Here is a 72,089-nt window from a genome sequence, read left to right on the forward strand (position 1 = left end):
TCAAAAGAAACTGGGCTTTGGTGTGATCGTGACGTAAGTTTGAAGCTGATAGTGTTCTTGAGAAGACAAAGCTGCGGCTGCACACCAGTTGGGAAGGAGCTTGGCCAACTTTCGTGCAGATCACTGTTGGAGGACTTCTACCTTGGGGTCTTGTAGAGAACACCAAAATGCCACTTTTCTATTTTGGTTGAAGTATAATATTCTATCTCTTTGCATGCTTGAATTTGCTTTGATCGTGTTCGGCAGGGTGATTCTAGGGTTTTGGGTTCGGCTCGATAGTTTTATTTGATATAGCTATTAATTTGAGTGTTTTAAAAAATTTTAAAAATCACTTTCTGCTGCACAATTGAAACCCAATAGGTCCAAGGCTCATGAGGCATTCATGGGGGTTCTAAGGCTAGTTTGGACCTTAGGGTGAAAGGCTGTTAGCCTTTATAGTTTTGAGATCCGAGGGATTTGGACCTCGAGGGGCTAACTTGTATTGGACTAGGTTTGAATCTAAGAGAGGTGAGTTGGATCAAGTCATGAGTGTATATGGGCTTAGGTGAGTGCAATCTCACATTGAGTTAGCTATAGGAGTTTTTGGGTTGGATTACATTTACTCTATATATAAACATACATTATATTAGGGTTTGATTAAGCAAATCAATAGTAAACTCTTTTCTCCCTCAACTTTTTCTCTCTTTTTCTCTCTCTCTCTTTGTCTTCTTCATGCCACCAGAAGCAAGAAACCCTAGGATTTCTTGGCCGCCACACCTAAAAAGGAAAGAAAGGAGGTGCTAGCGTTTCTAGCGCCCCCTAGAGATTGCCGCCCCCTTGTGCCCTCCTTCTTGGCTGCCCAAGAAAAGTTCCATGCCCCTTCTTCCACGGGTTAGGGGCTTTATCAAGAGTGCTTCCAGATCTAAAAAGGAGAGTTTCAGATCTGAAAGAGAAAGTGTTTTGTTTGGAGAAGAAATCTTGCCAACAAGATCTACAAGTTGCTGAAATCCTAAAGGCTAATTTTGTTTTGAAGATTGGCTGGCTATCAAAGACCTCCATGACCACTTGTTGCTAGTTCCAAGATCACCACCTGAGAGGGAAAGATCTCAATATCTAATATCAGAGCTTTAGAGTTTGATTTGGTGGAGGAAAGATCAAAGTTTTGCCTGGATCTTGGTAAGGTGCTGAACAGATTTTATTTTGAACACTATATTATTTGTTGGTGTTTGTTTCTTAAGATCTATGTGGGATGGCATCTAGTAGCATTAAGGCAGACTTTAAGAAGTTCGATGGCAAGAAAAATTTCAGCCTTTGGTAGCAAAGGATGAAGGACTATTGGTTCAGAACAGGATCTATAAGGTCTTGATTCTGGAAAGATCGAAAAAGATCAGTGTAGAAGATTGGGAGGAGTTAGAGGAGATAGCTTTTAGCACCATTAGGATGTACTTGGCTGATCAGGTGCTACCTAAGATTTGCATTGAAACCATAGTGAAGGAGCTTTGAGAGAGGTTAGAAAATCCCTATATGGGCAAAAATATGACAAACAAGCTGTGGTTGAAAAAGCAGTTGCATAGCTTGAGGATGCCTAAGGGGGGAGACTTGATTGCTCATATCCAGAAGTTCAATCAAGTTTGCTTGGATGTTATGAGCCTTGATGTGAGGATAGATGAGGAGGATAGGGCTCTCCTACTATTGTGTTCGCTCCCAGTTTCATATGATGGCCTCATTACAATCCTAGTGTATGAGAAAGAGACTTTAAACTTCGAGGATTTTGTTAGAGTTCTAAGATCAAATGAGCAACGGGAAAAGCTATGTAAAGGGAGTTTAAATTCAGAGGTTCTTGCTATAAATGAGAGGCAAGAAAGGCTTAAGGACAGAGCTCGAAACAAGTCAAAAAGTAGGTCAAAGTCTCGAAACAATCAGAAGGTCTGGAAGTGTTATAAGTGTCATCAGTCTAGTCATTTGAAGAGGAATTGCCCACTTCTAAAGAATGAGAAGGAGAAGGGCTTTTTTAAGGATGTTTCGACCAGCAAAAGTGGTGCACACTCATCTGAGGATAATGGCGATAATTTACTGATTATATCAGATGGAACCATTGAGTATGACAGCCATTGGACACTTGATTCTACATATTCACACCACTACACTTTACATCGGGAGTGGTTTGCTTTTTATGAGAAATCCATTGAAGGAAGTGTGAGCCTTGGAGATAATCATCCATATAGGGTTGTTGGTATTGGTACCATCAGGGTGAGGATGTTTGATGGAGTCATAGGGATACTCACCAATGTAAAGCATGTGCCAAAGCTGAAGAGGAACCTAATTTCTCTGGGTTATTTGGAAAATCAGGGGTATGCTTTTGGTAGCCAATCGGGCAGAGGATGCTTAAAAATGACCAAGGAGGCCTTAGTGGTGATGAGAGAGAGAAGATTGAGTAATAATATGTGTAAGATGAAAGGCTCAATAGTGATAGATAGTGCAGAGGTGCTTGCGGCAGCACAGAAGGAATAGCTTACTTACCAGTTGTGGTACTATCGTATGGGGCACATGAGTGATGGGGGGCTCACTAAATTAAGCAAAAGGGGTGTGATTCTAGCACTAAAAAAGGAGGGTGACCTATATGAGCTCTGCATCTATGGCAAACAGCATAGGGTAAGGTTTGCCAATAGTACCAAATAAAGTGAAAGGCATTCTGGAGTTAGTTTACTTGATTGTATGGGGACCAGTGCTTGTTTTAGCTTAAGGTGGACCTAGGTACTTTGTTATCTTTGTAGATGACTTCTCCAAAAGAGTATGGGTATATTTGATTAAAGAAAAATCAGAGATGTTTGCCCGATTTAAAGCCTAGAGAGCTGAAGTTGACAAGGAGACAGGATAGCCAGTGAAGTGTCGAGGTCTGATAATGGAGGGGAGTACACAAGCTTTGACTTTAGAAGCTATTGTGAGGAGAATGAGATCAAACATCAGTTTACTGTGAAGATGACTCTCCAACAAAATAGCATGGTCGAGAGGATGAATAGAACATTGACAGAGAAGGTCAGGAGCTTGAGGTTACAAGCATCACTGTCCAAAACTTTTTGGGGTGATACTCTAACTTTCTCGTATTTTCATGTTAATAGATCTTTCCATAGAAAACTCAAAGGTGGAATTTCAAAGGAGGTCTGGAGTGAAAAGAAGGTAGAGCTTGACCACCTGAAGGTTTTCGGCTACCCAGCTTATGCATTAGTGGAGGGAGCTGAAAGGAGCAAGTTAGATCTGAAGTCACAGGAGCTGATCTTCATCGGGTATCCATAGGGCGTCAAGGGTTGCCTATTAGTGGATCCTTATTCTCAAAGGTCCACAATTAGTAGAAATGTTATATTTGATGAGAAACATCTTGAAGAAGCCAGGTGGTGCAAATGAAGTTGAAAAGGCTAGATAGGACTGTAGTGGACAACATTCGCTATCAGGTGATGTGCCTTCAACTTTCACTTCAAATCGTGTTCATTTTGAGGTGGAGATGAGCAGGCATGTTTCCACACTTATGGAGGACCAGAGAGGAGGGTCATCTATCTGGAAAGAGGTGCAGAGGCAGCCACACATAGCAGACTTATAGGACAGTGCAAGGGGAGTGGCATTGCACAAGCCAAAACATACCATCCACAAGCCGGTGTAGTATGGCATTGATGAGACCATCTCCTGTGCTCTCATCACTACCAATGGAGATCTAAAGACATTTGAGAAGGCCATGGAGATTTCAGATCGAGAGTTATGGATGCATGTCATGATAGAGGAGATGGAGTTTTTCAGAAAGAACTGGATATAGCAGCTTGTGGATCTACCTAAAGGTGCTCGACCAACTGACTCTAAATGGATTTTCATTAGAAGGGAGACACCTTCAAGGTAAGGTGGAGTGAGGTACAAGGCTAGGCTCATAGCCAAATGATACTCACAGAGAGGAGTGGATTACTCAGATTTTCTTTTTGATCATCAGGCATACATCCATCAGAGTGCTGTTGAGTATTGTTGCAGCTCAGGATCTGGAATTGGAGTAGATGGATGTCAAGATAGCATTCCTCCATGGACATTTGGAGGAGAATATTTACATGGAGTAGCCACAGGAGTTCAAAGAGCTTGGATCAGAGGGAGAGATCTGTTTGCTGAAGAAATCACTGTATGAGTTGAAGCAGTCGTCAAGACAGTAGTACAAGTGATTTGATATTTTTATGAGGAGCATCAGGCTTTTCAGGTGTGAATATGATCCATGTGTGTATGTTAAATCTCTAAAGGATAGGTCTAGAGTGTACTTACTCTTGTATGTGGACGATATGTTGATAGCATGCAAGAGTAAAAGGGTTGTGCAGGAATTGAAGGCAGCCTTATTTCGGGAGTTCGCGATGAAGGACTTGGGGCCTACAAAGAAGATCTTAGGCATGGAGATCCTCAAAGATAAAGCCAAGGGGCTACTGCATTTGTCTCTGGGAGGCTACATACAAAAGGTCTTGGAGAGGTTTGGGATGAAGGAAGCCAACTCAACAGTGCTGCCACTTATCGGATACATCAACCTTTTGAAGACTGTGTCACCGCAAACTGAGGTAGAGGCTCAAAAGATAGAGAGAGTACCATATACCTCTGGTGTGGGGAGCATAATGTACACTATGGTATATGGTATGCTAGATTTAGCCCATGCTGTGAGTCAGATTAGCAGGTTCATGGCATAGCCTGGTAAGAAGCACTGGCGAGCACTGAAGGAGATCTTCAGATACTTGGCGGGTTCCGTTGGAGTTGGCATCTGCTACAGACAATGATGAGGTGCTGAGGGAAACTCTAACATGTCCAAGGAGGCTCGAGGGTAGATAAAAGGATTCATGGATGTGGATTTCAGTGGAGACATGGACACCCAGCATTCGACGACAGGGTTTGTGTTTAGTTTGAACGGAGGTCCCGTTTGAAGGATGTTGAACATTTGGGATCATGCATGTAGAAATTAGAAAGTGCAGATTTTTAACTTTTAAAAATATGAATGCTATGGAATAAAATCTAATAAAGATTAAACTCTTTAATCTATCTAACATATATGAAGTAGATCTAATCTACATACAATAGGATTGATCACATGCTTTTAAGATGCCGAAAAATCAGATTTAAATAAAATTAAAAATCTAAGATCAGATCTCGATACCTTTGCATAGGTCGATGACCTCCACTATCGATGATTGTGATAATCCAATGAGGTCCTCATCGAGCCGTACACACGTCCGACCTCCATAGATATCCACATGAAGTCCTTGATTTGATCAGAGGCCTGCATCATCATGGGGTGCTAACTCCTTTGCAGAAGACATCTCCTGATGGTTGATTTTGATTTCTCATTCGAATCTTGAAGACTCTCTTAGATCTTGAAGAAGACTTGGAGGAAGAATATATGGAAGAAGAAAACAAGGAGAACACTTTCTCTATTTTTCTCTGTTCCCTTAAACCCATGCCATACAATAGAAGGAAACCCTAGAAAACCTTAAGAAGGAACCCTAGGGATCTTAATGCCTAAGAAGAAATCTTTTCCTCTTTTTCTCATGCCAAAAGAAAACCCCACCGCCCCTCTTAATTTTTTCTCACACCTCCCTTTATTTTTCCATGGTAAAATCTATTTTTGGCACACAAAAGAAAACATCCTTTTAATGTGGCATCCAAAGGGAGTTAGGGATGAGATCAAATATCTTCAAGATAAGTTTCAAATCAAAGTCAAACCTTCCTTGTCTTTATCCATACCATTTTTGCATTGAGAAAAAGGTGACAAGGGGCTATGGTGTGCTATTCTTCATGCAAACAATTAAGAGGCGGTGAAGAAGTTAGGGCATGGCAATATGGGATGTGGATTCATTACGGGGTGCAAGGGAGATAGAGTCCCAATAGGCTGGGACTCCTTTTGGTGCTTATTTAATTTTTAACCAATTTAAGAATTGGTTACACTCAAAAAAAAAAAAATCTTAGTCTAACTAGAAATCAAATCAGATTCTAATCCAATTAGAAAATAAGTTGAATCAAGTCCAAATCAAATTAGAAATTAGTCTCCCTTGTAATTAGATTATCTCATAACTTAATCAGACTTCATCTAATCAAATCCAAACTAATCTAAATTGAATTCACTCAATTAGACTTAATTTCAGTACCATTACTCAATCAAATTGAGCTAATTAACAATCTAATTACTAATTAATTCTCCTACAACTCACTAACTTTTAGCGAATTACTTTATTGCAACTTTTATACTAGATTAATCATTAATCATATTGATGATTAGACCCAATAATGATTCATAATCACTAATCAACCATTTGATTGGATAAAGACCACTTTTATGTGTGATCCTATAGGTTTTATTCTGTTTGATAGTGAGATATACTATGGTTCCTATCATAATATTATCAAAACTCCTTTCGACGGGTTGAAACAATTCTAACTCTATCTATCAAGGATCATCGATCATCAAGATGATGCTTGATGAGTCTCACGATCTACCAGTGACAGCTAGCAGTGTAACATCCCACCCCTAAGTTTGGATGAATGTGCTACACCCCACCCTTAAGAATAAGGGTGAAGAAAATTACTTTTTTGATTATCTACTCATATATATATGTAACTCAATTAATAACTCAAATTTGCTAGTTCAAGTATCTCAATTTCCTCGATATCTTTTGGAAGTCAAATCCTTAATTTTATTCATCAAACTGTGCTTAATACATATAAATCAACAATATAATACATCTAGCTTTTACTGATTTATATAGCTTAAAATAAATAATGTATCTCAAATATAACCATAAGTAAGCTCTCCACAAGCTAGCATAGATAATCCAAAATGCTAATACTTTTGATCTTTATGCTGAGCTATGATTCTTCAGTCTATCTAGAAAATAAGAGAAACCATATTATAAGACTCAAGTCCCAGTGAGTGTATATCTATCTAATAATGGAGAAACAGACCAGTTGTAATGCTCATAATATCATATATAGCATGTTGCTGATAAGCTTTCAAACATGTGCATATTAAACAAGAATAAAGCATATAAAAGAATAATTTGAAACATAAGTAACTTTTAACATCAACTATGTCATGCCACACCATCTTATACCATTAGGACAACACACTCCCATGATGGACCACTCCCATGAGCAGCCTATCTCATCATCAATATGGTAAAATATTTCATAGATGGACCACTTTCATAGACAGCCTGCCTCATCATCATTCAAACAACACACTCATAGGATTCCTTATGAGCAGCCGATCTTATCATCTATAGGACAATACACTCTCATAACATTCCTATGAGTAGCCCGTGTTATTACTATCTGGACAACATACTCTCATAGGAAAACAATTCCTATGAGTAGTCTACCCTCACTGATATCAGTAAGCCCCCACAGACATCTAAACAAGAATCAACCATGTAAAAAATCAGACAACGTAAGAGATCACTGTAAAACACATTTAAAATCACAAAAGCCATGCTAATTAAACTATGTGCACTTATACTTGCATATGCAATACACCCAATGCTATCAAGAAATACCATTCCTATTTTCATGGTTGTTGATACGTTGCGATGTTGTTGTTAGGACACCATGATTATCAAGTTAACTCTAACTTTTAAAAATTAAAAATATGTAGAAAGTAATGAGTTGGGTTGAATCCACAGAGAAAGTAGTGTTTTGATTTGATAACTTTAATTTTATAAAAAAAATTTTGAAAATAAATTTATAAATAAAAAATAAAAATTAAATGATGTAAAAAAAATAAACTCGATACTAAGATCTACTATTTAGATCCTAATTTTTATTTACAATATAAATAAATAAAAATAATTTAAAGTATATAAAAATAAATTGGTATGAAGATCTACTAACTAGATCTTAGCATCTACTTATAACAAAAATAAATAACAAAAATTTAAAGTGTAAGAAAATAAATTTTACATTAAGTAAAATTAAAATTAAAATTTAATTACAAAGAATTTAAAAAAAAATAAAATAAAATAAAACTATAATAAAGATCTAAAATTGATTAGCGCAGACTCGTTGGAAAGATGGTTGACGAGCTCTTCTTCTTCCTTTAAACTTCATGGAGCAAACTGATATCTCTCCTTCTTTTCTTTGGATCCCTATAATTCTCCTAATTTTTCTTCTATTTTTCTCTTAATTTTCTCTAATTTTTTTCTATTTTTATCTACTATTCCTGAATTCTTCTTTTATAGATGAATTTTTTTCAAATTTTGATAGAAAATGGAGTCCCAAAACTCCTAAAAAATGTATCCATCCTGTGTCTGCATTTTTTGGCCATTGGATCTACTTTAAACCACCTAGATCTACCCAAAAATCACTATTAAAGCCCTCATCTCAGTCAGATCGATGCTAGCTATTCGATCATTCATCAGATCGATTCTGGACCATTGATCAGCACAACAGATCTCCTATTTAAAGTCAGAATCAATGGAGCCATCAAATCAAGCCTGAGATTTGATTTGGATTGTTGGATGGTGCATAAAATTGCTTCAAATTAATTCTCCCAACTGCAGCAAAGCTTGACCTTTCAATCTCACTTCAAACTAATTTGGGCTGCCAAATCGCACCAAACCAATGGGCCACCACCGTTGTATATGGGATGGATCTTCCGTAGCCGTCCGATGAAGTGTTCAGCATGATCTCAGCCATTGATCAGTGCAAATCCAACCCTCCAGCCTATGAACCATGATGTGGATCGGGATCATGTGCTGTGGACCATGACAAAAATTCTATGGATTGATCAGTCGGTCCATCGACGTCATAGGTCATTGTTAGGTGATTTTTGGATGATTTTTTGGCTGATTTTTATTCTTCTTATTGAAAAATATGTCTCAAAGCCAATCGTCAGCCTGTTGACAATTGTGCTAACTGATGTAATTGTATATAAATTAATTAATAAAATATTTATTTGATAATTTTCATCATAAGCTTGTACATCTTCTATATCAAATTTCTGTATTATGATAAAAATCTTTAGGACTACTTTAAATCGATAAAGAAGAATTTATCGTATAGTCCTTAAATGAGTTTGCAATCAAATGATATACTATTACTAGGATGATAGACATATCAAGTGTAGGTCATTGTATGCCATATAAGTTGGTTGTCCTTTCAATCAAGGAGCGTGGAGATGCTGATATAGCATGCATGTGAAATATAGGAGTACATTTCACTGAACGTGACCAACTCTGAAGTACTCTGCTATCAAGAGTCACTCCAAAAGGATATGGATATAAGTGTTCCTCCGATCTGAGATCACCATGGTAATTTGCAAGTAACTCATTGTGCTTTGATGCCAAACTACTTAAATTTTTAATTCAGGATCGAAAAGTTTTTTGGTACAGTCAAGTACTTAAGAAGTCAGTGCGTGAGTCAAGATGGAACTGACCACTCCATGGGATTGAAGAGAATACTTTGTGTTTTAATTTAGTAAGACCTTGACTAGGACAGTCCTTGTGAGGAGTCACAGAATTTATTAGGTTGAGATATAAAATAGATATACTGTTAAGAGTTGACAGTTTAAACTCTAAGTCATCCTAGCATCAAGGGTCAAAGAGATGAATTATACGGTAACTGTATCCAAGTAGGTTCTTGAGTATTGCTTTGCATACATTCGGCCTATCTAAACATCGGATATTATTACTAGATGGTTACTCTGACTGGTATAGAAATCAGTTTTTATACTATCGATTTAGGTTCGAACCTATAGAGTCACACACATTAGAAGTTTCTCTCCGATCAGATAGCTAATCTGAAGAGTCCCACTGGACGAGAACTCTACTAAAGAGTTCCACTAGACTAGAACTCTATCATTAATGAAGGATTAAGTAATGATTAGATCACTAATTAACTCAATTTGATTGAGCACTAAAGTCTGGATCATATCTGATTGAATTGGATTCAATCAGGTCAGGTCTAATTAGGTTATGAGATGACCTAATCGGTAACAGAGATTTGATCCTGATTTGATCGGATCTATTGCTCAATTAATTTACTAATTTGATTAGATTTAATTAAAATTATTGAAGCATAATTAAATTAGATTCATTATATTTTATTTGGATCTAATTGGATTGGATTTAAAAGAAATTCAATTGGTTAAACCCTAGAGTCCCAGATGAATGGAACTCTCTCCCTTGCGCCTTCCCTTCTCTCCATGCCTTCTTTCATCACACAAATTGGTTTGTACACTGAAAAATCTATGTTAAAACCCTTCTTTTATCACCTATTATGGATAGGATTTGGTTGATTTTAAATTAAATTCAAAAGGTTTAAATTTAAATCTAAAACACTATCCCTATCCTTCCATACGTTGGCTCCTTGTGAAGGTGCCTATTATGTGTGACCAAAAGGAAGTATTCCTAATTATTTTTTATGCTCAAAATTCTTTGGTAGGTCCCTCTTTAAGTTAGGTAAGGGTGAGAAAAAGTTAGAGTTAAATTAAAATTCAAAATGATTTGAATTGCAACAAATTCAAGCTCTTATCCTATCTAATCTCATTTGTGCGACAACCATAAAATGCTCACTTTTTTTTGTGCCAACCACTCTTTCATTTTTACTATGAGATACCAGAGGAAAAGAGAGCAAAATATCCTTCTTGGGGCATGAGATTTGGGTGGGCTTCTATCTTCTTTGGCATGAACAAAGGAAGAGATCGATCTCCTCTCAAGTAAGAGACCTAGAACTATTCTAGGGTTTCTGGGTGAGAAAAAATCAAAGAGAAAAGTATCTTCATCTATTTTTCATCCACCATCTAGCATCCTCCTCTAATTCATCTTCGACATCAAAAAGATCTGAGGTGATCGAAGGAGATCAAATCAAATCTACCATGAGAAGCTGACTGCGCGAGCTAGCACTCCCGCAGAGGGCTGATTGGTCTGAAGGCTTCGTGTGGACTATCCATAGAGGTCAGATGCTTATGCAGCTATGAACAACTAGAGAAGACTTTCAGATTCACATTCTTGATTATGGAGTTTGGCTACCCAGCTCAGGTATTGGGTTCGGGACCCTGATAGTAGTAGATTAGATCTATTACTAAATGCTGATTTTTGATTCATATACTTGTTATTTTAAATTTAGAGTTTTATGCATATAAATTTATGTCATAGATCTATTTGTAAAAGTTTTAAGATCTAATATTATATATATATTTATAGATTAAATAGTTTAATCTATTATTCTTTCACTGTAAAATTTTTGAAATATATGCATGAAACCCCTGCGCATCCCAACAATGGTATCAGAGCCACGATTCCATATGACATGATATTATATGTATTTAGATCTATAATTTAATATAGATTAGATCTGATATGTAATATTTAGATCTAAAATTAGTTATAGATCTAATCGTACAAACTGATATAAGATTTTCTGCTGTAAGGTTTACCTCTTATAGTGCAAAGATTGTCCTAGTTTGTGATGATCCTTATAAAATCTGATTTTAAATTGAAATATGTAAAATTTATTTATAATGATTATTATTAGATTTTGATATGATCAAAATATAATAATCAGATCTGAAATAATTTAGATTAGATCTAAATTGTTTAGATTAGATGATCCGAGTAGTGAAGTAATCAAATCGGATTTGTCACCAGACCGTCTGGTCATAAGAGGAAATAAAGATTAGATCTCTCTTTTTTTATTCAATTAGATCCTCTTATGATGTGTAGGGGTGTCATTGTGACTATATCCCATGAAGATAAATGTGAAAAAAAATTTACTCTTCTGTAAAATCTTAAGTTTGTGTATGTGATACATTGTATGAAAAGTATTTACATCTAATCTTTACAAATAAAATTTAGAATCATGAACATGTTTAGAATAGTTCTAAAATAATTTATGACTAAAATTAATATAATTATTGTAGTTTGTCTGTTAAGTCGATTCAGTCTTGTTTGGGTCGACTCAGGATCCTGATTAGTCAACTCAATTTCTATTGAGCTGACTCAATGTAACAGGCTGAAAATTATGATTAATAATTTATCATCAATGAGTCAACTAAGTCTCGAGACTTAATCAACCCATTGTGATGAGTCGGCTCAATCCAGGGATAAGTCGATTCAATTTTTAGATCTCAATAATTGTGCATCAAAATTAATTATAAAAATATTTTACAAAAATTTGAAATTATTTTTAAATACCGAACCTCTACCCATAGCTCCAAACTTAATTAAGAATTAAGTTAAACAAATTAGGTCAAGAATTATAATTTAAAGATCTAATGTCATTCGCATAAAATATGGGTGATGGGTTTATAGGTTAGCTTGATCAGGTCCTCCTAATTGGGTTAGATCTTAGGATTAGAATCGAAGATTAAATGGTAGCTAAAGTAAACTGTTTTCCACTTTCCATATTCTAGTTACTATCTATATTATTGTAAAACATCAAAATCCCTTTACTAAGGCCATAATTTAATCTCCATAGAGCAGCATACCCGATATGCTCAAGCTTGGCATGATAAGTCCTACCTGCTTGGTCTATTCTTTTGATTCATTTCCAATGATCAATAGACCTATAATGATCGACATACTTTCGACTCAACTTTTCAGATGTTATGTAGTAATCTAATCTCCTTTTAATTCATACAGCCTGTTGGTGCAAAAATCCGCTTGCGTTGGAGAAGCTGGAGTCGCGGTCGCCGCCGGGACCTGCAAAAGAAGTCTAAATCGGAGGTGGGGTTGCTCCGGCAAGACCCTCCGACGCTCAAGTCAGTTCTCTGCCTCAACAAGAATGGAGTGCTCGAACGAAAATTTTAGCAGAGTTTCTATATAAAAATGAGAGCTTAGAGGATAACGTATCTGGGGTCCCCTTTTTATAGGCAGAGGGAGCAACAGACTGATAGTGATGTTTGTAACCGTCTGGTAGTGGGCTGCCCATGGTCAGGAGGAGTTTATCATGAAGAGTAATGGGGTGGAGTCATGGCTATCATCATGGCTCGCCACGTGGAATCAATTGCGGGGAGTGGAGCGATGTCCATTGTCGCGACTCGCCAGGGAGTGGTGGAACCGCACAGGATCCGCCGCAGGGAGTGGAGTAGAATCATGGCCATTAGTACGGCCTACCAGGGAGTAATGGAGTTGCGTAGGGTCCGCCGCAGGGAGTGGAGCAGAACCGTGGCCATTATTATGGCCTACCACGGAGCAATGGAGCTGTGTAGGGTCCACCGCAAGGAGTGGAGCAGTGCTGTCCGTTACTGTGACCTGTCAGGGGGTCCAAACTTGTCGGCTGAAGTTCGGTTGGAGTCGGTAGCTGGAGTTGGAAGTGAAGTCTGGCACCTGTAGGAGCTCGGATGAGGTCTTCCTGCAGTCAAAATAGAAGATGGAGTCCAGCTCACGTAGGAGTCCGGACGAAGTCTGCCTGCAGTCGGAGTAGAAGACGGAGTCCGGCTCCCGTAGAGGTCCGAACGAAGTCTGCCTGCAGTCGGAGTAGAAGATGGAGTCCGACTCCCATAGAGGTCCGAATGAAGTCTGCCTGCAGTTGGAGTAGAAGATGGAGTCCGACTCCCGTAGGAGCCCGAACGAAGTCTTCCTGCAGTCGGAGTAGAAGGCGGAGTCTGGCTCCCGTGGGAGTCCGGATGAAGTCTGCCTGTAGCTGGCGAGATCAGGCTCCCGTAGGAGTCCGATCAAAGTCTACCTGCAATTAAAGTTAGAGGTGAAGTCTGGCTCTCGTAGGAGTCCGGACGAAGTTTACCTGCAAGCGAAGTCGTGGGCGAAGCCTGGTTCCCGTAGGAGCCCGAGAGAAGCCTTCCCGCAGTCGGGGTCGAAGACGGAGCCCGGCTCCCATGGGAGTCCGGGTGAAGCCTTCCAGCAGTTGAGGTTGGGGATGAAGTCCGACTCCCGTAGGAATCCAGACGGAGTCTTCCCGTAGCCGGTGCTGGGGATGGAGCCCGGCTCCCATAGGAGTCTGGGTGAAGCCCACCTGCAATCGAGGTCAGGGACGAAGTCCGGCTCCCGTAGGAGTCCGGACGGAGTTTACCTGTAAGTGAAGTCGTGGGCGGAGCTCGGCTCCCGTAGGAGTCCGGGTGAAGCCTTCCAGCAGTTGAGGTTGGGGATGAAGTTTGGCTCCCATAGGAGTCCGGACGAAGCCTGCCTGCAGCTGGAGTCGGAGATGAGATCTGGCTCCCGTAGGAGTCCGGTCGAAGTCCACCTGCAATCAAGGTCAGGGATGAAGTCCGGCTCCCGTAGGAGTCCGGACGGAGTTTACCTGTAAGTGAAGTCACGAGCGGAGCTCGGCTCCCGTAGGAATTCGGGTGAAGCCTTTCAGCAGTTGAGGTTGGGGACGAAGTTTAGCTCCCGTAGGAGTCCGAACGAAGCCTGCCTGCAGCTGGAGTCGGAGATGAGATCTGGCTCCCGTATGAGTCCGATCGAAGTCCACCTGCAATCAAGGTCAGGGATGAAGTTCGGCTCCAATAGGAGTCCGGACGGAGTTTACCTGTAAGTGAAGTCGTGGGTGGAGCTCGGCTCCCATAGGAGTCTGGGTGAAACCTTTCAGCAGTTGAGGTTGGGGATGAAGTTTGGCTCCCGTAGGAGTCCGGACGAAGTCTGCCTGTGGCTGGAGTCGGAGACGAGATCTGGCTCCCGTAGGAGTTCGGACGTCGCAAAGAATCCAGTCGGTGCTGGCGGGGTCCTGCTCGTCGACAAAACTTGAGAGTGTGGTGGAGGCTCGGCCGTCTGGAAGGTTTGAAGAGACATTGCCGGAGGTCAAAAGTCAGTTGGATCCCCGGAGGGTCACTCCCATCACGAACTTCGGTTAGGGGGTATTTTATACCCAACAATGAACATGTTTAGAATAGTTCTAAAATAATTTATGACTAAAATTAATATAATTATTGTAGTTTGTCTGTTAAGTCGATTCAGTCTTGTTTGGGTCGACTTAGGATCCTGATTAGTCAACTCAATTTCTATTGAGCTGACTCAATGTAACAGGCTGAAAATTATGATTAATAATTTATCATCAATGAGTCAACTAAGTCTCGAGACTTAATCAACCCATTGTGATGAGTCGGCTCAATCCAGGGATAAGTCGATTCAATTTTCAGATCTCAATAATTATGCATCAAAATTAATTATAAAAATATTTTACAAAAATTTGAAATTATTTTTAAATACCGAACCTCTACCCATAGCTCCAAACTTAATTAAGAATTGTTGGTGCAAAAATCCGCCTGCGCCGGAGAAGCTGGAGTTGAGGAAGCCGCGGTCGCCGCCGGGACCTGCAAGGGAAGTCTAAACCGGAGGTGGGGTTGCTCCGGCAAGACCCTCCGACGCACAAGTCAGTTCTCTGCCTCAACAAGAATGGAGTGCTCGAACGGAGAATTTAGCAGAGTTTTGAGATAAGGCAAAAGAGCTTAAAGAATAACGTATCTGAGTCCCCCTTTTATAGGCGGGGGAGGCACCGGACTGATGGCGACGTTTGTAACCGCCTGGTAGTGGGCCGCCCATGATCAGGGGAATTGATTGCGAAAGATCAAGGAGCAGACACGTGGCCATCATCATGGCCCGCCACATAAGGCCTGTTGTAGGTAGTGGAGCGGCGTCCGTTACTGCTGGTTGTCAGCGAGTAGTGGGATCGTGCAGCGCCTGCCGCAAGGAGCGGAGCAACATCATAGCTGTTGACACAGCCTGTCAGAGGGTAGTGGGATCGTGCAGCACCTGCCGCAGGGAGCGGAGCAACATCATAGCTGTTGACACAGCCTGTCAGAGGGTAGTGGGATCGTGCAGCACCTGTCGCAGGAGGAGGTGGAGCCGCGTGGAATCCGCTACAGGAAGTGGAACAGGACCATGGCAGTTATTGTTATCTGCCAAGGGACACGGATCTGTTGATCAAGGCTCGGCAGTAGTCGGAGTTCGGCCTTTGTAGGAGTCCGGGAGGAGTCCCCCTTTCGGACGAGGTCGCGGGTGGAGTAGGGATCCGGACGGAGCCACCCTACTGTCGATGGCAGAGTCTGGCTCCCGTAGGAGTCCGGGCGGAGCCGTTCTGCTGTTGATGGAGGAGCCCGGCTCCCGTAGGAGTCCCGGTGGAGCCGTTCTGCTGTTGATGGAGGAGCCCGACTCCCGTAGGAGTCCGGACGGAGCCGTTCTGCTGTTGATGGAGGAGCCCGGCTCCCGTAGGAGTCCGGGCGGAGCCGTTCTGCTGTCGATTTTGGCTGCGGGTAATTTATACCCAACACCAATCCCCCTACTTCCGAGTTTGAATTTCAAGCGAAGGAAGTATGCAGAGAGAGATGTGCGTAGCCAGAATCGTCCCTTCGAATCCTGCGCACTGCCGCCCCTATTAAATGCGTGCACGTCAGAGTCCGCTTTTCGGTGAAGGTGACTTGAAAAGTCTTTTCGGAACCCCCACTGAAATGCGATCTTAAGCGTCACTTTGCGGGAATTCGTGAGCGGTCAACCCTCGATGGCGGTGAAGGGGAAAAGCGCGCCATGCGGCACACCTTAGTTGGCCCAGGAATACCCGTCGCCATAACTGCGCCAGGATCCATCGACTATTTAAACCCCTCGGCCCCTTCGTAGCTTCATTCTGGCGTTGTTCTTTCATCTGAGAGCCCTGCTTCCCTCGCCCCAGTCCCTGTCTCCTTCCTTTAGACCATGTTATCTACTTGGGAGGCTGTCCTCGAGGGAATTCTTAGGGTTTGGAGGAAAGAGAGAAGGAGAATGGCGGCCGGTGAGAATCTCCGTCGCTCTAAAGGGAGCCCAAGGAAGAATTCCTTCAACAACAGGGGTTTAATAACGAGGGCTGTCGGGGAAGCTATTCTGCCCGCGAGTCTCGGGGCAGCAAGGCGGGGTGATACCGGTCAAGAGGGCAGAATAGACGTCACAAGCCATGACGGGATCCTTGACGCCGTCGGGGCCGAGAGACCAGAGGCGGTCGACGTTGACGGTGGGGCAGTAGAACTTGTTGCGGGGGCGGTGGAAGTAACGCATGCTGACCTTGCCGGAGTGTCTCGGGTGGCGGCCGTCGTTGCCCCCTCCGCCTCCGGAGATTTACCCCACCCCTTTTCTGCCAAGGTTGGGACCTCGGGAACAGAATGAGGCGAGATGGGCGAGAGCTATTACACGCACTGGAGAATACGATTGAGAAGGATAGAGACGGAGTTCGTAGCTCGGAGCGGTCTCCGATTCGTCCTGCCCGAACCATGCCCGTGATACGTGCGATGACGTGTATCTTCTTTTTTCCTGACCCACCGGGTCCTGTAATGTGTATTTCTGTTAAATGAAAAAGTAATTTCAGTACCTTGTTTGCATCTTCTGTTAAATAGTTGTCTGCCGGACTTCTTCGTTTTCCTTTCGTTCTCTTTGTCTGTGTTACGTTGTTCCAAGGTCGTCGGCGACTTTTTCAGTTCACGTGGGGTCGTCATTTGCCGAGCTCCTTTTCGGCTTTTGTGCCGTTCGGGGATACCCACTTGTCGGGTTCGCCCGGATTCTTCTCCGCTGAAGTCGGGGCTAAGTTCGGCTCCCTTGATAGTCCGAACGGAGAAGCTCTCCGGGAGTTGGAGTAACTCGATTCTCGTAAGAGCCAGGGCAATGTTTTTCTGCAATTAAAGTTATAAGTAAAGTCCGGCTTCCGTAGAAGTCCGGGTGGAGTTGTCCTGTAGCTGTCGTTGGCGGTGGAGCCCGGCTCCCGTAGGAGTCCGGGCGAAGTCGTCTTAGCGGCGGAACCCGGCTCCCGTAGGAGTCCGGGTGAAGGTTTCTTGGCGGCTGAACCCGGTTCCCGTAGGAGTCCGGGTGAAGTCTTCTTTGCATAGGGACCCGGCTCCCGTAGGAGTCCGGGCGAAGTCTTTTTTTTTTTTTTTTTTTTTTTTTTTTTTGCGGCGGAACCCGGCTCCCGTAGGAGTCCGGGTGAAGTCTTCTTGGCGTAGGGACCCAGCTCCCGTAGGAGTCCGGGTCTTTCACTTTGCTCATGTCAGGACGAGGTTCTCCTCCTGTTCCTGACAGGGCTGCGGGGGCACATATGGGCGTTGCAAGGCCTCTCCCCCCATCCGGTCTAAAAGAACCGGGCCTTCGACTTTGCTCAAGTTAGGGCGAGGTTCTCCTCCTGTCCCTAACAGGGCTGTGGGGGCACATATGGGCGTTGCAAGGCCTCTCCCCCCATCCGGTCTAAAAGAACCGGGCCTTCGACTTTGCTCAAGTTAGGGCGAGGTTCTCCTCCTGTCCCTAACAGGGCTGTGGGGGCACATATGGGCGTTGCAAGGCCTCTCCCCCCATCCGGTCTAAAAGAACTGGGCCTTCGACTTTGCTCAAGTTAGGGCGAGGTTCTCCTCCTGTCCCTAACAGGGCTGTGGGGGCACATATGGGCGTTGCAAGGCCTCTCCCCCCATCCGGTCTAAAAGAACCGGGCCTTCGACTTTTATAAGGTTGCCCTCCCGTTTTTGATACCGTCTGCTTGAATTATCCTAAGACAAATGGGCATGCATTTTTTTTTTTTTTTAGGTCAGGACGAAATCACTGGTAGTACATCCGTAAGTTTTCTGAGCTCCACAGTCGCGGGAGGTCAGCTCCCCCGAGTTTCCTGAGATAATAAGTTCCAGGTCGGACTACTTCCTTGACCTCATAAGGTCCTTCCCAGTTTGGGGCGAGCTTCCCCTGGCCCTGAGGTTGTGAGACAGCAGCTCGTCGAAGCACTAGATCCCCTGCTTTGAATGCTTTGTTCTTCACTCGGGCGTTGTAATATCGGGCAACTTTCTGTCTGTAGGCTGCCATTCGAACCTGAGCAATCTCCCGCCTTTCTTCCAGTAGGTCGAGGTTGGCTCTGAGACTTTGCGCGTTTTGAGGTTCGTTGAATGTCACGACTCGTGCCGACGGGAGTTTAAGCTCGATCGGGATGACGGCTTCCGTACCAAAGGCTAGAGCAAAGGGAGTCTCTCCTGTAGGCAACCTCTGGGTGGTCCGATAAGCCCATAGCACATGATAAAGTTCGTCCGTCCAAGTCCCTTTTGCTCTTTCGAGCCTGGTCTTAATCCCCTGCAAAAGGGTTCTGTTTGTTACCTCGGCTTCGCCGTTCGCCTGGGGATGGGCCACTGACGTGAATTTGTGGGAGATGTTTCGGTCTTCACAGAATTCAGCAAATCTGGCTCCCGCGAATTGCCGCCCATTATCAGTGATGAGGGTTCTAGGCAAACCGAACCTGCACACGATCGATTTTCAGACGAAATCCTGCACTTTCGCTTCTGTGATTTTGGCTAGTGGCTCGGCCTCGACCCATTTGGTGAAGTAGTCGATCGCTACAAGGAGGAATTTCCTTTGACCAGACGCCATGGGAAAGGGGCCAAGAATATCCATTCCCCATTGCGCAAAAGGCCATGGGGCGCTCAAAGGTGTAAGTTCAGTAGCAGGCTGTCTCTGGATGTTGGCGTACCTCTGGCATCGATCACACTTTTTGACATATTCAATTGAATCTTGGTGCATGGTTGGCCAGTAATACCCTTGGCGGAGTAGCTTGTGGGATAGAGACCTGGCGCCTAAATGGCTTCCGCAAGCTCCCTCGTGCACTTCCCATAGAGCGTAGTCAGCTTCGGAGGATCGGAGGCATCTCAAGAGAGGCAGGGAGTGCGATCTTTTGTATAATTTGCCCTCATAAAGGATGTACCGGGAGGCTTGATTTTGGAGTTTTCGGGCTTCTTTCGCATCCTGGGGGAGAATCCCATCTCTAAGATAGGTTATTAGCAGGTCGACCCAGCTGGGCTCGTGGTCGATCTCCATTACGAGTCGCGGTTCTTCCGTACTCGGTTGTTTTAAAACTTCAAAGAGAACGCCCTTTGGCAATTCGGCCGGAACCGATGTCGCCAGTTTGGAGAGAAGATCGGCTCTAATGTTCTCCGACCTCGGAATTTGCTTGATGTCGAAATTGTTAAAGGCAGGGATGAACTCCTTCACCTTTTCGAGATATTTGGCCATACTGTTCTCCCGTGCTTCAAAGCTCCCGCTGACCTGCCCCACCACCAGCTGGGAGTCGCTGTGTACCCGGAGTTGACCTATTCCAAGCTCCTTAGCGATCCTCAATCCTGCGATCAGAGCTTCATACTCCGCTCCATTGTTCGTTGCGAAGAATTCGAAACGTAGAGCGTACTCCGCAACGACTCCCTCCGGGCTGGTCAAGATCAGGCCAGCACCCGCGCCTGCCATGTTGGACGATCCGTCCACATGGAGGGTCCAACAGTTATCGGACGAACTGGCTTCTTCGTCGAGGGAGTTCGGCTGAGTACTCAGGTCATCAATTTTGTTTTGCTCAGGTTCAGCCTCCTCGGGGATGGTGCATTCCACTATGAAATCCGCCAACACTTGGGCTTTTATCGCCGGTCTAGGCTTGTAGTTGATGTCGAATTCTGTAAGCTCGATGGCCCATTTCGCCATTCTTCCGGAGGTATCGGCTCGGTGTAAAATCGCCTTGATCGGTTGGTCGGTGAGTAACATCACCGTGTGCCCTTGAAAGTAAGGTCGGAGTCTCCGAGCTGCAATCAACAAGGCGTAGGTCAGTTTTTCTAATTTAGTATACCTGGTCTCGGCGTCCCTCAACATGCGACTGATGTAGTAGACCGGTCGCTGGACTTTCATTTCCTCCTTAACAAGGACGGCTGCAAGGGCTGTGGGAGAGACTGCCAGGTACAAAAATAATTCCTCTTTGGGCTTGGGCTTTGCCAGCAGTGGGGGTGAGCCAAGATAGCTTTTCAATTCTTCGAACGCCTGTTGGCATTCAGGGGTCCAACAGAAGTTTTTCGGCTGCTTGAGAGTTTGAAAGAAGGGCAGACATCGCTCGGCCGACCTTGCGACAAAACGATTGAGAGCCGCAATTCTTCCTGTGAGGCACTAAACCTCTTTGATCGACCTTGGGGCAATCATATCTTGGATGGCGCAGATTTTCTCTGGATTGGCCTCGATCCCGCGCCCTGATACCATGAAGCCCAGGAACTTCCCCAAGGTTACCCCAAAGGCGCATTTGGTTGGGTTCAGCTTCATTCTATACTTTCGAAGAGCGCCAAAGGTTTCTTCGAGGTCGGTGACATGATTCCCGAAAGACCTGCTTTTCACGAGCATATCGTCCACATAAACTTCCATATTTCGGCCGATCTGCTCCTTGAAGATTTTGTTCACCAGTCGTTGATAGGTTGCACCCACGTTCTTGAGGCCGAATGGCATAACCCTGTAGCAGTAAAGGCCGCGATTAGTGATAAAAGCAGTCTTTTCTTCATCTTCCGATGCCATCCTAATCTGGTTATAGCCGGAGAATGTGTCCATGAAAGTGAGAAGCTCGTGGCCCGAGGTAGCGTCCACCAGTTGGTCGATCCTGGGAAGGGGGTAGCTGTCCTTTGGGCAAGCTTTATTCAGCTTTTTGAAGTCGATACACATCCTCCACTTGCCGTTTGCTTTCTTGACCAAGACAACATTGGAGATCCACTCTGGATAATTGACCTCCTTGATGAATCCGGCCTTGAGAAGTTTATCCACTTCCTCGGCTATCGCCTTCTGCCTCTCTGGGGCATGACTCCGGATTTTTTCTTTTGTTAGCCGATGTTTAGGGTCGACCGCCAGATGATGTTCCATGACTTCTGTCTCAATCCCCGGCATATCCATCGGGACCCATGCGAAAACGTCCGCATTCCTTCGGAGAAAGTCCACGAGATGCGTCCGCACCTCCTCCTCCAGGTTGGAGCCAATCAACACCAAATGCTCCGCATTCCCATCATTCAAAGGAATTGGTATTAGGTCCTCAATTGGGCCGCCCCTCTCTTCAGTGAGGTCGTCGCGCGCATCCAACCCGTCGACTGGACAAAGGTCCGCTTGATCGCTTCTTTGCAGGGCAATATTGTAGCAGTGCCTGGCCAGCGCCTGATCTCCCCAAACTTCTCCAATCCCTTTGTCAGTGGGGAACTTCAACTTCAAATGATAGGTTGAAACAACGGCTCTGAGGGCATTGAGGCCGGGTCGGCCAAGAATTGCATTGTAGGCAGAAGGCGCCTTTACCATCAGGAAATTCACCAGGGCTCTGGACTGCTTTGGATGCTGACCCACGGTCACAGTTAGAGCTATCGTTCCTTTCGTTGGAACGGCATCACCAGTAAACCCTATCAAGGGGGAGCACATCGGCCTTAGATGACCGCCAAGAGCGGCCATTCTCGAAAAGGCACTGTAGAATAAGATGTCGGCCGAACTTCCGTTGTCGACGAGAATGCGGCGGACGTCATAATCTGCTATATTCAAGGAAACTACGACCGCGTCGTTATGAGGGAATTGGAGTCCCTGGGCATCCTCTTCAGTGAAGGCTATGGGCTCTTCAACTTTTTGCCGCTTGAGGGGTGCAGCTGATGTGCTGGTTGCCTCCGGCCGGGATTCTCCCGAGATGACGTTGACGGAATCCGACGAAGGCTGGTCATCCGGCCACCCTTTATCATCAATCATAGCCGGAGGTAGTTGTGCGGAAACCTCGCGGGAGGGCATCGGATGGGAAAAAGAGGATTGGGTGCCAGAAAAGATGGCCGGAAGTGGGTCCGTTGAGCGCTCCTTCAAGAACAAGGGTGCTGCGAAGACACAGCCCTTCCTCTAGCGTCAATCCTGTTGGTGCAAAAATCCGCCTGCGTCGGAGAAGCTGGAGTTGAGGAAGCCGCGGTCGCCGTCGGGACCTGCAAGGGAAGTCTAAACCGGAGGTGGGGTTGCTCCGGCAAGACCCTCCGACACTCAAGTCAGTTCTCTGCCTCAACAAGAATGGAGTGCTCGAACGGAGAATTTAGCAGAGTTTTGAGATAAGGCAAAAGAGCTTAAAGAATAACGTATCTGAGTCCCCCTTTTATAGGTGGGGGAGGCACCGGACTGATGGCGACGTTTGTAACCGCCTGGTAGTGGGCCGCCCATGATCAGGGGAATTGATTGCGAAAGATCAAGGAGCAGACACGTGGCCATCATCATGGCCCACCACATAAGGCCTGTTGTAGGTAGTGGAGCGGCGTCCGTTACTGCTGGTTGTCAGCGAGTAGTGGGATCGTGCAGCGCCTGCCGCAGGGAGTGGAGCAACATCATAGCTGTTGACACAGCCTGTCAGAGGGTAGTGGGATCGTGCAGCACCTGCCGTAGGGAGCGGAGCAACATCATAGCTGTTGACACAGCCTGTCAGAGGGTAGTGGGATCGTGCAGCACCTGTCGCAGGAGGAGGTGGAGCCGTGTGGAATCCGCTACAGGAAGTGGAACAGGATCATGGCAGTTATTGTTATCTGCCAAGGGACACGGATCTGTTGATCAAGGCTCGACAGTAGTCAGAGTTCGGCCTTTGTAGGAGTCCGGGAGGAGTCCCCCTTTCGGACGAGGTCGCGGGTGGAGTAGGGATCCGGACGGAGCCACCCTGCTGTCGATGGCAGAGCCCGGCTCCCGTAGGAGTCCAGGCGGAGCCGTTCTGCTGTTGATGGAGGAGCCCGGCTCCCGTAGGAGTCCGGGCGGAGCCGTTCTGCTGTTGATGGAGGAGCCCGACTCCCGTAGGAGTCTGGGCGGAGCCGTTCTGCTGCTGATGGAGGAGCCCGGCTCCCGTAGGAGTCCGGGCGGAGCCGTTCTGCTGTTGATGGAGGAGTCCGGCTCCCGTAGGAGTCGGGGCGGAGCCGTTCTGCTGTTGATGGAGGAGCCCGGCTCCCGTAGGAGTTCGGGCGGAGCCGTTCTGCTGTTGATGGAGGAGCCCGGCTCCCGTAGGAGTCTGGGCGGAGCCGTTCTGCTGTTGATGGAGGAGCCTGGCTCCCGTAGGAGTCCGGGCGGAGCCGTTCTGCTGTTGATGGAGGAGCCCGGCTCCCGTAGGAGTCCGGGCGGAGCCGTTCTGCTGTTGATGGAGGAGCTCGGCTCCCGTAGGAGTCTGGGCGGAGCCGTTCTGCTGTTGATGGAGGAGCCCGGCTCCCGTAGGAGTCTGGGCGGAGCCGTTCTGCTGTTGATGGAGGAGCCCGGCTCCCGTAGGAGTCCGGGCGGAGCCGTTCTGCTGTTGATGGAGGAGCCCGACTCCCGTAGGAGTCCGGGCGGAGCCGTTCTGCTGTTGATGGAAGAGCCCGGCTCCCGTAGGAGTCCGGGCGGAGCCGTTCTGCTGTTGATGGAGGAGCCCGACTCCCGTAGGAGTCCGGGCGGAGCCGTTCTGCTGAGCCCGGCTCCCGTAGGAGTTCGGGCGGAGCCGTTCTGCTGTTGATGGAGGAGCCCGGCTCCCGTAGGAGTCCGGGCGGAGCCGTTCTGCTGTTGATGGAGGAGTCCGGCTCCCGTAGGAGTCCGGGCGGAGCCGTTCTGCTGTTGATGGATGAGCCCGGCTCCCGTAGGAGTCCGGGCGGAGCCGTTCTGCTGTTGATGGAGGAGCCCGGCTCCCGTAGGAGTCCGGGCGGAGCCGTTCTGCTGTTGATGGAGGAGCCCGGCTCCCGTAGGAGTCCGGACGGAGCCGTTCTACTGTGGATGGAGGAGCCCGGTTCCCGTAGGAGTCCGGGCGGAGCCGTTCTGCTATCGATTTCGACTGCGGGTAATTTATACCCAACAAGAATTAAGTTAAACAAATTAGGTCAAGAATTATAATTTAAAGATCTAATGTCATTTGCATAAAATATGGGTGATGGGTTTATAGGTTAGCTTGATCAGGTCCTCCTAATTGGGTTAGATCTTAGGATTAGTATCAAAGATTAAATGGATTAAATAAAAAAATTGATTAAGTCTAATCAAAAATTGAATTAGATTAAATCAAGATTTCTCTAGAGCTAATACAATAGTTGTAGTTGGTCGAGTCCATGTCTTTGATTAGACCCAAATGGACTTTGATCTTGAGGTCAGCGGTTGAACCCAAATTCATAAGTAGATCCAATTGAAACTGATTAACTAGTTGATGTCTAAGATAAGTTTGACAGTCTTGATCGGTAGTCATTAATTGAGAGCTACTTACATAGATTGAGTCTATGATGGCATATTCCTCTTACCGATCTCACTTACCTGGCCAATATGATGAATCAAGTTTTGATCAGATCACTTAATAATTAGGGTTGACTCATGCTTACTAAAAAATCAGTTCGATTAGTTTAGGTGCCCCTAGTTTGACTTATTTTTGTCCTTGACATGACCTGATAAAGTCAGTGGAATGATTGATGACTTGTCAATTGGACCAGCTTGTTTCTAGTCCACCTTGATCTGACTTGGTGAAGTCAGTGAGAGGATTGAGATTAGCTAGTCTATGCATTTAATTCTATTAAATTATGTTAACCAAATTCTCTAAATTATTCGGTTCATAAAATGAGCTAGTTATGGTGATAACTAGATCATAGCCTCCCATTAAGGTGAATGGTAATGGGTTCATTAGTTTTGATTGACATTGCAGGCACCATCTGTCTAATATTTCTCTGAATGATGGAATTATTATTCATTATATGATGACTCTGTTATACTATCTGATGAATAGTTGGGTTGGTTGAGCTATACTTGGATCTGATTATTCATTAGTTAGAATTACTGAGTAGGTTCATATTAATGGTTGGACCTAACCAAGACTTTTAATGGAGACCCATCATCTACTGAAATGAAATCTGGAGTGAAATTAATTACTAAAAATTATTTAGAGAAATAATTAGTTGAGAACCTACCCATAGATGCATATAGATTGGTCAAGCTATATTCGGACTTGTATGCAGTCTATGTGGATTCTAGTGCCCGCTAAGGAATTAAAGTAATACTTCGAATTAGAGTTAGAGGCTATCAATTTGTATGAAATAGTGGGAGAACCTTTAGACTAAAGTTCATATCTTTAGGCTTGATTAATTCATATACTAATTAGGTCTGTATTTTTCTTTCTTTTCAGAAATAGCTAGCAATTTGTCGCTCCATTCACTATTCGATAGTGATGAGCTTATTGGACCCAACTTCGATAGCCAGTATCAGAAGTTGAATATTGGTCTTGAGTCTAATCTAGCTAAAAAGTTCAGGGTTGAACCGAGTCAAGCAAACTATGATCCAAATAGGCTAAAAAGAAACAAGCAACTAGTTATTGGTCAAGGTGCTTGTATGATAATATCTTATAATTTATCTATATGTGACACTACTACTTGAGTATTGGATACCAAAAATTCAATTTACATATGCAATTCATTACAAGAACTTCAAGTTAGTAGAGAATTTGAGAATGACGAGAGATTCTTAAATATGAGAGATGGAAGTCAAGTTTCAATCCTGGCTTTAGGAGTCGTCGAGCTTGTTTTCAAATCTAATAGTATCATTTTAAGTGATTATCACTATTGTCCATCTTTTTTGATGAGTATAATTTCTGTTGGCCTTTTGGCCAAAGTGTTGGAAAGCGTTGGTGATTTCATGCATCTATTTCACAACTTTTTTGAAAAATTACTACAGAAGACAACTAGATTAATCATATTAATCTAATATGTATATGATATGACATGTTGCATATAAACTTTGAAAAATACTGAAGATAAAATCAGCATGCATGTATGTGAGCAGTAGATCATATCTACTTCTAATCTGAGTTCAGAACTTGATACCTGAGTGCAGGTTGATGATCGCCGCTATTGAGAGATATGATAAAGATAATCTTTGCTAGTTTTTCATAATCGCACATGCATCCGACCTCTATGGGAAGTCCACTCGAAGCTCCAATCTGATCGGTCTTCTCGGGAGTACTAGCCCACATGAAGACCTTCTTCTTGGCTAGTCTGGATCTTTTTTTTTAAATCTCTAAAATCTTTTTAGAGATTGAAGATGAACTTTTGAAGGAGATGAAGAAGTGAAAGAAAGATAGAGAAGAAAATAATTTTTTTCTTATTTTTTCTCTCTTCCCAAACCCTGAGGAATAAAATCCTAGAAATCTAGTTTTTGCACACACCCCAAGAGAAAGGACTCTCCTTCTCTCTTCATGCCATGAACCCATGCCCAAGGACTTCTGACTATGAAAGCCCTTCTTCTGATCTCTTACATATATAAGAATAAAATTAAAACTCTTTTTATTTCAACATGTAAGGAGGTGGGATGAAGAGTCCAAGAGATCATGGACTCTAACAAGATGTCACCTCCTCTTTCAATTCCATACCAAAACATGCCCAAAAAAATATGAGATGCCCCATCCTATATTTTTTCATAATAAATTAGTTCCCCAACTGATATTTCATGGTGAAAACCTCCTCAAAATGTCACATAAGGAGAAAAAAATAAGTTGGCGGCAAGATTTTATAGATAATGTCAAACATTATCTATATGGTATCCCATTCAAATCAAATTTGAACATACCATATAATATCAGATTTTACTCAAATTTGGATGAGAGATAGAGAAGGAAAAGGAATCTTTAGTGTCAAAAAATCTCTTATAGAAACTATTTGTGTGTGGAGAAAAGTGACATCAAAAATTATGGCATACGGGGAGGAAGAGTCCAATACAATATGAACTCTTGGTTTCCTTATTTGAATCCAAACCAAATAATATCTGGTTTAGCTCAAATAAAATAGATTAAATCTAATATAATTAGATTTATAAATTTTTAATCAAATTTTAATCAAATTAAGAATTGATTGAACCAAAGTCCTGATCAAATCAGAGATAATTCTTCCTTAGCGATTAGGTCATCTCATAACTTAATCATATCTAACCTAATTAAATCCAACTCAATTAGATTTTATTTAATCCTCTTTGCTCAATCAAATTGAGTTAATCAATAATTTAATTATTAATTAATCATTTATTAATTCACTAATACTTGATGAATAAATTTATTATAACTTTTACATAAGGTAAACCATTGTTGGGTATAAAATACCCACAGCCGAAACCCTCAGCGGAATCGACGACGGAACAACACAGCTCCGCCCGGACTCCTACGGGATCCGGGCTCCGCCTTCGACATCAACTACAGAACAGCTCCGCCCGGACTCCTACGGGAGTCGGGCTCCGCCTCCGATATCAACTACAGAACAGCTCCGCCCGGACTCCTACGGGAGCCGGGCTCCGCCTCCGACATCAACTGCAGAACAGCTCCGCCCGGACTCCTACGGGAGCCGGGCTCCGCCTCCGACATCAACTACAGAACAGCTCCGCCCGGACTCCTACGGGAGCCGGGCTCCGCCTTCGACATCAACTGCAGAACAGCTCCGCCCGGACTCCTACGGGAGTTGGGCTCCGCCTCCGACATCAACTGCAGAACAGCTCCTCCCGGACTCCTACGGGAGCCGGGCTCTGCCTCCGACATCAACTGCAGAACAGCTCCGCCCAGACTTCTACGGGAGCCGGGCTCCGCCTACGACATCAACTGCAGAACAGCTCCGTCCGGACTCTTACGGGAGCCGGGCTCCGCCTCCGACATCAACTACAGAACAGCTCCGCCCGGACTCCTACGGGAGCCGGGCTCCGCCTCCGACATCAACTGCAGAACAGCTCCGCCCGGACTCCTACGGGAGCCGGGCTCCGCCTCCGACATCAACTGCAGAACAGCTCCGCCCGGACTCCTACGGGAGCCGGGCTCCGCCTCCGACATCAACTGCAGAACAGCTCCGCTCGGACTCCTATGGGAGCCGGGCTCCGCCTTCGACATCAACTGCAGAACAGCTCCGCCCGGACTCCTACGGGAGCCGGGCACCGCCTCCGACATCAACAGTAGAACAGCTCCGCCCGGACTCCTACGGGAGCCGGGCCCGGACTCCTACGGGTGCCGGGCTCCGCCTCCGACATCAACTACAGAACAGCTCCGCCCGGACTCCTACGGGAGCCGGGCTCCGCCTCCGACATCAACTGCAGAACAGCTCCGCCCAGACTCCTACGGGAGCCGGGCTCTGCCTCCGACATCAACTGCAGAACAGCTCCGCCCGGACTCCTACAGGAGTCGGGCTCCACCTCCGACATCAACTGCAGAACAGCTCCGTCCGGACTCCTACGGGAGTCGGGCTCCGCCTTCGACATCAACTGCAGAACAGCTCCGCCCGGACTCCTACGGGAGTCGGGCTCCGCCTCCGACATTAACTACAGCACAGCTTCGCCCGGACTCCTATGGGAGCCAGGCTCCGCTCTCAGTATCAACTGCTGGTAAGCTCCGTCCGGACTCCTACGGGAGCCAGACTTCACCTCTAACTTTGATTGCAGAGGACTCCGCCCGGACTCCTACGGGAGCCGGGTTCCGCCCGCAACTTCAGCTCCGAGAGGGTTCCGCCCGGACTCCCACGAAAGTCAGACTCCACCCACGACCCCAACCGCCAGGAGGACCTCTCCCGGACCTCCACAGAGGCCGGGCTCCGACCGCTACCGAGCTTCAATCAACAGATCCGCGTCCCCTGGCGAGCCACCATAACGGCCGTGATCCTGCTCCACTTCCTGTGGCGGATTCCGTGCAGCTCCATCATTCCCTGACAGGCCGCAGTAACCATCGCAGCTCTGCTCCACTTCCTGTGGCGGATTCCACACAGCTCCACTACCCCCTGGCAGGCCACCATAACGACCACGAACCTGCTCCACCTCCTGCGACGGATACCGGGCGATTCTCCCATCTACTGGCAAGTCACGACAACGGACGCTGCTCCACCCCTCGTAACAGATTCCACATGGCGAGCTATGGTGATGGCCACGATTCCGCTCCACTACCTCTCGCAATAAATTTCTCCTGACAACGGGCGGCCCACGATCTGACGGTTACAGATGTCACCATCGATCCGTTACCTCCCCCGCCTATAAAAAGGGGGGATCCAGATACGTTATTCTCTAAGCTCATTTCTTATCTCAAAACTCTGCTAAATTTTTTGTTCGAGCACTCCATTCTTGTTGAGGCAGAGAACTGACTTGAGCATCGGAGGGTCTTGCCGGAGCAACCCCACCTCCGATTTAGACTTCCCTTGCAGGTCCCGGCGGCGACCGCGGCTTCCCCGACTCCTGCTTCTCCGGCGCAAGCAGATTTTTGCACCAACAACCATCAATCGAATTGACGATTAAGTCCTTGAATGATTTTCAATTGTTGATCAATCATATGATCAGTCAGAAACTTCTTTTGAGTATAACCTCATAGGTTCGAACCTAATCCAGTAACATAAAAATATATTTCTGAATCAATCGATGTAATCATCTAGCAATGGTGACCCGACGTCTAGATAGGTCGAATCATAATGAAGCAACATTCAAGAATCTACTGGCATATGGTTACCATATAATTCATTCCTTTAATCTTAATGCTCAAGGATGAGCTAAGATTTAACTATCAATCCTAAATAAGTCATCCATATTATATTTCAATCTTTCAAATCCATCATATGGATTATCCAAGCTTAGGTTTTGCTAAATTGAAATACATTGATACATTAACTCCTACTAATTCAAAGGGATTAATCCCATCTTGACTCACGCACTGACTTGACAAGTACTTGACTGCATCCAGAAACCTTCCATCACTGAATTATAAACTCAGATAGTCCAGCACCAAAGTATAGTGAGTTGCTTGCAAGTCACTGTGATGATCTCAGATCGGAGGGACACTTATATCTATACCCTTCGTGAGCTATCCTTGACAGCAGAGTACTCCACAGTTGGTCACATTCAGTGATGATGTACTCCTACATCTCATCTGTATGCCATACCAGTATCTCCATACCATTTGGTTATGAGGACAACCAATGCATATGGCACACAATAACCTACACTTGATATCGTTATCATCCTAGTAATAGCGTATCATTTGGTCACAAACCAGTTTAAGGATTATATGATAAATCCTTCTTTATCGATCAAAATAATCCTAAGGACTTCATCACAACATAGAAATTCGTTAGAAGATGTAACCTTGTGATGAAAAAGGCCAAATAACTTTTATTACTGATCAATCATATACATTTATAATTAGTGCAATCATTAAATGATTGACTTTAGAACATATTTTTCAATAACTCCCACTTGGACAAAAGTCAATCAGTATAGTATCATATACCCATCTTCGATTTATCATCTCAGAACTCCTAAATATCGAGGCTTTAGTAAATGGGTTGGTCAGATTTTCTTTTCCGTCGATCTTCTGAAGATTGATATCACCTTAACAGATTTTTAAAAAAAAATGATAGCGATGCAAAATACTTAGTAAGCTAATAGGACTTAGCTCCAAGGCATGAGCTATGACTCGATGCTATACAATACAGCAGAACCATCATTGGAAGGTGCCACTCCTAGCTTGCCAATGAACCTCTACAATCACATAGCTTCTTTGCAAGTATCGGATGCTGCAAGGCATTCAGCCTCATAATTTGAATTTGCTATATTGTTCTGCTTGGAACCTTTCTAGCAGATTGCTCCATTATTTAGGATAAAGATGTATTCTGACACATTCTTGCTATTATTATATCCAACTAAAAATTGGAGTCATACTCTACAAATTTTTAAGTCAGATTCTCCATAACTGAGTCACCAATCTTTAGTATTTTTTAAATACCTAAGGATGACCTTCCAGTGATTCTCATCTAAATCTTGCAGGTATCCACTCACTATCCTAGTGAGTATACTGAAGGGAAAAACTAGCTTTTTCCTTGTAGGATCTTCCAGATCTGATGAGATCTGGGGTAAAATATTTCAAAAAAAATTATCCTATGATATTTCAGATCTAAGATCTATTCTATCTAATTCTTATTATCTGATATTAAATCTAAAATTAAATCTAAAATCATGAGAAATAGAGAAATACCTCTAAGATAACTAGATTACCCTGTAGATGATCACAGCAATGCCCGAGGTTCTAAAATAGCCATGCAGTCGTCTGGCCTCTACCAGTATCCACTCAAGTAGGATTTGGATCATCTTCTCCTCATAAATCTTTTCTCCAAAAATTAAATCTGGATCTGATCTGGAAGATCTTCAAAAGATCTTCTGAAGCTGGAGCAGCAGCTTCTCGACAAATCTCTGAAGCCTTCTAATCAAAGAGCCACCACGCCTTGGACAAGCACCAGATGGATGCCCAACCTCTTGGACATGAAGAGAGAAGGGAAAGGAGTAGAGGGAGCATGGAGAAGTGGAGAGGATTTAGGCTTTTGTTGGTTATTGTGTAGAGTCTCTAAACCCTAGGCACAGATAAAGTTTAAATAGACCCTGCTGCGCCATGCAGTGCCACATCATTCGATCAATCAAAAAATTTCAATTAATTTTGAAAAAATTTTGATTATTGAAGTGATGTCATCTGATCATATCAGATAAAAATCTCCATAATCCCTCCTACTGTTGGCACCAACATTGGATAAGCACAGTGAGATTGGCGCCCCACAGTCCAAGTTGATCAAGGGATCAGAGTCCTCATCTCATGGGACTCTATCCTTATCCACTTGGGGCGTACGCCCAATCTAAATATGGCACCCAGTTTGAGGCCCAATTTAGTAGGTGGACACTTCATAAAAAATCTTCAATGACCTCTTGCCAAGTGGCCTTCAGTCCAAGGTCCATGGGTCAACGTTAGACCAATATCCTAAAATGGAAATGACAGGTGACAGGAATTAGCAGGTGTTGTCTTAAATTCATCTCATGAATTAAGACAAGTCCTTTCTAAGCTGGACTGACTCCAGTCAGACTGTGAAAAACTTTCTCAAGGTTCTCTGGGTAAGTCAAATTACATTTGGCTCAATTGAGATGGAAAAGATTATACGAGGAAAAAGTTAGGCTCAATCGTGTGCTAGCACAATTTCTTTGAACCTAATTGGATCTAATCCAAATCAATCAAACTGGACTAGCTCAATTGATGACATCCAGACCCTAACTCTTATTTATGTGATCCAGTTAGGTTTATTTCTATATGGTAATAAGATATGTCATGATCTCATCATCGACATCATCGAAACTCCTTTCGATGGATCAGAACTTTTCTGATTCAGACAATTAGAATGTTCGATCATCAAGATCATTCTAATTGCTCCCAAAATCCACCAGTGATACCTAGCAGTATATGGTGGCAATCCATCAGAAATGAAGATGAACCTTTCGGGGCAGCTACCTGTGTGATTGAGTTCTTCTATTATGAGTCCCGACTGAATTAGGGTTAAGGTGAACTCATCAAACCCAACATCAGTCATATGAATCAATCGATTGATCTAAATCTGATGTGAAACCTTAATGAAAAACTTTTTTTCATTATTTCATTCTGTCATGGCCATGGGCTTAAGGACTCAATCTTTCGATCATCATAGGACTACTCCTCTTATCTATCGAGGTTGATAGATCCCATCTTGGTGCAATCTGATTCCTACAATGAATATGCTACAGTCAACATACACCTCAGAGTTCTGAATGGCTAGGAGTTCGAGTTATGGTGTAGTCAAACTATAACACACTCAATATGAACTGTTGATGCACCTCAGATCAAAGAACTAGACACACAACTGCAGCATCGAGCTAGTCATCGACGAGAATGTAGACTTCCTTATGACCACTCGAGGTGATCACGCTCAGTACTTTTGTTCTCAATGAATATCTGTACTCTCGCTCCGATGTCTCCACACCATAGACTCAAGACACATCTATCCTAAGGAAGCGATCGTACACCAACCTTTTGGATCGATCACCATCCTCGTGATGATCCTATGGTCAGGAGCTGTTTGTGAGTTAGTTATATAAATTCAGACCTTAAATTTTTAATTTTTGAAAATATGAATTAACATTCCTACTAACTCAAAGGATGTATCACAGACATAATGTACACTAGTAGAATAACCCTTTTATTCATTTATAGTCAAAATTATAAATTTGCCCTTATACTTTTATAGGAATGTGTCAGCCAATCTGGCATCTAGGGCACACATCTAACAAACTCCCACTTGACCTAATGCCAATTGACTACATATCTAAGTCCCATCTTCTCAAGGTGGGCTTTGATCTTCTGTTGGCCTAATGGCTTTGTCAGTGGGTCTGCCACATTATCTGTGGAGTCGACTCTCTTAACCTCGACATAACTTTTTTCGAGGTAATCACGGATCAGATGGAATCGTTGCTCGATATATGCTTGGACTTCTAGTGAGATCTTGGCTCCTTAGCTAGGGCTATGGTGCCATTATTGTCGCAGTAAAGAGGGATGGCATCCGATGACATCACTCCAAGCTCTGCGGTAAACTTCTTATATCAAAATACCTCCTTCGCAGCTTTCGATGCAACAATATACTATGCCTCCATGGTAGAATCAGCAATTACCGTCTGCATGAAACTCTTGCAGCTGACTGCACCATCATTGCAAATGAACAGACTCCTAGATGTCGACTTTCGATCATCTATATCAGACATAAAGTCTGAGTCTATAAATTTCTGAACCTGGAGTTCTCCATTCCCAAAGACTAGAAACATATCCTTAGTCCTTCTCAAGTACTTAAAGATATATTTCACAGAAGTCTAGTGCTCTTCGTCTGGATTCGACTGATATCTGCTTGTGACACTCACAACATGGGCTATATCAAGTCGTGTACATAGCATGGTATACATGAGGCTCCCTATTGCCGAAGCATAAGGGATCTTGCTCATGCGTTCAATCTCCTCAAGTGTGCTAGGGCACATCTTCTTGGAGAGATGAATGCCATGTCTAAAAGGTACTAAACCTCTTTTGGAGTTTTTCATGCTAAACCTTTTTAACACCTCCTCTATGTACATCTTCTGTGAGAGTCCTAGCATCCTATTTGGTCTATCTCTATAGACCTTAATACCCAGTATAAAGGATGCTTCTCCTAGATCTTTCATAGAGAACTCCTTAGACAACCATATTTTGACTGAGGTCAGCATGAAAATATCATTTTCAATTAGGAGGATGTCATCAACGTACAGTACGAGGAAGACAACTACGCTCCCACTGACCTTCTTGAATACACATAGTTCCTCCTTGTTCTTGATGAAACCAAATATTTTGATCACATCATTGAAATGAGTATTCCAGCTCTGAGATACTTGCTTAAGTCCATAAATGGACCTTTGCAGCTTATAGATCTTGTGATCATCATCACTGGATATGAAACCAAGTGACTATTCCATATAGATATCTTTCTCAAGATATCCATTTAAGAACGCCGTTTTCACATCCATCTGCCATATTTCATAATCAAAATAGGCTGCAACAGCAAGCAATGTGCGGATGGTTTTTAGCATGGCTACGGGTGAAAAGGTATCCTGATAATCAATACCTTTGTTCTGACTATAACCTTTCGCTATGAGCCTAGCCTTGAATGTCTCCACATTTCCATCTGCACCTATCTTTCTCTTGAAGATCTATTTACACCTAATAGGTACAATACCTTCAGGTGGATCTACCAAGGTCCAGACTTGATTTGAGTGCATCGAGTCAATTTCTAATCTCATTGCCTCTAACCATTTCTCGGAGTCGATATCTGATATCGCCTCGTCATAGGTCTTGGGGTCATCACCATGAGCCCCATTTTTCATGAGGAATATTTCCTCTACATCTTCTTGTATAGTACCTAAGTACCTTTTAGGAGGACAAAAAATTCTAGTCGATCTACGAGGTGGAAGAGGTTGTGTTAGGATTGGTTCTAATTGATTGGGTTTCTCAGGTTCCTTAGCTCGTTGCTCTTTGGAGACATTCTCTTTGAGCTTAATTATTCTTCTGATGCCATTATCTTGAATAAACTATTTTTCAAGAAAAATAGCATGTCGATTCACAATCACATTGTGGTCTTTCAGAATATAAAAATAGTATCCTAATGACTCTTTAGGATATCCTATGAATCGAGCTCTAAAAGACCTAAACTCTAACTTGTCCATCTGCTGTCTCTTGACATGAGCCAGATAATCACAAATTTTGAGATGACTCAGACTTGGCTTCTTACCATGCCATATCTCATACGGTATGGTAGGAATGGTTTTAGAGGGAACCCTATTCAATACATATATTGCTGTCATGAGACAATATCCCCAAAGAAACTCAGGGAGGTCCGTGAAGCTCATCATGGAATGGACCATATCTAATAGGGTCCGGTTCCTTCGTTCTGAAACCCTGTTGAGTTGTGACATTCCAGATGGAGTCTATTGAGAGACTATGCCATTGTCTTTAAGATAGTTTAGGAACTTCTGACTAAGGTATTCACCTCCTCGATCTGATCGAAAAACCTTAATGGGCTTTCCTGTTTGTTTTTCTACTTCATGTCTGAATTCTTTGAACTTTTCAAAGGCTTCAGACTTGTGTTTCATTAGAAAAACATACCCATACCTTGACATATCATCAGTGAAGGCAATGAAGTAGACATAGTTGCCTCTAACCGGCACATCAAATGGGCCGCACACATCTGTATGTACTAGGGCAAGTAGGTCTGGGGCCCTTTCTCTATGTCCTGTAAAAGAGAGCTTGGTCATTTTGCCTTGAAGGCATGATTCACAAACTAGATATGACTCGAAAGTCAACGAACTCAATAGCCCGGATTTCTCCAATTTGTTAACCTTGTCTTCCGCTATGTGACCTAGCCTTTAGTACCACAGATACCTATCATTTAGACTATCTCTAGGCCTTTTAATTTCCATGGCATTCATATTTTGCTTGATATGAAATACAGATACATCAATATGTAGCTGATAGAGACCATTAATAAGAAAACTATTTGCAACTTTATTATTTTCATAAAATATATTACAATGATTCTTATGAAAGCTGATCACATAGCCTTCTTGTGCTAGACATGAAACAGAAATCAAATTCCTGCTTGCTGCAGGCACATAATAACAATCTCTAAGAACTAAATCTAATCCTAACAGTAATCGCAGAGGGTAGGTTTCTACGGCCACAGTAGCAACTCTTGCTCCGTTTCTGATGCGTAGGAACATATCCCCATCCCTCAACCTCCTGTTCTCCTCAAGACCCTGCATAGAAGTGCACAAATGAGCACTAGAACCAGAGTCAAGTACCCAACTGGATGCAGAGGAAACCATAAGATTAGATTCTATAACGAGCATACCTCCAGAAGGACCATCGTTCTTGTTCTTCAGGGTGGCCAGGTACTGAGGACAGTTTCATTTCCAATGGTCGTCTGAATTACAGTCGAAATATTTTCTCTTTTCAGCAGCCTTCTTCTTTGGTTCCATCTTCTTCTTCTTCCCATCCATCTTCTGCTTCTTCGCAGACTTCTTCTTCTTTCCAAAAGACTTTCTCTTGGAAGAAGTCCATTCCACAGTAAGGACTGAGCCTTTTGAACCTTTCAAAGAAAGCTCAGCCGTAACCAACATGTTCAGTAACTCAGCCAAGGTACACTGCATCTTATGCATATGGAAGTTCATGATGAACTGACCATATGCATCGGACAAGGACTAAAAGATCACATCAATCTGAAAATCTTTGTCTAAGATGATACCGAGCTTCTCAAGCTCCTCAAGATCCTTGATCATTGACAAACAATGATTTTGGATTGACTGCCCATCATGCATTTTAGCCTTAAAAAGTCTTTGGCAGACTTGATACTTGGCTGTGCGACTTTGTTCACCAAACAACTCTTGTAGGTGAGCCAACATTTGGTGGGTAGTTATAATATTCTCATGCTGGCGCTGCAAGTCATCAAACATGGCACCCAACATGTAGTACCTGGCTTTATTATCATCATCCATCCACTTTTTCAGAGACGCTCTCTGTTCAGCAGTCAGACGTGCTGGCATGGCAGGTGGGTCCTGGTCCAAGACATGAGTCAGTTTCTCAAAACTCAGAATAATTCTGTAGTTTCTCAACCAGTCCTTGAAATTGGGTCCAGTCAATCTATGGGTGTCTGGTATTTTGGTCAGGGGGTTGGATGCAGACATGTTTCCTGTAGAGAGTCAAAAGTTTCTAGTTAGATTTTGTAATCAGACTTAACCAATTTGTTTAGGAGTTTTATTTTTAAATAAATTAGGCTCCCACTATTTTCTCAGATCCCTACACTCCCTAGGTAGAGATGTGAAAATCTCCATGATTAGTAATTTCTAGTGGGTGGTGCGGTCTCACCGACTGGCTCATAACCTCACCTAACAGTTATTGGTGATGGTTCAACCGATGAGTGGACAACTCTTGTCCAATGATTCTCTAATCATGGTGCACCCAAAACTTGGTCTCTAATTCATGAAGCTCACCATGCTTGGAATATTGCTCAAATCCTTAGTTAAGTCAGACCCACCATTTGCACGAATTAGATTCCTGATTGGGACCCTCACCGTATCTGAAATATTGAGCACAACCCATCCTCTAATCCATAGCATCCAATGCCTAATGGACATGGTTGCATCTTTTCGGTGCAACTGAGCCACTGTAACCAGTCAAGAACAATCAACCCCGGAAAGGGCCTGCACATCCACAATGGTGGAAGACCTTAGACTTAATATTTTCTTAGGCAGATTTGATTTAGATCTCATTAAACTTGACTTGACATAGTCATAACAATTATGACTAACCTAGTGGCATGGGTTAGCTCAAATTGTTAGCCACCTCAAATCAGAACTGGATCGACACATATGGCCAGGTAAGTGAGACCGGTGGGAGGGATATGCCATTAGCTTGACAAGAATGCATTCGAGTCGAATAGCTCTCAATTAAAAATCAGTCGGTCGCATCTGCCCAACTTACCTTAGACACCAAATTATTGAACCAGAATCAATTGGGTTAGCCTACAATCCAGGCTCTAACCACTGAGCCAAATTAGGTCTTAACTTGATCGAGTCACATATGAATGTGATTCAACTTTGATCTAGACTTAATCTTATTAGGCTGGTCAATTATTAGCTTTCATGGTCCCATCTAACCAATTTTTGATTCGGTTTGATCAACCGCTATATCTAATTGAGCTACCCAAGTCCAAACCCAATTTTATGAAAATGGCTTAGATCTGAAATTCTTAATTTTAGATCTAATTTGATTTCATAGGTTTAATTCATTAATTAAGTCTTGGGTTCATAAACAAAACATGTAAAATAAATCCTAGGGTTTCAGGATCTAAGGTTTTGCAGAAAAGTAAATTTTGATTTCTGATTAAGGATGCACGCGCAGCACCCCTACACGCCATAAGAACACCCCATTGAATGGGAGGAGAGGGTCTTAAACCTTACTTTATTCTTATGAACTGGACGGCCATGAGGAACATCTTAATCAAAAATATTAATTTAATTACAAAACTAGTTAGATCTAAGTTACATATCACATATATAATTTCAGATCTAACTTATACATGCTTTGCATACATCTCATGTATTAAAATCTGATCTAATTAGCATGCTTTCAAATCTGATACATCACATATAATATCTAAAAAATATAATTTAAATTAAACTATTCAATATAAAATCTATTCTAGACAGTTACTAGAATAATTCTACAACTAGTCTAGACATGTAATATATCAATCTTATGAATTAATTAAATTTTATTTTTTATTTTTTGATCTGAATATAATATTTATAATATCAAAAAAATAGAGAATAAATTAGATCTAATTTATATTATAATTATATTAAAATATAAAACTATAAGACTATTCATAGATTAAACTATTTGTAGTCTAGTCATGCATCTCATACATGTTAGATCTACTTAGATTTAATTTTAAATTTTTTTAATTTTAGATCCTATCACATCTGATGTGATATCTAAAATCCATCAATATTAGATAAATAAAAATAAAAATTAGATCTAAATTAGATCAAAAATAGAGCCATCAACCTGTCTCTGATACCAGTTAAAGGAAAAAACTGACTTTTTCCTTGTAGGATCTTCCAGATCTGATGAGATCTGGGATGGAATATTTCAAAAAAAATTATCCTATGATATTTTAGATCTAAGATCTATTAGATCTAATTCTTATTATCTGATATTAAATCTAAAATTAAATCTAAAATCATGAGGAATAGAGAAATACCTCTAGGATAACTAGATTATCCTGTAGATGATCGCAGCAATGCCCGAGGTTCTAAAATAGCCACATAGTCGTCTGGCCTCTATCGATATCCACTCGAGTAGGATCTGGATCATCTTCTCCTTACAAATTTTTGCTTCAAAAGTCAGATCTGGATCTGATCTGGAAGATCTTCAAAAGATCTTCTGAAGCTGGAGCAGCAGCTTCTCGACAAATCTCTGCAGCCTTCTAATCAAAGAGCCACCATGCCTTGAACAAGCACCAGATGGATGCCCAACCTCTTGGATGTGAAGAGGGGAGGAAAAGAAGTAGAGAGGGTATGGAGAAGTAGAGAGGATTCAGGCTTTTGTTGGTTATTGCATAGAGTCTCTAAACCCTAGGCGCAGATAGGGTTTAAATAGACCCTGCTGCGCCATGCAGTGCCACATCATTTGACCAATCTAAAAATTTTAATTAATTATAAAAAAATTTTGATTGATGGAGTGATGTCATCTGATCATATAAAATAAGAATTTCCACAATCCCTCTTACTATTGGTGCCAACATTGGATAAGCACAGTGAGATTGGCACCCCACAGTCCAAGTTGATCAAGGGATCAGAGTCCTCATCTCATGGGACTTTATCCTTATCCACTTGGGGTGCACACCCAATCTGAATATGGTGCCCACTTTGAGACCCAATTTAGTAGGTGGACACTCTACAAAAAATCTCCAATGACCTCTTGCCAAGTGGCCTTCAGTCCAAGGTCCATGGGTCAATGTTTGACCAATATCCTAAAATGAAAATGGCAGGTGACAGAAATTAGTAGGTGTTGTCTTAAATTCATCTCATGAATTAAGATAAATCTTTTTTGAGCTAGACTGGCTCCAGTCAGACTATAAAAAACCTTCTCAAGATTCTTTGGGTGAGTCAAATCATATTTGGCTCAGTCAAGATGGAAAAGATTACACGAAGAAAAAGTTAGGCTCAATCGTGTGCTAGCACGATTTCCTTGAACCTAATTGGATCTAATCCAAATCAATCGAACTGAGCTAGCTTAATTGATGACATCCAAACCCTAACTCTTGTTTGTGTAATCCAGTTAGGTTCATTTCCATAAAGTAATGAGACATGTCATGATCTCATCATCGACACCATCGAAACTCTTTTCGATGGATCAGGACTTTTCTGATTTAGACAATTAGAATGATCGATCATCAAGATCATTCTAATTGCTCCCAAAATCCACCAGTGACACCTAGTAGTATATGGTGGAAACCCATCAGAAATGAAGATGAACCTTTCGTTGCAGCTACCTGTGTGATTGAGTTCTTCTATCATGAGTCCCGATTGAATTAGGGTTAAGGTGAACTCATCAAACCCAACATCAGTCATATGAATCAATCGATTGATCCAAGTTCGATGTGAAACCTTAATGGAAAACTCTTTTCTATTATTTCACTCTGCCATGGCCATGGGCTTAAGGACTCGATCTTTCGATCATCATAGGACTACTCCTCTTATCTATAGAGATTGATAGATCCCATCTTGGTGCAATCTGGTTCCTACAATGAATATGCTACAGCCAACATACACCTCAGGGTTTCAAATGGCTAGGAGACTAAGTTATAGTGTAGTCAAACTATAACACACTCAAGGTGAACTGTCGATGCACCTCAGGTCAAAGAACTAGACACACAGCTGCAGCATCGAGCTAGTTATCGATGAGAAGATAGACTTCCTTATGACTGCTCGAGGTGGTCATGCTCAGTACTCTCATTCTCAATGAATATCTATACTCTGGCTTCGGTGTCTCCACACCGTAGACTCAAGACACATCTATCTTAAGGAAGCAATCATACACTAACCTTCCGGATCGATCACCATCCTCATGATGATCCTATGGTCAGGAGCTGTTTATGAGTTAGTTATGTAAATTCATGCCTTAAATTTTCAACTCTTAAAAATATGAATTAACATTCCTACTAACTCAAAGGATGTATCACAGACATAATGTACACAATGTGATAGTAGAATAATCTTTTTATTCATTTATGGTCAAAATTATAAATTTATCCTTACATTTGTACAGGAATGTGTCAGCCAATCTGGCATCTAGGGCACACATCTAACATATACCATATCCGATCTCATACATGATGTATATGATAGAACAAATTCTACTTATAAACACCCTATGTATGTTGGATCGAAAAAACCCAAGCAGCCTCTTAGATCTATCTCTATAGATCTTCATCCCTACGATGAGAGATGCTTTTTCAAAGTTCTTTATGGAGAACTATGATAACAGCAAAACCCTTATTCTCTATAATGTAAGAAATGTCATTTTTGATTAAGAGAATTTTATTCACATACAAAACAAAAAATACACTTACAAAACTATTAATCTATTTATATTTACAGGGTTCTTCTTCGTTCTCAATGAAGCCATACATTTTGCTCACTTATCAAAATGCATGTTCCAACTCCGAAATACTTAGCATTGCCTTAGTAGAAAATATCTCATTATGGTTAATACCATAATGTTGATGATATCCTTAAGAAATCAGATGAGCTTTGTAGGTCTCTACCTTTTCATCTGCACTCTTTGATTTTATTGAAGATCTACTTACACCCTATGAGTTTTGTCCCTTCGAGTGGATCAACGAGTGTCCATACACCGTTGACCTTTATGGACTTCATTTTAGACTTTATAGTTTCAAGCCACTAATCAAAGTTAGACTTGTATGGCATCCATATAAGTGATCAAATCCTTATTGTTCTCATCGAGTTCAATAGGATCACGTCTCAGACCTAGAAATTGAAGTATCTATCTGATGGATGCGGTACTCTACCAGATCTCCTTAATGGTGCCTCAATAATGGGTTTCAAATTTGATCTAATCAAATTCGATACTATGGGTTCTCCAGATTGTGTCAATTCTTCTACCAGTCAAACATCAAAAGTTTCACATTAAAGGCATCAGTTCCTTCACCAAGGTACTTTTTTCTGAAAGAAATATCGATCAACTCTTATTCTTTAGGAACATAGAAGTAATATCCCTTAGACTCTTTAGGATTACCCTACAAAATAATACACATAAAATCAGGATCCAAGCTAATCAGTCTGCAAATGCTTAACATAAAACAAACACTCTCAAACCCTAAGGTAAGAAACTATCATTTTACATCTAGTCCATATTTCATATAGAGCCTTTGCGACTAATTAGTTTAGAATCCAGTTTCGAACATAACAAGCCGTCTTAAGAGTATAACCCTAAAAGGAGACTGACAGACTTGTAAACTCCATTATGGGTCGAACTATGTCTAACAAAGTCGATTCCAATAAGAGAGAATCCTATTCTCTTCTAGTTATGTCAAAAATTTATCGAAAAGGTATTCTCTTCTTGGCCTGACCAAAGAGTTTTAATACTCTTCTAAGTTGCTTTTCTATCTTATTAAGTAATTATTTAAATATTTTAAATAATCTAAATTTATAACAAACATGTTCGTAGATCCAATACATCAGTATATATCATATTCAGAACATCATTGGCTTGGTCACCTTTTCCAGCAAAAGGTGACTTAGTCATCTTACTAAGGAGATAGGATTGATGGTTGACAATGATTTACAATCATTGACTTCGAGAATTTTTTTCTGTTGATCTTATTTTTGTTTAATGGTCGAGCCTTCACTGCCAAAGGTAGTCATGCGTGACATTATCTACTTTAAGATGTTTGATTGATGTGTACATTACACTAATAGGCTGTGTAAATATCATTTCTTAGTTGTCCATCATAATTTTGATATCATTCATAATGATATCACAAAAATCATTAGACCATAATGATAATCACTAAAATGATATTGCTAGAATTAAAAATAAGCTCGACGATTCCTAAAATCAAGATTGGAACATAACTTCCAACTCCAATGTTCAGGAACCTCTTGCGATTTTTAATCTTTCTACTAATCTGAAGTCATTATAATAATTTGTATAGACTTCTGATATCTAATATCTGGATGGTAGTTTCACAGATAGAGAAATCATAAGATGTTATCATATAAGTATCTTGTTCAATAATCTTTTGCTGATTTCTCTTTCTTAGCCTGTTTAGATCAAGGAACTTTGCCAAACTAGGTTAATTGTAGACTCTTTTATCAGTTTAGGCTCCTCAACCTAAACACGAGTCTTTTCACCTTCTTTTCTTCTTTTTTTTTTCCTTAAAGGATTGTTGTCCCACTGAAGATACATCTTCAGAGGTGGATAAGAACTCCTTTCAATAATTGAAAGATTTTCTTCCATTGAGCATCATCAAATTTACAACTAAATTCATACTTTTTGCTATTCTCAAAAAATACCACACAATGGTATGATCATTTGGCCACTTCTAATAAGTATCTTTAATTGCATCATATGTGTTGGATATGAGAACTTCAGGTGCTGGATCCATAATCATATTTAGGATCCATTTATGCTCTAGAACTATTTGCGACTTTCGATACCAACTTTCGAAGTTGGGTCCTATAAATAAGTCACTATCAAACAGTGAATGAAGCAATAGGTATTTAGCCAAAATTGAAAAAAAAATATAAGACCTCTATGTTTATGAATTGATTAAGCCTAAAGACTTTAACTTTAGTCTAAAGGTTCTCCCACTATTTTAGTCGGATTGGTAGCCTCTACCTCTAATCTTAGAAATTATCCTAATTTCTTAGTAGGTACTAGAATCTACACAGACTGCACATGAGTCTGACTTTGGCCGGCTCACCCATCTACATCTATGGATAGGTTCTTAACTAATTATTTTATTAAATAATTTTTAGTAATTGATTTAGCTCCAGATTACTTTTCAGTTGACTTTGGTCTTCTCTGCAAGCCCTGGTTAGGTCCAACCGTTAATATGATCATACTCAAAAATCCAACTCTCAAATAATAAGGCCCAACTTTGGCTGACTAACCTGACCACTCGCTAGAGAGACTTAACTAAGTCATCATATTATGAATGATAATTTTAATAGTAGATAAGCACTAGGCCTTTAGGCCTCCAATGATCATCATACTAATGGACCCATTATCACCCAACTTAATGGAAGGCCATGATCTAGTTATCCCCATAACTAGCTCATTTTTATGGATCTAATAATTTAAAAAATTTAATTTGATAATTAAGAGAAAAGAGAAGAGATCAATCAGTAGACCACAATCCTCCCATTGACTTCATCAAGTTATTGAATTCGATTAGGGTTATGCTAATTTAAATGACACCTAGATCAGTCACATTGATCAACCTTAATGGCATGGGTTAACTAGAATCACATAGCGATCTAATCAAAATATAATTTATCAAATTAGCAAAGTAAGTGAGATCGATGGGAGGGTCTGCTAAGCTTGCCTTAGACATCATCAAAATGATCAGATAAGCCGCTCCCAACTAAAAACCATCAATCGAAATGCCAAACTTACCTTAAACACTAATTGATTAATTAGTTTTAATTTGACCAACCTAATGATTCAGATTCAACCACTGAGCCACAATCAAGGTCTATTTAGTCTAATCAAAGATATAGACTTGACCATCTACAACTATTGTATTGGTTCTAAAGAAATTTTGATTTAATCTAATTCAATATTTGATTAGATTTAATCAATTTTTCCACTTAGTTCATTAACTCTTTAATTCTAATCTTAGGTCTAACTCAAGTAAAAGGACCTGATTTGAGCTAACCCATGCCCCATATTTTATGCAATGTCAATAGATCTTAAATCATAATTCTAGATCTAATCAATCCAACACTTTATTCTTAATTAAGTTTTTGCATCAATATGATTTAAGGTTTAGGTTTGAAATAATTTCAATATTTTTATTTTGTAAATAATTTACAACAAATTTTATGTAAATATTTTTTATTCTAAAACTGGGTCGACTCAATCAACATTGAGCTGGCTACACAAGGAGACTAGGTCAACTTAGTTCAAAACTGAGTTAGCTCAGTAATTGTGTGAGCACATTTTAAAGAGTTTCGGATCAAAAAAATATTGCATAAACCTAAAATAAAATCAATCATAAATAGTTTTTAGATCATATCTAAATATTTTATGATTCAAAATTTTATTTTTTTATGATTAAAATAATTTTAATCATATAGATTAGATATTTTATTTTTCATACAACTTTGTATCACATACAACAAACCTAGGATTTTCAGATCTAAGGTTTTATACAAAAATAAGTTCTTCCATTTGCATTCTTCTTCATGGGATCTAATCATATGGCACTCTTACATGCCATAGAAGCATTCCATCAAATGGAAAGAGAGGGCCTTCAAATACTTCTTGCTCCTATGATCAAACGGCCTGGTGATCAACCCAATCCAAGTACTTGCTAATCAGATTATCTAATCTAATCATATATCATATATGCATGAATTTAGATCTAATCTAAATTATATCAGATTTGATCACAACCTTAGATCACATCTAAATTAGATCATAGACATCACATGCAATATAAAAAATCAGATTTTATCTAAGATCAGCATAAACTAGGATAATCTGTTCACTGTAAGGGATAAACCTTATAGATGGACAATCTTATATCAATTTGTGTGATCAACTATTAATTAAATTTAGATCAAAATATCACATATTAGATCTAAATAAAATTAAAATTCAGATATAATATGTACATATAACATGTCACAATGAACCTAGTGCTTTGATACCATTGTTGGAAAATATAGATGATTTTATGCATATATTTCAAAATTTTTTTGAATAAATTATAGCAGAAGATAACTAGATTAATCATATTAATCTAATATGCATATGATCTAATCATTAAATTAACCTACTCTCGGATCTATGACATGATATATTGCATATAAAATCTAAAAAATACTGAAGATAAAATCAGCATGCATGTATGTGAGCAGTAGATCACATCTACTTCTAATCTGAGTTCAGAACTCAATACCTGAGCATGGATCGATGATCATCACTGCTGAGAGACATGATGAAGATAATCGTCGCTGGTTGCTTACAGTCGCACACACATCCGGCATCGACAGGAAGTCCACTCGAAACTTTGATATGATTGATCTTTTTGAGAGTGCTAGCTCATTTGAAGACCTTCTTTTTGACTGATCTGGATCTGAAGAATAAAATCCTAGAAACCTAATTTTTGCGCACACCTTAAGAGAAAAGACTCTCCTTCTCTTTTCACACCATGAACCCATGCCTAAGGACTTCTCACTGTGAAAGCCCTTCTTCTGGTCTCTTACACATACAAGAATGAAAATAAAACTCCTTTTATTTCAACATGTAAGGAGGTGGTATGAAGAGTCCAAGAGATCATGGACTCTAACAAGATGTCACCTCCTCTTTCAATTGCATGCCAAAACATGCCCAAAAAATTATGGGACGCCCCATCTCATATTTTTTCATAATAAATTAGTTCTCCAACTAATGTTTTATAGAAAAACCTCCTCAAAATATCACACACAAAAGGAGAAAAAAATAAGTTGGCGGTAAGGTTTTGTAGATAATGTTAAACATTATCTATATGGTATCCCATTCAAAACAAATTTGAACATACCATATATTATCAGATTTTACTCAAATTTGGATGTGAGATAGTGAAGGGAAAGGAATCTTTGGTGTGAAAAAATCTTATGCAAAAACTATTTGTGCATGGAGAAAAGTGGCATCAAAAATTATGGCGCAAGGGAGGAAGAGTCCAATACAATATGCAATTTTGGTGTCCTTATTTGAATCCAAACCAAATCACATCTGGTTTAGCCCAAATAAAATAAATTAAATCTAATCTAATTAGCTTCATAAATTTTTAATCAAATTTTAGATAAATTAAGGATTGATTGAATCAAAATTTTGATCAAATCAGGGATAATTCTTTCTTAGCGATTAGGTCATCTAATAACCTAATCAGATCAAATCTAATTGAATCTAATTCAATCAAATTTTATTTAATCTATTTTACTCAATCAAATTGAGCTAATCAATAATTTAATTACTAATTAATCTTTTATTAATATCTAATACTTGGTAAATAAATTTACTATAATTTTTGCATAAGGTTAACCATCAATCAAATTGATGATTAAGTCCTTGAATGATTCTCAATCATTGATCAACCATATGATCAGTCAGAAACTTCTTTTGCATGTGACCTCATAGATTCGAGCCTAAGTCAGTAGCATAAAAATATATTCCTAAATCAATCGATGTAACCATCTAGCAATGGTGATTCGACATCCAGATAGGTCAAAAGATGGTGAAGCAACATTCAAAAATCTACTAGCGTATGGTTACTGTATAATTCATCCCTTTGACCCTAATGCTCGAGGATGACCTAAAATTTAATTGTTAGTCCTAGATAAGTTATCCACATTGTATTTCAATCTTTTAAATCCATCACATAGATTATCTGAGCTCAGATTTTGCTAAATTAAAATACATTGATACATTACTTCTACTAATTCAGAGGGATCAATCTCATCTTGACTCACGTACCGACTTGACAAGTACTTGACTGCTTTAAAAAATTTTTCATCACTGAATTATAAACTTGGTGTTGGGTATAAAATACCCCCAGCCGAAGTTCATAAGAGGCCAACTCTCTCGAGATCCCTCCGACTTAGTGCAGCATCTTTTCCGGATTTCTCCGACAGCCGAATTTCCATCCTGATGCGATACTTTTCTAAACTCCTCCAACTGTCTGAGCTATGATAACACCCTTCCAGACTTCTCCAATGATGAACTTCTTCAGTCGTCCATCGGACTACTTCAAATGCTCTCCGGGCTTCACTATCTACCGACCTTCTACAATGATTGACCGTTCTCCAAACCTCTTCCAGATCTCTTCCATCCATGATAGATTCTAATCCAAATTTCTCAGACTTTGTCCATGGCCGAACATCCCCAAGGACAGATTTTTACAGCAACCCGATTCCACCCATATTTCTACGACAATCGATCACCTTTCTAATTTCATCCGAGCTCCTATGGGAGCCGGACCTCTGCCCTGAATTCCTATTGAGGTAGACTTCATCCGAGCCCCTACTACAAACGGTCTACTCCAAACTCCTACTACAAATGGTCTACTCCGAGCTTCTATTACAAGCGACCTACTCTGAATTTCTACTATGAGCGATCCATGTCGGATCTCTACTGTAAGCCTCCATCCAAGCTTCTATTGTGAATGAATTTCTTTCGGACTCCTGTCGCAGGCGGGCTTCAGCCGAGCTTCTTCAATAAATGATCCCCATCCAGACTTCTACGAGAATCAGACTCTGATCAAACTTCTGTAGCGGATAGATGTCGGACGAACTTCTACGACAGACGGGTTCCAGCAGCCGGGCTCCCCCAACAGCCAATTGCCCCCGGCGTCTGCCGTACCTCCGCAGCCATCGGCCTCAAATAATGTCAGCCGGACTTCAACAGTGCCGATAAGATTTTCTCAGAACCCTCCAAACCCCCTCCCAACGGGTGACCGTCTCCAACGCCATCCGAAATCCACCACCGGTCGACCTTCTTCTGAGTTCCGCATGAAATCGAACGTCACCAACAGAAAGCTTTCATCCGAGCTCCTACAGCAGATGACTTTCACCTGAAATGTCAGCGACCTCGGAACATCCAGGCCTCTCCAAGAACGACAATGTGAAGAGCCGCTCTGCTTCATCAAGCATCCTAGCCGAGCTTCGACCGACAGATCTGAACTCTCTGACAAGCCACGATAAGAGCCGCCACCCTGCTCCACTCCCTATAATGGATTTCACGTGGCTCCACCACTCTCTGGCAAGTCACGACAACAGACACCACTCCACTCCCCGCGACAAGCTCCACATGGCTCTAAACAGCCCCTGACGCCACTACTCTTCGCAACAAACTCCTTATGGCCCTGAACGGCCCACTACCAGGCGGTTACAAATATCGCTATCAATCTGTTACGCCCTCTGCCTATAAAAAGGAGACCCTAGATACGTTATTCTCTAAGCTCTAATCTCTATCTCAAAACTCTGCTAAAATTTCAATTCGAGTACTTTATTCTTATTGAGGCAGAGAACTGACTTGAGCATCGGAGGGTCTTGCCGGAGCACCCCTAACTCCGGTTTAGAATTTCTTTGCAGGTCCCGATGGCGACCACGACTCTCTCGACTCCAGCTTCTCCGACATCAGTGGATTTTTGCACCAACAGGATTGGCGCTAGAGGAAGGATCCTGTGTCTTCACAGTACCCTTATTCTTAAAGGAGTGCTCAACGAGACTGATTTCGGTCATCTTCTCTGACATCCTCTTCTCCTTCCTCTACTAAATCTTCACCCAATGCCTCCCCACAGAGCATCCACCAGGCGATCCACAGCCTCTGCGGCCAGATCTCAGGCTCTGGCCTCACCTCCAGTCTCACAGGCTCCTCCTCCTCCTTCGATGATGGCAGTCGGTGTGGAGCAATTCGACCTGCTGGTTCAGCAGGTCAGAGGCCTCGCTGAAGCAGTGCAGGCCATGCAACAGCAACAACAGCCACAGGCGTCGGTGCGGTTGGAGAGAACATCGTCGGAACTTCAAAATCTGGTGGTTGGACGAGCCACTTGGGCCAGTCGCCCCATCTTTTCCGGAAAGACAAATCTGAGAGTGGAGAGCCCTCAGTCCGATCATGATTCTACTCCTGAAAGATCTCTACCTCCATTCTGCCCGAAGACCCTCGAGACCCACAGTCGAGAGGACTTCCTGGATCGAAGGCTCCAGGAGATAAACCGACGGATTGAGAAACTCCACCATGCTCCCCCCGCTTATGGTGAAGACATCTGTACTGACCCTCCCTTCTCTCAAATGATCATGCATGAACTGATCCCATCAAACTTCAAGCTCCCTCAATTTAAAAGCTACGACAGGACCTCAGACCCAATCGACCACCTGGAGGCCTTCCGGACAATGATGCTGCTCCAAGACGCACCGGACGGCCATACTGTGCCGAGCTTTTCCATTCACCCTGAAGGGAGCAGCAAGGAACTGGTACTTGATATTGAAGTCGGGTACCATCTTTTCCTTTGATCAGATGAGTCACTAGTTTGCGGCTCATTTTGTTAGCAACCGACATCCCCGGAGGGGTTCGGAGTCCCTCATCAACATCAAGCAGTGGGAGGGGGAGTCCATCCGGGCTTATGTCAACCGTTTCAACGTCTGCGTGTTGGAGGTCTGGAACTTGGACCAATCGATCGCGATGGCCGCTCTGAAAGGCGGCCTTCAAAAGAATGACCTTTTGTTCTCCTTGGAAAAGAAGTACCCCAGGGATTTTGCCGATTTGCTGGCTCGGGCCGAAGGATATGCCCGAGCAGAAGAAGCCTTCAAGATGAAGGATGAGGAGACCGCGAGAGAGCGGCAGGCGGGGGACTCGAGCAAGCCCACAGTCGAAAAAGGGCCGAGTGAAGCTCGGCCACATTCTCAAACTCCTCCCAGACATAGGCACGTCCGGACTCCTCCCCGAACTCATAAATTGAGAAGCCCAGACCGTCGAGTTCGGCGAGGCTCTCCTCCCAGAAGATTCTATAGCTACGCCCCTTTCAACGCATCGAAAACTCAAGTACTGATGGAGGTTAGGGAGCAGCTCCCAAGGTTGGAGAGGATGCGCTCGCACCCCGAAAAGTGCAATCCGAACAAATTCTGCCTCTATCATCGTGACCACGGCCACGATATGGAGGAATGTATTTAGCTCCGAGATGAGATCGAGGAGCTCATCAGACGAGGTCGGCTCGACAGGTTCATTCGACGCCGACCTGAGGGAAGAGAAGATCAGCCAAGGACCCTGCCACAGTCGGAACCGCCAAGGAGGGAGGAGTAGCCAGAAGATTGACCTCCAATTGGGATTATCAACTCTGTCTTAGGGGGACCTCCGGTAGGGAGCAAACCTTCCGCGGCTATAGGGTTCAAAAAATCTACGAATGTATTACCAACAACTTTGCCCTGAATGAAAATTCTTTTCATATTTGCACATTTTTTCTTTCGGTATGAGCTTATAACGACAGGAAATAACTCTCCCATACAAACAAAATTAAGCACGTTAGGAACAGAAGGAGAACCTCATCCTAACATGAGCAAAGTCGAAGGCCCAGTTTCCTAAAGATCGGAAGGGGGGAGAGGCCCTTACAATGGCCCTTATGTGCCCCCCACAGCCTTGTTAGGAACAAGAGGAGAACCTCGTCCTAACATGAGCAAAGTCGAAGGCCCAGTTTCTTAAAGACCGGATGGGGGGAGAGGTCCTTACAACGGCCCTTATGTGCCCCCACAGTCTTGTTAGGAACAGGAGGAGAACCTCGTCCTAACATGAGCAAAGTTGAAGGCCCAGTTTCTTAAAGACCAGATGAGGGGAGAGACCCTTACAACGGCCCTTATGTGCCCCCACAGCCTTGTTAGGAACAGGAGGAGAACCTCATCCTAACATGAACAAAGTCGAAGGCTCGATTTCTTAAAGATCGGATGGGGGGAGAGGCCCTTACAACGGCCCTTATGTGCCCCCACAGCCTTGTTAGGAACAGGAGGAGAACCTCATCCTAACATGAGCAAAGTCGAAGGCCCGATTTCTTAAAGATCGGATGGGGGGAGAGGCCCTTACAACGGCCCTTATGTGCCCCCGTAGCCTTATTAGGAACAGGAGGAGAACCTCATCCTAACACGAGCTGAAGTCGGCTGTCGGGAATAAGGTGAGGACCTCATCCCGATGCAAGCAAAGACTCGATTGATCGACAAGGAGGAAAGCTTCTCCAATGACTCCTCTACACTCTCACGATCCCGTCAAGAGCAGAGGGAAGACCCTCACTCAAACAAAGAAGAAAGGGGGAAGCGAAAAGAAAAAGCGACGAACTACACCAGCGATAGGTAAAAAATGAACTACATCAAAAGCACAAGGGACCTTGTCTCGATGGAAGAAAAAATTCTTATCGAAAATCTCTGGTCCTTAAAGGCAAATCAACACGGCAACAGTCAGGAACCTTCAAACTGCATCAGCATCGAATAAGATGGAAGACAAAAAAAGTTCAGCAAACGACGACTCAAAGCAAGAACCGACGAGGGATTACGAACTCCATCGGCACAGAACAAGACATAAGACAAATGGAGTTTGGTAAACAACCATTTAATACCAGAATAGACAAGGTAACAGATAATTTCATTTCCATTTCATTGGTGAAGTACTCATTACAAAGCCTTAAAGGCCAAAAAACAAAAAGATAAGGAAGAAGAAAAGGAAAAGAGGCTCTAAGGAAGCCCAGTTTCTTCCGATTTCGAGCTCTCGGTTCCAGCCCCCGCTATGGATTGTCTCAAATTTTCGACTTCCTCTTCTAGCTCCATCTTTTTCAGCAGCATATCCTGGAACATTCGGTGGAATCACCGGTGCTCATCCTCCGACTCTCGAAGCCTCCTCCTCAAGACCTCGGACTCTGCCTCGACGTCCTTGACTGCTTGCTGCTCGTGGACCAGCTGAACTTTCAGTCACCGTACTTCGACTTCCTCCCGCCCAAGGGCTACGGACAGTTCCACCATAGTCCCCCTCAAGGAGCAAAGCTCATCAGAACCTTGTGCAGGTACAAGCTGGACTCTCTCGGACAACCGCCTTTGAAGGTAGGCAACTTCGTCAGTCGCCGTCTTGAGCCTCCTTCGATAGTCCTCTACTTGTCTGCTCCAGCCGACTCGATGGGTGTCGTAAGTTGCCTCGGCATCCCACAGCTATTTTTGAAGGTCGGAGAACCTCTTTGACCAGTCTTGATCGCGGTCAGTCCGGACTGTGAGCTGGGATGAGCTCCCTTCCAGCCGGCCGATCTTCTCCCGTGTGGCCGCCAGTTCGACTTTAAGGGAGCTGATCTTGGAAGCCTGAGTCCACGACCGATCGCTGGCACATTTTTGGAGTTCCTCAAGCTCCATGATGAAGTCGGCTTTCCTTTTGGTGTATTCCATGAGACTTTTTCTATGGAGGTCCCGAAATCGAGTAGCCTCCGCAGTGACCTCTGAATGGCTCTCCTTCAGCCGGCGAAATTCGTCTTCCAGCCTTTTGGATTTCTTTGTCAACTGACAAACTTTTTTTTGAAGGTCTCATATCATCGACTTCAAGAAAATACCCTCCGACAGGGGAAGAGCCTCGGCAGGACACTATCGTTGGAGGACAAGAGCGCCACGACTCAAATTAATGCCAGAAGATAAAAAGAAGGAAAAGGATACAAAAAAAAAGAGGGGGGGGATCCTCCATAAAGATAAATCTGGCTTCATTGATCAAATAAACTTCAAGTACAAGAGAACGAAGGAACAATCACCACAAAGGAAAAATACAAAACTAGAGGTTCCAGACCTCTGGGGTAGAAGTAGAGGGGGTCGGCGTCCCTGAAAGATCGTCAGCAGTGGCCACAGTAGTCGACGAGGTCTCGGTTGGAAGAGGATCGACGGTGACGTCAGATGGTCCGGCTTCATCATCCGACACCTCGTTCAGGAAGCTGAGATCCAATTCGAGAAACCTCCCAGCCACCTTCTCTTGGCAGAGCTCGAATCCCTTGATGAAGGCATCCTGGCCGAACTGGACCTTCAGATCTTCCATCTCGGAGGAGCCTTTGAACTCCTCCATTGCTCGAGCCCTTGCCTCCGAGACTAGGGATGGAATCCACGCCTTCAGCTCGGAAACATGCTCCTTCAATTCGGAAGCCTTCTCCTTCCACTCGAAAACCTGTGCCCTCAATGCAGAGACCTCGGCCTCAGCCTTCCCTCTCTCCTCCTCCAAGATAGTCCTCAAATTGGATGAGGTTTGTCCCTCCTTTTCCAGCACCTCCTGAAGGCTCAGGACCTCGGTGATCTTCTCCTCAAGACGGGCGGCCCCGGCTAGGCGACCTTCTTTTGCCCGAGCTGCCTCCCTCTTGGCAAGCTTCATCGCCTCGACGTTGGTGACGTTTGTGACTACAACTCCTCTGGGCTAGGGTCTTCTTTCTCTTCCTCCCTTTGGCCCCAGGCGCCCCCTTGGGACGAACCTTCGAAATGAGACCCTCGGTCGGGGGGCTCTGTGAAAGGGTTCAGGGGACTTCAGGTTCGACATCGGAGGGGACTTCGACAGCGACAGGCGTCGGAGCAGGCACGGTCGAGCTTGTCCCCTCTGTCCTGGCTTTCTTCACCGACCCCGAAGTTGAGGCATCCTTTCTCTTATGGGTCTTGAGACCCTGGGCTAACCTCCGAGCCATGCTTGCATCCATATCTGCGATAAAAGAAGATCAGCATGGCTTCGAGATGGAATAAGAAGATGGGGAAGTATCCAAAAAAAAAAAAAAGAGAGAAGAAGAAAAAAGAAACAAAAAGGGGAGAGATACCGGTAGGGTTAAGGGGACTCAGGCCGATGTTGAACAAAAGTTGCTCCCTCAGAAGTTCGAAGAGGAGGGGAGTTTGATAGGCCTCGAGTTTTTTTGAGGCCTCGAGGTCGTCCCTTTCCAGGCTAGAGGCCCGACAGGCGGAATCCCTCAGAGAACCCCAAGGGGGTAACCTTAGCTCTAAGGTTGGGCATCGAACGTAGAAGAACCTCTCCTTCCAGTTATGGACAGAAGAGGGGGTGCCTTTCAGCAACCCCTTTCTACCGAACTGGGGGGAGAAGTACCACCAATCCTTTGTCGAGGGATGGCGCTTGAAGGTATAGAAGTTCCTAAACAAAGGAAGAGTTGGCCGAACTTCGGCTAAACTATAAAGGAAAAGAAATCCTATAAAAAATCTAAAGGAATTCGGCACGATGGAAACTAAAGAAATGTTCAGAAAATGAAAGAGAGCAGCAATGAAGGATGGCAGTGGGAGCCGAAGTCCAGCACGGAAGGCCTCCTGCTACAGACAGAAGCGATCGGGAGGAGGGGCGCTAGCCCGGCCAGATGGCCCGGGAAGCTCCAGCTTGTACTCCGGAGGAACTCCATACTGAATCTTTATCAGTGAGAGTTCATCCGAAGTCAAGGAACTGGGGATGGTGTCCGGTGCAAAAGCCGGACAAGGTTCGGTCCTAGCTACGGGTTCATCTACGGTGCCGGTTCCATAGGGAACTAGGGCTGACGAACTCCTAGAACTGCTAGAGGAGGAGATATCAGAGGATATTTTGGATCAGACGGAAGCCACAAAAATCTCAAAAAATTAAGAAAAATAGTAGACAGGCCCTCGAGAAAGCTAAATAAACAGAATACGAAGAAGGAAGGATAGAAAAATAATAGGAAGTTCTGAAACTAACCTAGATCAACCTCAGGAGCACAGGGGAACGGCGAGAACGATGGAGGTCGACTCGACGAATGCCTAAGGTCGGGAAGGATGCTAGAGGAAACTGGAGCTCTCAGGGAAGAAGAGGGGAACCGTTAGATTCTCTCAAGCAAAGTGAAACCTATGAAGGAGGAGAACGTGTTTAAATATACCCCGAGATCCGGCGCACTTATGATTTTGGATCTCCATTGGCCGGTCTGTACTCACCGCATGTCCCACCCACCTTGACAGGCTATTGGAAATGGCAGGTGGCTGGCAAAGTCATTATTACACCATACCTAGAGCCTCATCCTGGTGAGAATTCCAAAAAGAAGAAATCTTTTCCGAAAAGACTCCGGTACCAGCATGCCAAACGTCAAATATCTGGCAACCGCCAAGCACGAAAATCGAGGGAGCAACTTCGGCTGTGAAAATTTTTCTGTACTTTCTCTATTTGAAACTCAAACTCGAAAGTAGGGAGACTGGTGTTGGGTATAAAATACCCCCAGTCGAAGTTCATAAGAGGCCAACTCTCTCGAGATCCCTTCGACTTAGTGCGGCATCTTTTTCGGATTTCTCCGGCAGCCGAATTTTCGACCTGGTGCGATGCTTTTCTAAACTCCCCCAACTGTCTGAGCTATGATAATGCCCTTCTGGACTTCTCCAATGATGAACTTCTTCAGTCATCCACCGGACTGCTTCAAATGCTCTTCGGGTTTCACTATCTACCGACCTTCTACAATGATCGACCATTCTCCGGATCTCTTCCAGATCTCCTCCAACCATGATAGATTCTAATCCGAATTTTTCAGACTTCATCCATGGTCGAACTTCCCCAAGGATAGATTTCTACAGCAACCCGACTCCACCCATATTTCTACGATGGTCGACCACCTTTCTGATTTCATCCGAGCTCTTACGGGAGCCGGACCTCTGCCCCGAATTCCTATTGCAGGTAGACTTCATCCGAGCCCCTACTACAAACGGTCTACTCTGAACTCCTACTATAAATGGTCTACTCCGAGCTTCTATTACAAGCGACCTACTCCAAATTTCTACTACGAGCGGTCCACATTGGATCTCTACTGTAAGCCTCCATCCGAGCTTCTATTGTGAACGAATTCCTTTCGGACTCCTGTCACAGGCAGGCTTCAGTCGAGCTTCTTCAATAAATGATCCCCTTTCGGACTTCTACGAGAATCAGACTCCGACCGAACTTCTGTAGTGGATAGATGTCGGATGAACTTCTACGACAGACGGGTTCCAGCAGCCGGGCTCCCCCAACAGCCAATTGCCCCCGACGTCTGTCGTACCTCCCCAGCCATCGGCCTCAAATAATGTCAGTCGGACTTCAACAGCACCGATCGAATTTCCTCAAAACCCTCCAGACCCCCTCCCAGTGGGTGACCCTCTCCAACGCCATCTAAAATCCACCACCGATCGACCTTCTGTCGAGTTTCGCATGAAATCGGACGTCACCAACAGAAAGCTTTCGTTCAAGCTCCTACAGTAGATGACTTTCGCCTGAAACGTCAGTGACCTCAGAACTTCGTCCGAGCTCCCAGAACGATGATGTGAAGAGCTGCTCTGCTTCATCAAGCATCCTAGCCGAGCTTCGACCGACAGATCTGAACTCTTTGACAAGCCACGATAAGAGCCGCCACCCTGCTCCACTCCCTGTAATGGATTCCATGTGGCTCCACCACTCTCTGGCAAGTCACGACAACAGACACCACTCTACTCCCCATGACAAGCTCCACGTGGCTCTAAACAGCTCCTGACGCCACTACTCTCCGTAACAAACTCCTTATGGCCCTGAACGGCCCACTACCAGGCGGTTACAAATGTTGCTATCAATCTGTTACACCCTCTGCCTATAAAAAGGGGACCCCAGATATGTTATTCTCTAAGCTCTAATCTCTATCTCAAAACTCTACTAAAATTTCCATTTGAGTACTTCATTCTTGTTGAGGCAGAGAACTGACTTGAGCATCGGAAGGTCTTGTCGGAGCATCTCCAACTCCGATTTAGACTTTCTTTGCAGGTCCCGACGGCGACTGCGACTCCCTCGACTCCAGCTTCTCCGACGTCGGTGAATTTTTGCCCCAACACTTAGATAGTTGACACCAAAGTACAGTGAGTTGCTTGCAAATCACCATGGTGATCTTAGATCGGAGGGACACTTATATCTATATCCTTCGCGAGCTACGCTCGACAGTAGAGTGCTCCATAGTTGGTCACGTTCAGTGATGATATACTCTTACATCTCACCTGCATACCATACCAGTGTCTCCATATCATTTGGTTATAAGGACAACCAATGCACATGGCACATAATGACCTACACTTGATATTGCTATCGTCCTAGTAATAGTGTATTATTTGGTCACAAACTAGTTTAAAGATTACACGATAAATCTTTTTTTATCAATCAAAATAATCCTAAGGACTTCATCACAATATAGGAGTTCGTTAGAAGATGTAATCTTGTGATAAAAAAAGCTAAATAACTTTTATTATTGATCAATTCATATACATTTATAATTAGCACAAGCATCAAATGATTGGCTTTAGGACATATTTTTCAACACAAAGATGGTCATAGTTTTTCAATAAAGAATGATTATTGTGATATCATTATGAATGATGTTATAATAATACGAGGATAATTAAGAAATGATATTTATATTTTATCATAGTCTGTGAGTGTAATGTACACTCCAAATAAATATTCAAAGTTAGATAATATCACAGATGCCTACCTTTGGCATTGCAGGCTTGGTCACATTAATTAGAGCAAAATAAACAAGTAAGCATAAGAAAGTTTTCTCAATATCAATAATTATGAATCATTGCCGACCTGTGAGTCTTGTCTTCTTGAAAAGATGACTAAGTCACCTTTTATTGAAAAAGATGAACGAGCTAGTAAAATTCTAGATCTAATATATACTGATGTATGTGGACCTATGAATATTAGTGCCAGAGAAGGGTATAGCTATTTCATTACATTCACAGATGACCTATCTAGGTATGGATATGTCTACTTGATGAAACACAAATCCAAATCATTTGAAATATTCAAACAATTTTCTAATGAAGTAGAGAAACAAACTAAAAAAAATATTAAGACTCTTCGATCTGATTGAGGGAGTGAATACCTTTCTAATAAATTTTTGACATATCTTGGAGAGAATGGGATTCTCTCATAATGAACTCCTCCAGGGACACCACAGTATAATGGTGTCTCAGAAAGGAGTCAAACATTGTTGGACATGGTTTGGTCCATGATGGGGTTTGTAAGTCTATCAATCTTCTTTTGGGGATATACACTTGAGACAGCCTATTTTGTACTTAATAATATTTCGAGCAAGTCAGTTAGTATAATACTATATGAGATATAATCAGGATGTAGGCCGAACCTCCCTTACCTTAAGGTCTGCGAGTGTCCGGCTTATATCAAACGATTACAAACCGACAAGTTCGGACCTAGGTCTGATAAGTGTAATTTTGTAGGGTACCCTAAGAAAATGAGAGGATATTACTTTTACCTTCCTACTGAATAAAAGGTATTTGTTAGCAGTAATGCACATATTATTAAAAAAGAGTTCCTTAGTGAAAGAATAAGTGCCTCTAAAGTCAAGCTTGATGAAGTTCGATAAGTAGAAGAACCGACACCAGTGACTGAATCTGAACCAGATTTGATAAGATCAAACCTAGAGTCCAATATACAAACATCCTTAAGGTGATTCGATAAAGTACCACTTCAGTCGGACAGATACTTAGGTTTCTTGATCTGGGATGGAGATCTTATTGAGCTCGATTAGAACAACAAGGATCCAGTCACCTATATGGTTGCAATGTAGTGGTCCGACTCTGAGAAATGGCTTAAAGCCATGAAATCTAAAATGGAGTCCATAAAAATCAATAATGTGTGGACATTAGCTGATCCACCTGAAGGTGTAAAACCCATAAGATGTAAGTGGGTCTTCAAAAGGAAAAGGGACATAGACAGAAACATGGAGACCTATAAAGCTCATCTGGTTGCCAAGGGGTATCATCAACGTTATGGTATTGACTATGATGAGATATTTTCTCCTGTGATAAATGCTCAAGTCTATTCAGATCATGCTTGTGATAGCGACATACCTGGACTATGAAGTCTGGCAAATGGATATGAAGATAGCTTTTCTAAATGGAGAGCAAAACAAAGAGGTATATATGATACAACCGAAAGGATTCACATCTACAGATGAATCCAAAGTGTGCAAGCTTCAAAGATTCATTTATGGATTAAAGCAAGTATCTCAAAGTTGGAATATACATTTTGATAAGGTGATCAGAATATATGGTTTCATTAAGAATGGAGAGAAATCCTATATATATAACTAGACTAATGATTCAGTAATTATATTTCTTATTTTGTATATGGATAATATTCTCTTAATCGAGAATGATGTCCCTGCATTATAGGGAATAAAAGTGTGGCTATCATCATAATTCTCCATGAAAGATCTGGTAGAAGCAGCCAACATCCTAGGGATGAAGATCTATAGAGATAGATCTAAGAGGTTACTCAGATTCTCCCAATCAACGTACATAGATACCATGCTGAAATGGTTCAGTATAGAGAATTTTAAAAAAAGCTATTTTTCGATAGGCCATGGAATTTTTCTCTCGAAGAAGAATTGTCTGACAACACCTCAAAAGAGAGAGCGTATGAGTAGAATCCCATATGCCTTGGTAGTGGGTTCTATAATATACATCATGACATGTACGAGACTGGATATGGCATACTCACTAGAAGTAGTGAGCAGATACCAATCAGATTTGGGTGAGAATCATTAGAAGGTTGCAAAAACTATCCTTAAGTATTTGAAAAATACTAAGGACTAGTGGCTCGTTTATGAAGAATCAGACTTGAAACTCATGGGAAACACTGATTTCAGTTTTCAATCAGATTGTAACAATAGCAAAAGTGTGTCGGGATATATCTTTATCCTAAATTATGGGGCTATCCACTGGAAAAGTTTCACGTAGCACACTGTAGCCAACTCAGTATGTGAGGTGGAACACATCACGGCATCCGATGCTGCAAAAGAAGTTGTGTGACTAAGAAAGTTCATCATCGAGCTAGGAGTGGCACCCTCCATTGATGCTTTAGTTTCGCTTTACTGCGACAGTACTGGAGCTATAGCTCAGGCCAAAGAGCTGAAGGCATATCAGTAGACAAAGCATATTCTATATCGCTACCATCTTACCCGAGAGATTGTGGATCGAGATGACATCGACCTTCAGAAGATCGATGGAAAGGAGAATCAGACCGACCCATTCACTAAAGCCCTTACTGTAAAGAAGTTCGAAAATTACAAAATGAAGATGGGTATACGTGAGAGTTATTAGGAAATGTATCTCAAAGTCAATCATCAGCCCGTCGATAATTATACTAACTGATGTAATTGTATATGAATTAATTAATAAAATATTTATTTGATAATTTTTATCATAAGCTTGTACATCTTCTATATCAAACTTCTGTATTATGATGAAGTCCTTAGGATTATTTTAAATCGATAAAGGAAGATTTATCATTTAATCTTTAAATGAATTTGTGACCAAATGATATGCTATTACTAGGATGATAGACATATCAAGTGTAGGTCGTTGTGTACCATATAAGTTGGTTGTCCTCTTAACCAAGGAGCGTAGAGACGCTGGTATGGCATACAGGCAAAATGTAGGAGTATATTTTTCTCAACGTGATCAACTCCGAAGCACTCTGCTGTCAAGAGTCACTCCAAAGGGGTATGGATATAAGTGTCTCTCTGACCTGAGATCACCACGGTGACTTGCAAGCATCTCATTATGCTTTGGTGCCAAACTACTTGAATTTTTAATTTAAGATCGAAAGATTTTTGGGCACAATCAAGTACTTATGAAGTCGATGCATGAGTTAAGATGGAATTGACCACTTTAAAGGATTGGAGAAAATACTTTGTATTTCAATTTAGTAAGACCTTGGCTAGGGCAGTCTTTGTGAGGAGTCATAGGATTTATTAGATTAAGATGCATAATGAATGTACTGTTAAGAGTTGACAGTTTAAACTTTAAGTCATTTTAGCATCAAGGGTCAAAAGGATGAATTATACGATAACTATATCCAAGTAGGTTCTTGAGTGTTGCTTTACATACATTCGGCCTATTTGGACATCGGGTACCATTACTAGATGGTTACTCCGATTGGTACAAGAATCAATTTTTGTGCTACCGACTTAGGTTCAAATCTATAGGATCACATACATTAAAAATTTTTCTTTGATCAGATGGCTAATTTGAAGAGTCCTTCTGGATGGGGACTCTGCTGAAGAGTCCTACTAGATGGGGACTCTGGTGAAAAATCCCACTGGACTGGGATACTATCATTAATAAAAATTAATTAGTGATTAGATCACTAATTAGCTCAATTTGATTGAGCATTAAAGTCTGGATCAAGTCTGATTAAATTGGATTCAATCAGGTCAGGTTTGATTAGGTTATGAGATGATCTAATCGATAAGGAAGAATTGATCATTATTTGATCGGATCTATGACTTAATTAATTTACTTATTTGATCAAATTTAATTAAGATTATTGGAGCCTAATTAGATTAGGTTCATCATATTTTATTTGGATTTAATTGGATTGGATTTAAAAGAAATTCAATTGGTTAAACCCTAGAGTCCCAGATGAATGAAAATCTCTCCCTTACGCCTTCCCTTCTCTCCATGCCTTCTTTCATCACACAAATTGGTTTGTGTGTTAAAAAATTCATGCCAAAACCCATCTTTTGTCATCCATTAGGGATAGAATTTGGTTGGTTTTAAATTGAATTCAAAATGTCTGAGTTTAAACCTAAAACCCTATCCCTATCCTTCCACATGTTGGCTCCTTGTGAAGGCATCTATTATGTGCGATCAAAAGGAAGTGTTCTTGATTGTTTTCTATACCCAAAATTTTCTGGTCAGTCCCTCTTTAAGTTAGATAAGGGTGAGAAAAAGTTAGAGTTAAATTAAAATTTAAAATGATTTGAATTATAACAAACTCCAGCTCTTATTCTATCTAATCCTATTTGTGTGACAACCATAAAATGCTCCCATTTTTGTGCGCCAACCACTCTCTAATTTTTACCATGAGATACCAGAGGAAAAGAGGGGCCAAATATCCTTCTTGGGGCATGAGGTTTGGGTGGGCTTCTATCTTCTTTGGCATGAACAAAGGAGGAGATCAATCTCCTCTTGGGAGAGAGACCTAGAACTTTTCTAGAGTTTCTGGGTGAGAAAAAATCAAAGAGAAGAATGTCTTCATCTATTTTTCCTCCACCATCCAGTATCCTACTCTGATCCATCTTCGATATTGAAAAAGTTCAAGATGATCGAAGAAGGAGATCAAATCAGATCTGCCATCAGAAACTGACTACACGAGCCAGCACTCCCACGGAGGGCTGATCGGTCCCAGGGTTTCATGTGGACCATCTGTAGAGGTCGGATGCTTGTGCTGCTATGAATGACCAGAGAGAACTTCTAGATTCATATTCTCAATCATAGAGTTTGACTACCCATGCTCAAATATTAGATTCAGAATCTTGATAGCAGTAGATTAGATCTATTACTATATACTAATTTTTGATTCACATACTTGTTATTTTAAATTCAGATTTTTATGCATATAAATTCATGTCATAGATCCATTTGTAAGAGTTTTAAGATCAGATCTTATGTATATATTTATAGAATAAATAGTTTAATCTAATATTCTTCTATTGTAAAATTTTTAAAATACATATATGAAATCCCTACGCATCCCAACACTTCTTGGCTTATTTTTTTTCTCAACATTTCTTACTATGGATGTGATGAATTTGAGCTTGAATTTAAGCTTAATTGGGCTTAATGTGATAAAATTTTTATGATTAATAATTTTTGAAAAAGAGCATAACAAGTATCAAATATAAAATAATAAAGATTAAATATCCAATACTTTAATATTTTTTATGTCAAATTTAATGTACTGATCATACCCTCTAACTTAAACTTTGCTCGTCCTCGAGTAAAGAAAAGATTTAGAATTTATATACCTTGTAACTTTGAGTTTCGAATTTTATCAGGTAATTTTCAAAAGGGCCACTAATGTTTAGTAGAGCGTGAATAAGATATGTCATTGGGATATTAGTACTAATCAATGTAAAAATTAAGCTAAAAATATTAAATATTTTTTAAATTTTTTTTTAAATTATCCCTACCTTTATCTTTAAATCATTAACCTTCATATGGACAAATGTATTGTTACTTCTAAACTTCATTTATGGAATCTTTTTTTTTCTTTTTTTTTTGTTTCTTTAACATTGTATCGCTATTAAGTGTCTTAACCATTTAAGCTTTCTGTTTTACCCATATAGCGAGTTTTCAACCAATGACTCCCAAACCAGTTGGCTTTAGGGCATTAGGTATAAAATACCCCTCGAACTTACTTGCTCGAATCAAATAGGCTACGAGTTAAAACTAACTTTATGATAGAGCTTCTTTATCTTTCATATCTTTTAATGTGAAACTCAATACTTGCTTAGGCAAAGAGGCTCGATTACTCAATATGAAGTTTTTGAAAACTCTTTTTTTTTATTTTATAAGGAAACATATAGTTACTTTACACAAGCCTATAGAAAGTAAACTCTTCTTTGACGCTAGTAGGAAGAATTAGAAGTGCTCATAGAAAAAATATTTATGTTCAAAACTTAACTCTTTATTTGATTTTGTTAATATTTGATCCCTCGGTATCTGACAAACTCTCTAATCTGTACATCAATTTTTTTTTAAAAATACTTGGTTCAACTCAATTCTTAGGTATAATCAGATGCTTAAATGCTAAATACTAACTTACTTGAGAATTTATTAAATTTTTTTTATTATTCTTTCCTCAACTTAATTGATATTGTCCTCAATAGAGTAAGAAAAATAAAGGATGCATACAAAGAGAAAGAAAAAAGAGAGATGTCACCTGATCCAGAAGTCTTTTCAAAATTGGTTCTCTCTCTAACTTAGCTGACATTATTTTCAAATCTCCATAAAAGATACTAACTAAGACTTGATTAACCTAAATAAAATATAAAAGATATCAAAAAGCAGAAGCTGGATTACCTCTCAGAAAGCGCTATGTTAGAAAATCGGGTAGGCAGCATGTGTAGATTTCAAAAATCTTTATAATTACAGTGAAAAAATGATCAGATTAAACCCTTTAACCCCACATAAATAAGATCATATCTAATCTTACCTAAGCCTAGGAGAAAAGACATATATATATAATCTGAAAATAAAATTAAGTATGAGATCAAATCTCAATACTTAGCATGAGTACAAATTTACCGTAACTGATGATCACGGATTCGTAGGTTCTTGAGCCGCACATATGTCCGACCTCTACAAGACCAATCTCAAACCAATCTTCTCATAGTAGATTCTTCTTTTTCAAGTAAGATCTCAACCTTTAAAACCTTGATCAATACTTTGATCTAGACTGTGGGATCAACTCCTTAATCTGCAGCCTTCTTCTTCTCCTCATTCTTCACTCTTGAAGAAGATCACCTCCACCTTGGCATGTAGAATAGGGGGACGCCCATCCTTGGGGCATGAAAAGGGAAGAAGGAGAGAGAGAGTGGCATGGAGAGGGAGAGAGAGAGTTTTTGTTTCATAAAATTCTATTATTTTCAAACCTTAAGAGACCTTCTCTTTAAATAGGCTCTACCTTAACCCAAAAGAAAAACCAATTAACTTAAAAAGGCACATCCTTATCTCATAAGGATTTCTGCCTTTTTAATCTAATTTTTTTCAATAAAATCAGACTTAATTGGTAGATAATCAATCTCCTTTGGTAAGTACATGGGGCGCCTCAATTAGATAAGACAATCTGAGTGGGCGCCCTATGCATTTTAAGGCAAGTATGTGGGGTGCCAACACATGGCACCCCATTAGGGTTTCTTGATTCAAGAGATAGGGCGTGGCCCCTCTCTCTCTCCTCCATGCCAATCCATAAGAGGGGGTGGGCCCCTCTCACATGATCCAAGGGTTGGCAACCATGATCCTGCCAAAAAGGGAGGTAGGTGCCACCCATTCTTTCCTACTACTCCACACACCACTTAGAGATAATTAGGAGATAATGAGCAAATAATTTAGCCAACTAATTGACTTAATCAAATCTTTTTGGGCTCATAATTAAGAATCCAATTAAATCTAAATGAATTTAGGTTAGATTCAAGGCTATGGACTTAATCCAATCGAAGTCCTGAGAAGAATTAAGTTTAACCATGTGCTAGCATAGTTCTCTTAAATCTAATAGGATTTCAATAAACCCTAACCTAATTAGAACTTCATAAGTTCAATTGACAAATTCAAAATTAAATTCCTTAATGTGTGACCCCATAGGTTCCATTCTATCTGGTAGTGAGATATATTGTGATTTCTATCACAATATCGTCGAAACTCTTTTCGATGGATTAGAATATTTTCAATTCTACCCTTCAAGGGTCATCGATCATCAAAATGATGCCCAATGAGTCCTACAATCTACCAGTGACATCTAGCAATATGTAGTGACAATCCAGTAGAATGAAAGTATGAATCCCTAGGTGTAATTATCGTATGATTCAATCCTTCTATCATGAGTCTTGACTTGACGGAGGTTATGGAGAACTCATTAGACCTTATTATCAGTCATTTGCTAGATTGACTTAACTTGAGTTTATTTATGAATCCCATGTAAACTCTTTTCCAGTATTTATACTTACTTTGACCAAAGACTTTCTGAACTCAATCTTTTAAATCACATAGGACTTCTTTTTTTCTATCATGGTTGATAGATTCCTTCTAGGTGCATTCTACTCCGAACAGCAAACCTGAACCTACTATAGCCAACATACACAGCAAGGACCCGAATGGCTAGAGATCAAAGAAATGTGCAGTCAAACTTAGTAGCCTCACTGTGAATAGCCAATAGCACCGTAGGTCAAAGAACCACTCACACCACTGCAGCATCAAGAAGACCACAATGAGTGAGTAGATATCCATATGATTTCTCATGTTGGTCATGCTTAGTGCAAGTTATTCTCTAACAACCACCTGCACCCTCACCCTAGTATCCCTACACTGCAGATCCGAGACTCATCTGCCCATAAGGGAGGTGAATTATACATCGATCTCGAATGGATTGATCACTATCCTTCATGTTGATTCTTTGATAGGGATTATTTAGAAATTAATCACTAATTAATGTATGTCTCAAATTTTTAACAATTTAAAAATATATAAAAATCATCTTTATTAATTTTTAGGATAAATCACGGACACATAAATATGATTGGAATGAAAAAATACTTTATTGATAATAAAAAGAATACAAATATAAGTACAAATCTTAAAATTACATAATGTGTCAGCCAACAATTGACTTCTAGGGTATAAATCTAACAAACTCTAACTTGACCTAAAGCCAATTAGCTATATACCTAAGATCTATCTTCTCAAGGTGAGCTTTGGTCTTCTGCTGGCTAAGAGGCTTGGTCAGTGGGTCTGTCACGTTTAGCATGGAGTCGACTCTCTGCACCTCGATGAACTTTATTTCGAAGTATTCGTGTATGATGTGAAACCATCGCTCTGTATGCTAGGATTTCTGATGAGATCTGAGTTTTTTAGCGAGGCCTATGGCACCATTGTTGTTGTAGTGTAGTGCAATAATATCTGATGGCATCACACCCAGCTCTGCAATGAACTTCTTAAACTAAAAGACTTTCTTAGCAGCTTCAGAGGTGGCGATGTACTCAACTTCTATGGTCGAATCTGCAATGATCGATTGCTTGAAATTTTTTCAGCTAACCACACCACCATTACATAAGAAGATATATCTCGATGTAGACTTTTTATCATCGACATCAGTCATGAAGTCTAAATCGGTGTATCCCTCAATTTTCAGCTCTGATCCTCCACCAAAGACCAACATCAAATCCTTAATCTTTTTTAAGTACTTAAGGATGTTTTTAACGGCAATCTAGTGTTCTTAACCAAGATTCACCTGATATCTGCTTGTGACACTCACGGCAAGGGCTATATCAGATCGTGCACATAACATGGCATACATGAAGCTTCCTATTATTGAAGCATAAGGGATCTTACTCATATGCTGGATCTCTTCAAGTGTGACAGGACATATTTTTTTAGAGAGATGAATGCCATGTTTAAGGGGAAAAGATCTCTCTTGAAGTTTTTCATGCTGAATTTTTTCAGCACCTCTTCTATATACATTCATTGTGAGAGTCCTATCATTCTTTTAGATCTATCTCTATAGACCTTTATACCAAGAATGTAGAAAGTTTCTCTCAGGTCTTTCCTGGTGAACTCTTTCGACAACCATACTTTGACTGATGTCAGCATGAAAATATCATTTTTAATTAGGAGGATGTTATCCACGTACAATATGAGGAATGTGACAGCGCTCCCACTGACTTTTTTGTACACACATGGCTCCTCATTTTTGATGAAATCAAATATTTTGATCACATCATTAAAGCGAGTGTTCCAACTTTGAGATACTTGCTTAAGTTCATATATGGACCTTTGTAACTTGTAGACCTTGTGATCACTATCACTGGATGTGAAACCCAAATGCTGCTCCATATAGATATCTTTCTCCAGATATCCATTTAGAAAAGTAATTTTTACATCTATTTGTCAAATTTCGTAATCATGAAAGGCTACTATTACAAGCAGAGTATAGATGGATTTCAGCATGGCCACGAATAAAAAGGTTTTATAATAGTCAATGCCTTCGTGTTGACTATAACTTTTCGCGAATAGCTTTGCCTTATAGATCTCTACCTTACTATCCGACCCAATTTTTCTTTTATAAATTTATTTACGTTCAATAGGTACAATACCTTCAGATGGATCTACTAAGGATCAAACCTGGTTGGAATGCATGGAGTCAATTTCTGACTTCATCGCTTCCATCCATTTCTCGAAGTCTATATCTAACATTACCTCATCATAAATTTTGGGATCATTCTTAATGTCCCTATCTTTCATAAGGAACGCTTCCTCTAAATCCTCTGTAAGAATATCTAAGTACCTTTTAGGAAGACGGGAGACCCTATTTGATCTATGAGGTGGAGAAGGTATCACATCTACTAGCTCATTATTGGGTTCAGATTCTTAGACTCGATGCTCTTTAAAGACTTTCTCTTCGAGCTCAATCTTCCTCCCACTACCTCCATCTTGGATAAACTCTTTTTCTAAGAAGACGGTATGACGGCTCACAATCATATTATGATTCTCAGGAAGATAGAAGTAGTATCCCATAGTTTTCTTAGGATACCCTATGAAGCGAGCTCTAAAGGACTTAGCCTCTAACTTGTCCGCCTGCTATCGTTTGGCATGGGCCGGACATTCTTAAATCTTGAGGTACCCAAGAATTGGCTTCTTACCATGCCATAACTCCTATAGTGTGGTATGAACAGATTTAGAGAGAACCCGATTCAAAAGATGAATTGCAGAAAGCAAAGCATGTCCTAGAGAAAGATGGAAAGGTCGTGAAGCTTATTATGGATCGGACCATATCTAATAGGGTCCGATTCCTCCTTTCAGATATCTCGTTGAGTTGAGATATCTCTCGAGGCATCCACTGTGAGACTATGCCATAATCCTTGAGATAAGCCCAAAATTTTTCATTGAGGTATGTTGGAAATTATGTTCTAAAGCTAATCATTTGATGATTATGCTAATTATAAATGGATACGAATTGATCAATAATAAAAATTATTTAATTTTTTTTATTACAAAGTTACATCTTCTAATAAACTCTTATATTGTGATGAAGTTCTTAAGACTACTTAAGTCAATAAAGGAGGATTTATCGTATAGTCCTTAAACTAGTTTGTGACCAAATGATATGCTATTACTAGGATGATAGCGATATCAAGTGTAAGTCGTTGTGTGCTACATACGTTGATTGTTCTCATAATTAAATAGTGTAGAGACACTGGTTTGGCATGCAAGTAAGATGTAGGAGTACATCTTATTGAATGTGACCAACTGCGGAGCACTCTGCTATCAAGAGTAGCTCGTGAAAGGTATGGGTATAAGTGTCCCTTCGATCTGAGACTACCACAATGACTTACAAGCAACTCATTGTACTTTAGTGTTAGACTAATTGAGTTTTAAATTCAGCGATGAAAAATTTTTGGGTACAGTCAAGTACTTGTTAAGTCGGTGCATGAGTCAAGATGAGATTGATTCCTTCGAATTAGGAGTTAATGTATTAATGCATTTCAAGTTAGCAAAACCTGGGTCTGGTTAATCTATGTGATAGATTTAAAAGATTAAAATATAATATAGATGACTTATCTAGGATTGACAGTTAAATCCTAGGTCATCTTTAAGCATTAGGGTCAAAGGGATGAATAATATAAAAGAATAATACCCTACAAGCCAATCGCATATGGGATGCGATAGGGTGTATTTTGTAATTTATCTTTCAAACTCATGTAATTGATATTTATTATTAATAAAATAGATATTTTTTATTCATTATATGCTACATCTTATTAATTTTAAGATTATAATGAACCCCATAGGTCTGGACAATAATTTTAGGGTCATGATGAGATCACGCCAGTGAGATTTAAATTCTCGATAGTCCTGATCTAAAATATTTTTAATCATTGATACATTGAGTCGGAGATCAATGATACCGGTAAGACTGGCATATCCTATATATGCTCAGAAATGAGGGTGGTTGATCTCACAACCACTTGTGTGGTGACACTAATACAAGAATATGGATACTCATTAGAGAATGAGTTCACTGAATTGACCTACGAGAGAATATCAGATGAAGTCTTATTTTTATGTCAACTGATGATTCTCTAGTGAGAGTTGTGTAAGTGATCTTTAAACCTGAGGTCATCATAGTACTTTGTGTACATGGATCCATATTTTGGTTCACTACCTAGCTTGATTCTTTGATCCTTATATGGGGTATTCTAAATATGATGAAGTATGCATGGAGGTCGTGAGTGATCAATAAGGGATCAGTCACTCCTAATATGGAAAGCAAACATCTTATGTGATCTCATAGGATGATGATTCTGGAAGTCTTTGGGCAAAGGAGGGTGATAATTAGAAAAAGATTTCTAATGTATCATCAACTGAATCATTACCTTCAAATCAAAATATATAAAGATAAGTGATTGGGTTTGACATATTTCTATGCCCACAGCTCATCTTGATGTTGTTTGACTGAAGAATGAATTACATGGGAACTTATCATTGAAGGGTATTTTGATAATTTTTTATCAAAATTTTAAATCTTTCGAATAGTCATGATATATTTCTAGACATCAATCTGGACTTGTGGATTCATCAAAATTAGAAAAGTTTAATTCTGAAGTCAATTTGGAAGAGTCCAAGTTGATTGGGACTCTTCGAGTGACCTAATCTCATCAGATTAGGATTACGTCGAAAGTCTTGGTCCACTGCTGGCTAGATTTGGAATCCAATGGGTCACACACTTTAGGATTTAGCCTTTGTTTGATCTAATTAGAGTTTAATATAAATTTTATGGGTTAATTTGATATGCTAGCATATTGTATTAACCCAAGTTCTCAAATTGGTTTAGATCAAAGTGTTTGAGCTAACCTAGACCAGTTAGCTTTGACCTAATGGGATTGGGTCAATTAGGATGAGATTCTCATCCAACTTGAAAGAGTTTCAAGTGGAGAAGGTATCCTCTATGCCCACCAAAACTCACAAACAAAAATAAATACCACCCCCCTTTTTTTGGCGTGTGAAGTAAAGAGTCCTTCTTAAAGAAGGCCCTTAACTAACTCATTGAATTTTTTATGGCACATAGAAAACTAGGAGTCCTTCTACTCCAAGTAACTGGATTGCCAAAAATTTGCTTGTTGAATTTATTTGGTGCATGGGAAGTTGGAGCACCAAAGATTGGCGCCCCTTCATCCCATGTGATGTCCCTTGGTCCCCTAT

Source organism: Elaeis guineensis, chromosome 15 (assembly GCF_000442705.2).
Source record: "Elaeis guineensis isolate ETL-2024a chromosome 15, EG11, whole genome shotgun sequence".
Lineage (NCBI taxonomy): Eukaryota > Viridiplantae > Streptophyta > Magnoliopsida > Arecales > Arecaceae > Elaeis > Elaeis guineensis.